Source organism: Ptychodera flava, chromosome 17 (assembly GCF_041260155.1).
Source record: "Ptychodera flava strain L36383 chromosome 17, AS_Pfla_20210202, whole genome shotgun sequence".
Classification (NCBI taxonomy): Eukaryota; Metazoa; Hemichordata; class Enteropneusta; family Ptychoderidae; genus Ptychodera; species Ptychodera flava.
The window spans coordinates 30,288,747-30,355,208 of NC_091944.1; the positions used below are offsets into that span (position 1 = coordinate 30,288,747).

General features: G+C 39.4%; 3 protein-coding genes across 3 annotated transcripts in view; all 3 read left to right on the plus strand.

Moving 5' to 3' along the window:
- The first annotated feature begins 18,101 nt into the window (after positions 1–18,101).
- On the plus strand, positions 18,102–39,065 carry LOC139116369 (uncharacterized). The gene is made up of 3 exons (XM_070679007.1): positions 18,102–18,451; positions 28,695–28,902; positions 38,944–39,065. The coding sequence occupies exons 1-3, from the start codon at positions 18,102–18,104 to the stop codon at positions 39,019–39,021; spliced, it is 636 nt and encodes a 211-aa protein (XP_070535108.1). The 3' UTR covers positions 39,022–39,065.
- An 82-nt stretch (positions 39,066–39,147) lies between these two features.
- LOC139116026 (uncharacterized) lies at positions 39,148–56,587 on the plus strand. The gene is made up of 10 exons (XM_070678521.1): positions 39,148–39,506; positions 39,963–40,537; positions 42,150–42,796; positions 44,396–45,065; positions 45,267–45,473; positions 45,939–46,120; positions 46,457–47,077; positions 47,423–47,545; positions 53,609–53,788; positions 54,187–56,587. Exons 3-10 carry the CDS (start codon positions 42,305–42,307, stop codon positions 54,256–54,258), a joined length of 2,547 nt encoding a protein of 848 aa, XP_070534622.1. The 5' UTR covers positions 39,148–39,506; positions 39,963–40,537; positions 42,150–42,304; the 3' UTR covers positions 54,259–56,587.
- Positions 56,588–63,243: 6,656 nt separating this feature from the next.
- LOC139116027 (zinc finger protein 678-like) overlaps positions 63,244–66,462 on the plus strand; it is an 8,529-nt gene continuing 5,310 nt past the window's right edge. Inside the window, exon 1 of the mRNA XM_070678522.1 lies at positions 63,244–63,363. The gene's annotated coding sequence lies outside the window, so the exon portion shown is untranslated. The remainder of the gene's footprint in view (positions 63,364–66,462) is intronic.

Sequence of the window (66,462 nt, forward strand, 5' to 3'; positions counted from 1 at the left end):
AAGTACCTACAATTACTGATTCTTTTTACATTTTTTCGTTTTGTTTTACATTTTCTGGACTGTTCAGAAAAGTAGTCAATGCAACTGAAATCTACAATGCAAATCAACGAAGGAGCGTTGTAGCGAACCAAATATTTGCAGTCTCTGTAAATTTTATTGAGATTAACAAATCCTTGCTGCGACTCGGACTGTGACGCGAATTTATGCTAGCATCAAATTTCAAGGAATACATTGTAATGTTTTACTTTTAAGTGCCTTTCATGATCCCTATGTAAACTTTAATTATTTTCACCTTTGATGTAAAGCTTGACGTTTCATATTTCATATAATCAAAGGTACACGACTCGAGTTTGATGATTTATCATGTATGCTTATTATCCCGACATGTAACAATGGTCCCTGTATGTTTTGCAACTTTACTGTAAAATACTGCCCGACACAATATGCTTTATCAATACATCACGCTAACCAAAGTATTGAAATTAATACTCAGCGCAATCGAAATTTTGATAACCTTTAATCTGGCATTAGGGCTATTCCGATGCACTTCAGTTATCAATGATGTGCATTGTGTCATGAATTTTGACTTGCACAATATTATTTTCAATTGCAGCCGTGCTGCTTACAACAATGTGGAGCATATTTGTACGTTTTCTATCATTAAATATGGCCCTTTGACTTTTATCTATTTTTTCCTTCGCTATATTCACCGCAAGTTCTTCTTCTTTAATTTTTCCTACGTGGGCCTTTCTCGTAAAGTTTCCTTGTTGAGCCCTTTGTAATCTTTTTACTCGTGTCAACTGGTAAAGTCACCGAAATAGCGAAATCAATAAGTTAATCAATAATAAAGAGCTATACGGGTTAAGATTTAACTTCCAACATGGCTCGATTTGTAAATTACATATAATTACAGATAGCGGTTTCTATTTTGATTGCTGTTATAATTCTCTATTTTCTGACCAGTATCTCAAACTCAGAGTGACCTAATTCTCCTCGGTCTAAGCCCTGACTAATGTTTCATTTAGTTTTTTTATATATCTATCAAACCATCGAATCATAGCTTCTTTGTTAACATGTGAACGTTTGAACGACGTTGACTGAACTGTGAATACAAGAAATCGCGTTTTTTTTTCATTTGGGTCTCGTCCAGCAAACTGATTAGAAAAAATAGAGTACCCGGCCATTTTCCTTAACATCAATCCGATCGAAGACAGGCTACGGGAAACAACCATCTTTCATTTGGCCTTACAGGCCATACGCAACGACACACAACTATACATCTTCTTTACATCTTTTTCACTGAAATAAAATGTTTGTTTCATTGTATATTTGAATATTGTCACTTGAACTGAGAGTAGCAAGCTAACTGAGGCGGTACATGACGCTCGGGTAGGAGATCTGAGACACTGTTCAACGTCATGACTGAGGAGATCCAAGAGGATAGCATACTTCACTATTTATTCAGATTTCCCAGAAATAACGATTTGAATCGGCACGAATAGTCAAATACAACGGGAAACAACCGACACGTATTTTCTGAAGTTATATTTCCCTATGACGAATGTGATATTGCTTTTGCCTGCGCAACAAATACTCGAACATGTTATGATATTACTGTTTCCACTTTTACGCATGTGCGGACACTCCTTCTCCACAGTCAATTCAGTGTTAATATAATGGTCTGCGAACCATTTCATCAGGCCACGTAACTGAAACGCCTAACTCAGTGGCTGGTGATTTCGAATTTGTCTGGCCCTGCCAGACGTTTCGTGGGATATGTTGTGATTTTCCCTGATGTTCACTGTCAAGATGCTCTCAGAGGTAAGATGATGAACGAAAACGAAAGGGGGTATTGGTTGCCGTAATGTCAGCGTTTGTCGCGTTTTAAGTATTGCAAAATATTAGTATGGCTTCAACTCGTGCCCGCCATTTTACCTTTTGTTCCGTGTCAACTATACAGCTGCAGCTTCCTGTAGAACGAAACGAAGAGAGCGGCCTTCAGAATTCGTCTGCCGGCGGACAATGTATTTGAACTAGATATTATCGTCGCCGATCGGCTTTCTTCTAGTCTTGATTCCGGAGTTCACCGGCACTTGTGATCAAAAATCAGAAACTGACGTGGATACAAGACATTGCAATCTCTTTTAGAATCTCTAGGGTTACAAAATATTGTGGAAAGTGCAGTCGGTCTGAACTGTACCGTCATTTTGTTTTTGTTTTTTCAACTAGGGGACAGAACTGTAACAGTACTGCCAAAATGAAAGTAGTAGTACTCTGCCGAATTAAGAGTAATCACAGAGAAAGATAGACAGAGTGGCAACACTTGCATGCCTTTTGTTCCATGGTCGTCTCGGTAGACTATTGGCTTTTCATATTAAAATGAGCTTCAAAGGTGTTAAACTTTTTGGAAGCTTTGTTTGTGGTTGATAATTACACTAGATTATGCGAAAAAATACGACGAGATGGCATCGTACTGCCAGTCGCGTAGCAACCATAGTTACTTTGTGAGCTCTCAGGCCAGAAACACTGCTTCACGCCAATCAAAACATAACACGCCAGCAGTTTCATAAACATGTCCTTCCTTGACGCACGTGTAAAAGACGGTATGACTGACCGTAAACCATTGAGTAAAACCAGACAGTATCGATAAAAGACTTTCAAATTTGGATCAAACACACTCATTATATATTCATAAAAATATGAGAGGAATTTTTAAAACGGTAAAACTCATTTTCCTGAAGCTCAAAACACTCCCGTTTTCGCCAGCACGTCAATTCTGCTCAGCACCACACGACAACAACAACACAAACTTTGCCGAACATACTTTCGCTTAACAATTGGCGAAAATCCGAAAATTACCGAAGGATTCATGGTCGGCACTCTTCGGAAAAGAGAGGCGAGAGCAAACCTGAGGCGAGGCGAACATGGATGGGTTACGTAACCGCTTCACGCCTTAAACAATACCCGTTGCCACTCTATCTATCTTTCTCTATGGTTTAAGTAATATACTAAAGCTTCACCTTAAAATGCCGTATGGACTTGAAAGAATCATTCCAAATCCCCTAGCTCCAGAATCACTCGTTTAGAATAAGAATTATTCATCTTTCACTTTACGAGCGTATGTGTGTACTCAGTTCTTCTCACTCAGCTTCCTCTACTGCTGCTGGTGGCCATACTACACGTCGCTTACACATCGCATAAATGCACCATCAAATACACCTTTACAGCCCAATTCCGCTTCACGAAAAAAGTCACCACCTTTTCTTGACCAGCCGACATTTCCCCATGTACATATGTATTTTTTATTTCTTTTTGACATGGGAAAGTCACGTACTCTGAACAACTTGATTATAAAGCACGTTAATATCTGAATACAACATGCATGTTATCAGTGTACTAAGGTCATGCGAAGTTCAGCGCACACTCATTGGGCGAATATTTTGTCTAGCAGTTACTGAGCCTGGTACCAAATGTCACTTTACTGCCATGAGCACCCTTCAAATGAACACTGCTTTGATATTATATAAGTTGCCATGCCGAAAGACTATCGATATGCTGAATGAAAGACGGGTGATAGAAGTTTTATAGTAAGAAACTTTTAGAAACTTAAGACTCGATAGACCTCGGCGGGACAGATATAAAAGAAAGACATCTTGAATACTAAACTTGAAACTGAGATGTGGTTTGCTTTTCAAGGGAATGTCAGAGTAAAGTACTAGACGAACACAATCGTCTTACAAAAACTTATGTAGGTGTGTCTGTTCGTCTTCCTAGGAATACTGAATATTTACAAATATTTTTACTTATACCAGACGGACTATTCACAAATACCTTCGATGACATAATCAACAGAGGGTGCCGTATCAAAGGAAAATTTCATGTTTCAACAAGTATTGTTGCAAGAATAAACTAGGTGAGTAATTTGTGATAGTCGAGTAAATGTTTGCTACCCCAGTGACATTCGAAATTGTGCCAAAATCCTATTACAAGGAACTGTCTTATCATTTGACTGAAAACTGTTCCACATGTAAAAATTTTATCTATGTAGGTTAGACTCTTGAGTTCCATGACTCATCCACATATTTTCAGAGAATACTCATATTTATGATCTCTCGTTTGTACCCAACCAGCTCAGTCTTTATATATAGGATATCCCTTCATGCAATCATCCCCGTCTTACAAAGTAAACTCGCGTGAACAAATCTTTCCTGACTCGTTCAAGGGGAAGTTCACCAAGGATGATTTTACATATGTGCTAGCTTTGTGGTCACTTACCCCGGAAAAGCTATTTTCGCCATTTATAACTCGCAAGATTTTTTACAAAAACCGATAGAAATAGTACAGGAAGTTGACCATGTAATTTGAATCATGGGAAAAAGCGCCAAGCTTGGAGCTTGCATAATGTGATATGGAAGGGACCATTTTCCCATGGGTATGGCATTATCCACTCACCCATGCTTAAACCAGGCTGTGCGTATTTACATAACTTTTGTTTATACTGAGTATCCTTGCATAAACGATGAATCACTTATAATAAACTTTCCACTGTCAGATTTTGTGTTGCTATTTACTACTGTGTTACTGTGAGTGGACAATGTTGGGGCCATACCCGTCCGGAGATGGTCCCTTCCATATCACATTATGCAAGCTCCAAGCTTGGAGCTTTTTTCCCATGATTCAAATTACATGGGCAACTTCCTGTACTATTTTTATCGTTTTTTGTAAAAAATCTTGCGAGTTATAAATGGTGAAAATAGTTTTTCCTGGGTAAATGACCACAGAGCTACCACATATGTAAAAATCATCCTTGGTGAACTTCCCCTTTAATACAAAACATACATAGACTATTGTTCTTAATACAATGTGCAGGCTTTTCGTAAACTCTTGCCTTTTAAATATTTGGTTTGGACATACAGGATAACAAACAATTGTGTATTGATGACCACTTACATAAATGTGCTTTTATTTGTACTGTTTTATGGTTTACACAGGTATATGCATTGACTGAAGGGTAACTATAGAACTTATATCGTAAGGTGATCGGACCAACTTAACATTTCAGTGTCATATTCTCTGAAGTCATGGGCGACATAATATTTATGTTTAAGGGACATATTGTACTCAACCATACCGACTATATACGCACCCAACTGCCAAACATGGTAATTAGGTGTGTCTTAAAATTTTGTGCAGGCTACAGTCCAGTAGACAGAATGTGAACTCTACAGTGTCACAAAGCACGATAGAGTATTGAAAATACAAATAAATGACGTTGATGAACGTAAATGGCTGCTATTGGCAAGTAGTAAACACAAGGTCAAGCAAAAAATAACGTCAAACTCATGAATATAGACATTTTGTTGTTGATGCATTTGCATAGAGAGATTGACACTTTGTTCCGTGGACACAGAAATGGTTTTTTTTTAATTAAGTATTACCCTTGTGTCTAAATCTAGTTGAATATTGTGTATATATATATATATATATATATATATATATATATATATATATATATATATATATATATATATATATCGAAATATACATATGTCCTCGTAGGAAATTACAGTGCTTGATGCAAAGCAGAGCGTTATAAATAAACAAATTACTTCAAGTACAAAGTAATGAAATATGTTACTTAATTTTCATGCATCCTGCACTTCTCATAAAGAAGTGAAAGGATTACTAGCTTGACACTATTACATATATGATTGGGATAAATAATATTTGTTTAGGTTGCGACATTTTGATACCAACTCAGAGCGTTTGTTTAACAGTGAAGATTTGTCAGCATTGATAATGTGCAGCTTTTCTGATATACAAAGATTACATCGCTTGCTTATGCTAGAGTAGCTCGATGCTTTGTCAATGATTGACCACGAAATGTCAAAGACTTGGTCCTTGCTTCTTAAGTTCCATACAAGCTTTGACAACTCGGTAATTTTTGTATCTCTCGTTACGGAACGATTGCATCGAGACAAGATAAGTTACGGCCTGCACGGTTTAGTTGATCAGTATTCAGTAATATTTCGAGAAATCTGTTTTTGGTTTCTCAGTCGAACAGTAACTGTTCCGTAATGTCATGATACGTTAATTTGCAAATGGTATGCGGCACTATAAGTAAATGAAGAGAAAAGAAAAAATCCCAACTGCCTATGTCATCAAACACCTTTTGAACCATCAGTATCACGATGATCGTCTAGACTGTCTGTCACTGTCTGCCATTTGCCTTTCACAACCTTCAGATTATTGCTGAACTACAGTGTAACCAAAATTCTGAGATGGTAGAAGACCAACGGTCAGCAAAATTTATTTATCAAGCTGGGAAACCTAGTCCAATACTTGCTCTAAAACTTCACCGGAGCAACAGAAGGACACGGGGCTAGCTGCAATAATTGCAGTTCTCGGACTGAGCCGGCTTCTTTCATCGTGTTGGATGCGTAGCTCTTACCCGCAGAGCTAAAATGCCGGACCATTGTAAGCTCGGAAATTACCAATTTGATCCACTGGACACATATACGGTCCCTCAGGCGGCAAAATTCCTCTTGTCCCATCAAAATTTTACCAGTCTTCCTTCCTGGTCATTAGCGTTGCCATCTACGCTAACGAATTGGTATACAGTGTATACCTAGACTGAAAAATGACAGTTTAATGAGTCACATGTGGCAAGATCGTGGGAAGATGCAAGATTAGATAGTGTGTGCAAGACTATGTGAACGCTGTTTCTATGAGGGTATGGAAAGAAATAAGAATTCTTAGGTTATAAATTTTGCCATGATTTCCTCCTGGCCCATAGAAAAAAGATACTGAAAATGGAAAATCCTACGCCCCGCCTCCCTGGAAGTAAAATCGGGACATTCCCTTTAATAGAGATATTCTATCTGCATGATGGTGAGCATAGTAACGTGAAGTATTACATTCATTACCTATTGGAGCACAATAGGCACAACATATGTGATCTATGAGCGTGGTGGCATTTGTATTTACTTATCATTCCTTTCTCACTAGTTTACGTGTATATGGTGTGTTTTTCACAAACACACCGACAGCTTATCTAAATGACTATCGAACAGCCTGACCTAAATTTTCCTATTTATATTTCTAATGACTGACTGCTGATCTTACCTAATTGTGCCGTATTTCTGTGTCACAGCTATAGCAAAAGGCATTCTGATAAAATAGTTTCCTTAGGCAAATAACCCATTCGGGCAAGTGTGTTACTGGGGGTGAGCTTCACAGAATGGATCTATACTATTTATTCTGCGCAATGGCTTCAGTCCGCGATTAGTAAGAATGGCAGAGAAAATCAAAGTCTGCGTATTTGAGCAACTTACATTTCCGAAAATTGTCTTGAATAGAAGGAAAAAGACGACGCACGCGTATTCGTAAAATTGGGTTCCCTCACTATCGCGTATATGATTTTCCCTAGCTCATGAAAAAGACAAATACAGCATTGCCTTCGCCTCCGACCCACGCAACAAATCGTGATTTTGAAACGTACAATGTCGAGACTGTCACAGCTGTGATGCGTGAGCAGAACTCGATTGCAATAGTTAACTCAGAGTTAATGATTTATGATTTCAATCCGCCAGGCACGTCACCTAAACGCTAAACTTATTGACTCATGATGTCGTATTGTCTTGCCATGCCCTGTCAGACATTACATTGGATATGTTGATAACCTTCTGCCTCTGATGTTCATTGTCAAGATACTATCACAGGTAAGCCGAGAAATGAAAACCGAGGTACCGTAATGTCAGTGCACACCCTTTGAAATTTTGCAAAATATATCGATGGCATTAACGCGCCATTGCTGCTACTTTATTTCAACTGTGCAATCACGCCACACTGTAGAGCGACATGGAAGAAGTCGCATAATCTGTTAAAGCTGGTTGATAATGTATTTGAACTTGATGTATTGTCGCTATCGACCCAATTTTATCAGAAATTCACTGTCAATCGCGATAAAAAGAAAGAAACTGGCGTAGATGAAAAACATTTTCGTGTAATGTTCGAGTCACTGGGACAACGAACAACTGTGGGAAGTGCACAAGGTCGGAGACAGAACGGCCATTTTGATTTCAAATTATAGGACAGGACTGTAACAGTAACCGATATACCAAAACGAAAGTAGCCGCAATCTGATTCAAAAAGAGTAATATATATAATTTTGGCTTTAAAATGACGTTCAAGCTGTAAAGGGACTAATACCATTCCCCTGGCTCCTAAATCGCACGTTGAGAATAAAAATTATTAAACTTTCGAATTCTTAGCTTAGGTGAAACGTTTTAGACGAATAATATTAATTAGAATTGTAAAGTTGTGATTTAGGAGATATCGTGAGAACGGTAATTGTCCCTTTCAAGACCCATACGCCATTTGAAGACGAAGCTTTAGAATGCGGTTACTTTCGTTTTACCATTATAGTTACCGCTACGTCCTGTCCTATCAACAAAAAGCAATATGGCCGTAATGCGTCATCTACGTCCCTGCTCTTCCCACATCGTTTCGTCACGCACATATGCATGTATGTATGACTTTAACATTTCTCTTTGGTTGAATAGAGATAGACAGTAGAGCAAAATACGTAAAATAGCGTGCTGTATTTAAAAAAATAATTTCCCAAGCTTTCATATAGCCAGAATTTAATATAGCACTGCAATTGTCTGTTAACTATAACTTAAGAAAGCAATACTTGCTAGCCGGAACTACGCCCATCTTTGGGAAGCCCAGAAACAGTCTGGGGCTTTTCAGAGTACTTTGTCGATTCCACTTCTACTGGTGGCCGTTTTAACAAGCCGCTTATAGACGAAAAGATTAGATAAGCATATTGACACATTTTATGCTCCATTTTACAGTCTATAACATATTAAATAAATCCACACATGCTGCAAAGACAGATTGAAAAAGCACGTTCGACATGATTTTTGAGGAATAGTGAGAAACTACATTACACAACAAAGGAGAAACAATTGGCAACGTTTCATCAGACGTGACAACAAATGGAAATGTAAATGGAATAGTTTATTCAATTATAGGAAAGGACTTTAGCAGTTAACCGAAATGCCAAAATAAAAGTACATTTAATCACACTCAAATTTAAAAATATGTAAGTATAGAAGAGAGAAACTCTTTTTCAGAAAATGTAAGCTATGCCTCGTAAACATTCCCTTAACTAACTCCTTAATCACAAGTTTGGACTTTGAATTCTTTAATTTTAACAATTCTGAATTCACAGATTTCCGTGTAGATATTCTTTATTTAAGCACTGCCAGTGGTTAATATTTGATCAATCTGCTTACGTGGTATAGCGATTGTTATTACTTCTACGCATGTGCAGAACTCTTAGTGACCGTCAACTCACAGTGCTGGTGATCTCAGAATTAATTTGTAACTCCGCCCAACTCAAACGCCTCCATCATTTGGGTCTTTAATTCGAATTTCTGGTTCTGCAATATATTTCTTAAAATATATGTCGCATGCAATTCTTCAGTCTTTGATGTTCATAGTCATGATACTATCATAGGTACGCTTATAAATAAAACGAAATTCGATATTGCGAATGCTTCTATATACCACTTGAACTTAAGCTTGAACGCTATTACTGTTCGTTCGCTTATACAAAACGCCCGTATCAAATATTTAAGTACTTTACTGGATGTATTCAGTCTTTATAACGTTAGGGACAATGCATAGGAACTAGGAGTAGTAAGGCCAGTCGGACTTCTGCTCTATATCAAAAAGTTCTTTGTCAATCACGATCTAATGTAGGAAAATGGTGCTGATAAAATGTCACTGGACTACTGTTGAATGTATCACGGCTTTGAAACACGTCGCCTTTTACCGTAAATTATAGGAAAAGACTGAAGGAACTGTAATTCCAAAATGAAAGTAGCCGCCCTCTTAGTTAACAAATGCAGCAAAGTAAAGCTCCTTTTAAAACGACTCCATAGGCCTCGAAAACACCGGTCACTTTCGCCGAACGTCGTAATTACAGGTCTGAATAATTCAATTATACATTTATGAGTACATACTTCATTATCGGACCTACATTTAACCACTATTGTTTGTCATTTTAGTATTATACGGCACCAAATTGCATCGAGCTATATTTTCAGTTTATTTAAGCTATTAACGTTTTACAAAAACGAAGTACTGTCGATTTTCTTGTAGCTATATTGGGCAGTTAACGACGGCAATGCGCAACAGATAGTAAAATTGAGAGAATTACTTTTTGTCATATCTTTCGAAGAATCGAATTATAGAATTGAAATTCGCGGCGTTTAAATGTCAAAATATGGCATACATGCATATAAACTATTTGCAGTTTACTAATAAAGGGTAAAGCGAAGTTGTCAGCTATTTATTTTGCCACTTGTATTCAAACCTAGTATCGGCTTCCACTCTATCTTGCTGAGCTCCCTTAAAATGAAAACTGCTCTTACACCACATAGCAAGAGAAGAACAGATTTACCGAGCGATACAGTAAATCACTGGCAGGCACCAATAGGATTAAAGAAAAGACATATGGGCCCGAGATGTCTTACGGCTTGTGGAAATCAATAAAAAATGCGATCATTATAGACCTTCGGACGATGTCCAGATTAATGATAAAAAATCCCATTTTGCGGCGTATTTTACCTGGAGGATATCGCGGATTTAAAATGCATGAAAATAATTATGGTATCCATACTAGGTTTTTAGAGATAAATGGGCTTTGTTGTATCCTACAGCACCGATTAAGTTTATCTGAACATGTTTTTCCTATCATCAGGATTACAGAATTTATTAGTATTTTTTCCAGGCTCACTCTACACCATCCCAGCATATGCTGTCAAAAGTTATGATACATTCCCATATGGAAGCGTGGTAGTGAAAATAATTGCTGGTTGCTACAGGAAAATATAGTAATCATGACCAAGCTAGGTGAGTAATTGTTGATGGCAAGATCTGCGTTTGCCTCAATTGTGACATTGCGAATTGCACAAGATCCTATTTGACGAATTTTAACTGTCTTTGAACATTAATTTATTTTTCGAGACATATTATTTGAAGTAAACTTTCATTTCCAGTAGGGAAAAGGTATCCGATCTACCGGTTAGGAAAATTTACAAGGCTACATTTTATTAATCATCTAAATATTACAATATCATAGATTTCACTAAAAATCTCGGAAAAGAAACCTACCCATGGTCCAGCTCCTTTCTGATTTGCTAGAACTGCATGCCAACATCGAGAATGAATGCAACTCTCTGACTTCGCAAATGCATGCAAACAAAGGCTCAGGGCTGCTGCTTGCGCGTGCGAACAAGTGAAAAAAAAATCATCGATTTTTGATAGTTAACTAATTGGCAATCTTTTATAGAAAAGTACACTGAATGTCATACACATTTGGTTTGAGCGCTTTGATTATGTGAAGTGATAACTATCATAGGGACTGTGAAATAAGTTTTCATGTTTCCCTTTATCGGTTTGCCGAGTTACGGTTGATAAGGTTGACCTATGGCTCTTATAGAACGTGTCAAATCAAGCATCCCTCAATGTTCACGAGTATTCGTGTTCAAACAACACACAATAAGTTTGAATCAGTTGCCGTACTAAGTCACCTGATGATTACATCGACGATGTCGCCTGTGAAGGAATTTAATTAATGTGACAGGTAGCCTAGTAGCGGATCCATTATATAGGTCAGACATTCAGTCGGCGTTGTTGATTGTGAATACATCCTAGATGTTTAGAATTGATAGTAGCAACATATACATGGCAATTACTTTACTTTCGTCCTTTATATTTGAATTCGTGTGGAGCAAGTAGAAATTTCATTTTTATCCGTTCACAACAAAATATGCTGATATCCTGACACAATAATGCCAAGGTTACTCGGAATGAATCTATTTCTCTGCCTTTGCAGCTTAAAAAAAAATTTGAAGTCTCATTCATCAAATCGATAAATTGACATACACTAAGTTAAGTGACAAGTAATGGATGGATGCAAATGTGAGAATGAAGATGCCTTCTGTCTCCACTGATATTTCCGTTTGCAGATATTGAACTTTTTACAGTAAGAAATGCTAGATACTGACTGGACTAAAGTAAACATCTAAAGAGGTCAAAAGAAGATACTGATGCCTCACTTGTAAACGACAATGAGATATACATCACAAAATTTAAATTATTTTATCTTGTTCTACATCTCATTGATAAATATAACAACTTCTTGGGTGAAGCTACCCAAACAAATTAACTGTGTCTGGTAGAACTGTTATCTCAATAAGATGAATCATGCGTTCCATCGAGACTAGTCTTAGTTAAATTTACAGACATGTATGTGCAGTCTGCGCTGTAGTCCAAGGAATTTACCGTGATGTCCTTGCGCGTCTCTGTGTCTATGTCTGCGACTATATTTTGCTTTAGTTGCAACTCACAGATAAAATTACTGAACGTATATTGAATGAAAGATCATGGTCTTTTGTGGACTCATGTGCATATTAAACGAATGACTATACTTAGCTTATGTGTGCAAACAGATGTGACAAAACTGAGTTTTGATGATCTTCAGAGTTACATTATCATTGTAAGGCTCGGTTACAATGAAAAGTTGCCTGAACGCTTACTATTGTTTACAAAACCCATCAGCATTTGAAACACATTGTAATATGTTGTGTGGATAAGGAAGGACTTTACACCATCATAGACAGCTAACTGACAAGGGATAATTACCAGCACTAAATGAAATGTTTGGTTCGAAAAAGTAATCGAAGCTCAGAGAAGTACGATTGGTTGTTTGATCTCGTTTCTAGTGGTGAATTTGGCGCCTGAACGTGGTCTGTCTGGCAGACAAGACGATACTGACTGTGCCCGTGCTATTCTTGTGCATGTGTGCATCATACACATTGTCGGTACACTGATTACTGATACGATTTACGTGAACGAGCAAAGCCGACCTTCATTGACCGTGGATTTCGTTTAACAAAGCAGACGGCGCTTGCAGTATTCTTTTGGTCGAGCAATTCTCCAACAGACGTAGCGCTAGCAGGAGAGTCTGCTGGTGAGAAACGGACGGCTAGCGTGGGTTGCCCCGTGGATGTACTTACTTTGTTAACATGTTGTGTTAGCGGATACGGGGCAGAGATAAGGGATGGCAGGGGGACCGCTATTCGATGTAAATGAATCCAGTTGTGACGTCAGAGTGTGCCAACCATGACCAAACTGAAGGCGTGGCCTAAGTTTAGCGAATTGACCCCGAATTGACCCCGCACATAGAAATATAAAAAATTAATACTTGCGCATACTTTTACGTAGAAATTTTGTTGCGAGTGTAAATATATTGCCCCCGGAAGCTAAATAGCTAAGTATATACAGGTTGATTTCACCAGACCTTTAAGGAACGTTTAAGTATGCACATAAACAGGGTTTTCGCTTGAAATGTCATTTACATCAAGCTCTGTACGTACCTTTCATTTTGACGGATTTGCAGAACAAAACTCATCCTGATCGCTGGAATTCTGTCAAAGCAAACGGTGTACCAACCTTAGAACGCCATTGAAATTGCCACGGGCTTGAGAATGTCCTTATATCTTAATTAGCTGGCCCGTCAAAAAATTATCAGCGCACATGATCAAATTGGCACATATTTTTGACGGACTAAATAAGAATGTGCTAGAATGTGCTTAGATCAATCCCCTATATGTAAATACTCTTTCTACATAATGCTATTATTTTTGTAGGATATGATTGAACTTGATTTGAAATATTAAAGGTTAGCACAGAGAAATATAACGAAGAAAACAGAAGGTACATGTCACTGCAACATCAAACAGTGCAAATAGGAAACGAATCAACATCAATGTTCGTCACTATGAAAACGGCACAATAGTATGAAAACTCCGTAGGATATGTAAATTGTTTGGTCGGACTTGCAAGGACGCAACGAAAATAAATTTAGCTTACGCAGAGAAAAAAAAATCAGTCACGTTTGGCTTTAATTGTTTAGTCGCTTTATCAAACGAATCATGAATAGCTGGTCATTTTGTGTAACATGATGACACCTAATTGAAATTATAAATTGCGCAATTTAAAGCTCCTTAGTCGATCTACTATCACTTGGATATTTTCTTTTCGCTCTAGATAGTATACTATGGCTGGCGATGACAATTTTCGGGGTTGGTGATCCGTATTCTTACACATTTAAAAGTCAATAAAAACTAGTGCGGATAAGATAAAACTGAAACACGCTTTTCGAGTCTATTATGCTATAAAACGTTAGTGCTATTTTCGACCGGAAACAAAGCAACGTTTTTACAGCGGTAGGAAAATCCGATTTAAGAGAGATTATGCAAATAAATTCTCACATGACCCTTATATAAACAAAAATTAAAAATGCAAACTACAATATTTGCCAATACATAGGTTTTAGAAACATACACTTTAATGGGGTACAAGTTCAGTTTTCTTGCAGCCGATTCATTGTTGGAAGGGCACAATACTTGTCCCGCATGCCACCTTAACATAGTCATTAGGGATAATAGTACCTGGAAAAGGTAAATGTGTTTTGCATGAGTTAGTCAGTTACAGTGTCCAGCCAATTCCACAAGTTCTTTTATTCTCTCTCTCTCTCTCTCTCTCTCTCTCTCTCTCTCTCTCTCTCTCTCTCTCTCTCTCTCTCTCTCAGATGAGACAAAACGATCTGTCTCGTACACATTTAGAAAGGCCAACGACAGCGGAAGAGAAAGTGTCGATCAAAGGCATGGTTTCGAGGCTGAAGGCAACATAGGTTGGTAAATTATTTCTGAATATTCGAAGTTATCGAAACTCCCGCTGTAGCTGTGGTATTTTTGCGTCATTGATAAGAAAGTGGTTTCAATGGCTCAATATTATGTTTGAAGGACATGTTGAAAAGGGAACAGGCAGTTTACGATTAAAAATTGGCATTTTTTACGTACGCAACGGTGCAGTATAGACAAAAGGCAGTTCCTTTTGATCGTAGATCCATAGCATCAATTAAGTAGGGACAAGGGTGATAACTGCAAAATGTCATTGAGTGAGAGGAAATAGAAGCCACAGCTTATATGAATGTTTTGTTCTTCAGCGCACTGTTGGTTATGTTAATACATAGAAGGCATTGCCTTTTTGTATAAAATTTTTAAGTTTAATGAAAATAATATAATTCTGAGAATATGTATTATTGAGTGCTATGATTTGTAAGGGACGAGGTTACTGAAGGAAATGGAGCTGCAAACTACAATATTTGGCAATTTCGTGGCAATACCGAGCACAATGTGTAGCTTTGTAAAAGCAAGTTGTATGGGCGATGGCACAGTTCGCGGTAACAATTTCATATTGCTTTAGTGACGATCCAGTGTACAAGATGTTTTTTTTTATAATTTTGAACTCCCTATTTCTAAACCTTGAATGAAGACATCATCAAATGGAATTCGACAGAGCGACAGTCCCGGCACCGCAACGAGGGCGACACATATTGTCAGTCAAAATCAGCCATGCTACGAATTTGCATCACGTCGGATTTCGCCTTGCACTTTATAATCATGAAACTTTGTCTCCAGTACATTATAAGGACTTGCTCGTTATGTGATGCCTGGAGGACGAGTTCTGTAAAGTAGCCGCAAGTGCGATGAAAATTTGACATCACACTGAACCAAGAGCCCTTTGACTGGTCGAACATTTGACGTTTTTGCTCGGCCATGAAGTATATCAGCGAGCACCATTAAACTTTGCCACTGAATAATTGATCACTTTAGAACAATGCGGTTAGTTACATCACAAAACCACAAAACGTACATTGATCCATCAACATTTATTGTGCCAAAGCTCTTCTACCCGTAGTGGCTTTTGACATGATCGTCATCATAATTTTAATACATCATTGAGACGGTCATCGTGTCTATAACGTTACACAAGTTCTGGACCGGTTAAAGTTTAGAAACGAATTGAAAAGTGTCATTATGTATAAATAGCTGATCAGAAAATTTCAGTCGGGAGGTTGAGGAAAACATGTATAGATCCTGATAAAAGGACAGTCTTCAACGTTTGAATAGTCCGGAAAGGTCGTATCAAAACACAGAGTCGCGATGCCAGTAGCACTACGTGGAGCCAAGCTCATGGGTCTCTCTCTTAAAAAACAGTTTGTCCTCTCTTTCAAAGGCTGCACTAGCCCGTCTCATAGGAGTATTCATGTGCGTGGAAGGTCTATACCAGTTAGGAATATTTTTGGATAATTCATGTATTTTAAAGTATTACTGTAGTTTGTTGAAAAGTTTATGGCAAAAAAAGCGTTTGAGAGAGTTGCGTCTGATACACAATCATCGTTGTAATTTTGATATTTGATCATCGCACATGGTACATCAATAAGGTAAAATTTATCATAGGGGCTGCCTACATTCCAACCCTGAGGGTGGGTAGGTGTTTTGTTGTATTGTTAATAAAGGTTTATTCTACCAACCTTGCTGTTTTGGTCAAACTCAGCACTGCACTGGACCATCTTCCGAAACGTTTTATCACTATGCTACATCTATTTATTATCTGAAGAGTTTGATCGCGTAATGCGCCAAAGCAAGCAAGGGTAAATTACTAATCTGTGGACACTGTCGACAGATTATCACCGGATTAACTTTGACAAAGTTAACAACGAACGCGCCAGCAAGGTATAACAGAAGATCTTCAGTTTACCTTGCTGGTGCTCTCGTTAAATTGACTTAGTCAAGGTTAATCCTGTTATAACCTGGTGACAGTGTCCACAGATTAGTAAATTTACCCTTGCTTGCTTTGGCGCATCAGGCGATCAAACGCACAAGATAACAGACGCAGCACAGAGACAAAAGTTCGCATAAAATTGTTAAAGGACAAATACGTGACAAAACGACACGAACGGAGAAAAGAAATCGTTACAAAACCAGTGCTAGCATAAGACCAAGACACCTAAGGTTAGCTGTATTCTTTATTGGCAATACATATCATAGTCAAACGTATTAAAATGAAATAAACCATAGCAAAAAGAACCCAGTGTTGAGCCCAAGACACCCCTACCCCTGCCCCCGGGGATGGACATTTTTGCAGCCCTTATGGAATTATAGAGATTAGGAAGTCATTAAATATGCACACATTCCCTTACGATTTGTCACATCATACATTAATCAAAAACTCTCTATCCCTTTTGTGAAACAGGCGGGATTATCGACAACCGTCACTCCATTCCGAAAGAGGAAGTACTCAGGTTCCTAGGTGATAAATCTAGCGATGGTGATCACCTTAGAAACTTCTTGGAGGGTTTATCCAAAGGAGAATGTTACTGAAGAAACCGGATTTGACAACAATGCAAAGAAAGCGTACGAGGAAGTAATTGAAAATCTTAGGAAAACGCATGTTTCTAAAATCACCCCAACTCTTGAAAAACTTCTTGATCAGATAAACAAATTTCTTAAAACATCAAAGGAATTTTGCAATTGCCTTTTGAAAGACAACATCGCTGAAGTCCTGGCCACGAAAGTGAAAGATGTCTCCAATCAGCCTTTGACCGACAATGAATGGGAAGTACTGAAACTGACATACACGGTTTCCTCAGAGCTTACGTCAAATTTGGAAGAAGGCAGAATGTTCACATCCCATATGCTAACAGCTGGTTTGCTCTTGCAACTGTTCGACTTACTTAACAATGCAGATGTTCTGTCCGTTCATGATAAAACTCTGGTAAGCATAATTCTGTTCTCACTTTTCACTGGTTTATTTATATAGTTACACATTTACAGGGCCGTCACAGTAATAGATGATTCTATCCAAAAGTATTCCCTCATAAGACTAAAACATCCGACACAACATACATGCATGCACATGTATACATACATACGTACTTACGTACGTACATACGTACGTATGTACCTACCTATCTACCTACCTACCTACCTAGCTACCCACCTACATACATACATACATACATACATTACATGCATGCATGCATGCATGCATGCATGCATGCATACATACATACATACATACATACTACATACATACATACATACATACATACATACATACATACATACATACATACATACAAACATACATCATACATACATACATATGCGCGTATGTACGTACTTAGGGATGTTTTACTGAAAGATGTTTGCTTTAATGTATTGCAGCTGTACTCAGAAACAGTCCTTTACGCTCTTGAATTCCTAGTGAACATTACTCGCCGAGCCCCAATTCTACAGAAAGTTCAATCCTTGGGTAACGCCTTGCTCAAATACAGCAGTTCAGGAGATGCGAAAGTCGCCAAGGTAGCACAGCTGTTGAAGACACTGGTGTCACTTTCTGGAGATGGTAAAAGTCAACTGAACATAAATGTTCCTCTTCCTGGACAGTTACTGACCAGTGAGCAACAACAGGATCGTGACATCGCCATAGCAGATTTCTTAGCACGGAATCTAGCATTGATGTGAGTACATTACACTATAGCTTAACCACCCGGTTGTATCTACCAATAAAGCCTCTACAACATATGCCCGTCCAACCCGTCGAGCAGATGTGAAGTAAAACATATTGTACAGACAGTTACTTTAGTCTTTACTGACTAATTTTACTTAAAATCTTTGGCGGGCCCTTTCGGGTGCCCCATTTTACAACATCTTTTATAATATCTTGTAAAGTCTAAATGCCCTCCGGGCACCTTATTGTCATAACATCTCTCATTTTCGGCGCACTACATTACATTAATCAATATATTAATCGATGTAACTACATTACACTTAATTACATTTGAGTTCATTCCATGAGTTCATTATTGCCCTGTTTTGATTAATAATTTAACTTACGCTTTTGCTGTTATTCTAAATGTATCCAGTGTTCAATTTGAATTATTCATTTGTTGTGCTTCTGCTACAGTTCTCATCCTTACACCTGGAAATATCTTGAATACTCAATCTACTTCTCCATATGGCCTGTGCGGGATATGCCGTGTCAATTGTTGTTTTACAATGATGTGACAGGCTTATCACGACTTGTCAACAAAGGCATTTGTTGTGCATAAAGTGGTTGTCGCCCTCACCCCATTATTGAATGTATCTAGAACTACTCAATTTCTAACTACTTTAAGCATAACAATTGCAATGTAGTGTGACGATTGTTGAACAAGAATACAAGACTTTGTTGCAAAATAGACCTACTTTTAAATGCCTTAATGACATCCTTAATTTGCTATTTAATTTGTCTTTCAAAGCTTCCTATAGGATACACCTGAGCAGCAGGGAGACTGAATGGGCCACGTTACTTGGCTAAAGGGGGCTTCAACTCCCTAAAAAATGGTATTTACCCCCTGAATGCATTGTTTCTGCGTTTGAAGGCCCGGGCCCCAGGAGGGTGCATGTGGTGACTGATTCGCTCTATCTGCCGAAGGAAGTGCTCAGGGTGGAAGGCGTTCGGCATGTTGTTTCCACGTCTTACAGACCCAAGCCCAGGGGAATGGCCCCCGCACACATGAGGAGAGCACACAATCCTCACAATCCTCACCGACCTGGGCTCTCCCCATCTGGATCAAATCGGTTTGCAATATATATATATATATATATATATATATATATATATATATATATAATATATATATATATATATATATATATATATATATATATATATATATATATATTATAAGAAACTGTAGGAATTCAGGTGTATCCCAGTGGAGCGTGGAATGGGGTGAAGATAGAAGAAACTTAGGTTGAAACACACTACCACACCTGGTTGTTAGGTTCCAAACGTATTTATTATACCTCAAACACAACGTTTCGCTCTAAATTTAGAGCTTCTTCAGGTGTTTTCTACAATAAAAAGTACGAACATGAAGTTTTGGAGTGAAACGTTGTGTCACAAGTTCATTAAAATACGTTCAGACAAAACAACTGGGTATGGTAGTGTGTATCAATCAAGTGTTCATATCATTCCACTCCACTCTCCACTGGGGATCACTGCAAACGTCCTATTGATAATATATATATATATATATATATATATATATATATATATATATATATATATATATATATATATATATATATATGTGTGTGTGTGTGTGTCTGTGTCTGTGTCTGTGTTGTGTGTGTCTGTGTGTGTCTGTGTCTGTGTTCTGTGTGTCTGTGTGTCTGTTTTCCTTATAATACCCATACCCCCTGTGTACCTGTGTACTGTGTAGGGGTGCGGGTATCAAAAGGAAAAAGCCAAAGTCTGGTATAGGAACCGAAGCAAGATGGCAAGGGAGAGAAAGCAGGATATAAATACCTTGAAGAAGGAGTTGCCCTTTTGGCCTGCTTTCCCTGAAAAGAAGGCCCTCCCAAACACATCAAACTATTTGCAAAAAAAAAAATGTACATAGCGACCTGTCTCTGACCACATTTCCCTAAATGTGTGATGGGAGATACAAAGGAGGCACGGGAGAATTACAGGTATGGCAGAAGCGCAGCGCCTGCTGTGAAATTTGATTACATCATTAGCAAGCAGGTCCCGGTGTGGGGCTTGCCAAGAAGCACACAGGATGGAGTCGCGAGGCATCCAGGTCATGCTGCAGCTCCTCCCTCTGCAGAAGCCAGACAGTACTGGCACAGTAGTACGCTGCTATTGGTCGACAAAAGGCCTAGCTAAAGTCCTTGAGGTCATGTGCGGGGATTTCCAGCGAGAAGGTAGCGATATCAGCAGTATTCAGCTACGGATTACAGTTCAATGATTTCTTTGCACCTTTTGTCTAGAGTTGGTACAGCATGATGGCCAAGAATGATGCAGAGGCAGTGCCACACAGCACCGGAGGAAGATCTATTATGACCCAGCAGAGATGTTTTACTCGATTGAAAAAGAAAGCCATCGAGGGTCATCAGCCCTATGCGATTCATAAGGGTGCCTTAACCCGAAGACTAGCTTGAGACGAGTTCCTGCTCCATCAGCTGGCTAAGCAGTTGCTTCACTCATTTTTGTCCAGCTCCATCCTGTATTCTTTGATGGTGCTCTCATTGTCTGTCTTGCTCGGAGTGTAGAAAAGCAAAAGCATCCCAATGTTCTCTCTAAACCTTTGCTGATGCTGGTGTATTGCTGCATCAAGACCCACACACTGAGGCTATCATGCCAGGCGCTGAACCCCAAGTTGACTAGCTCATCACCCGCTTCTTCACGTCTTTTGATGCAGTGCAGTCATCTAAAGCAATCAGCATCTGTGTTCCTGTGTATGCTTTGGGGCCGTCTTTATCCAATTACACCTTTGCAGGAGACCAGGAGGAGGATGACATCACCATCTGTGAAAAGGAATCTCTCATCGTAGGCTTTATTGGTCAGGTAACGGGGCACAAGAAAACAATGTACTCAAAGGTCTGACAATAGGGCCCAGTCAACAGGCCCATCAGGTACTCTGACTTGCCGCAACAGGTGGGCCCTGTTATGATCATATTGAAAGGCTGCTCTTCCCACAAACTGCTGTCTCTCTCTCTCTCTTCCGTCCACTTCGAGCTGCACGTGCCTACACTTAGAAGATGATACCGCTGAGACAGTTTGTTCCAATGTTCCAGTCAGCACGCTGACTTGCACCGGCAGCCTGTCATAATAATCTGCTGTGGCTGTGTTTTTTGGCGGATTTCCAGCTGCACTCCATCCTTCATGTTCATCACTCTCAGGCCATTGCCATGGAACATTTCATGCTTGAAGCTTCTCAAGTCCAAGGACAAGCAAACTTGTTCTTCAAGAAATCGAGCTCACAAAGGATGAGGTCCTGGTCTTCGATGCCCTCTGCAAAGTATCGGTGGGCCTCTTTCCAGAAAATCCAGGAGGGCATTCACTCGACATAGGTTTTGTTTGCAATCCCTTTGATCATAACACTTACGCTTTAAAAGCAGGATTCACAAACAGGTCACTATCTAGCCGGGCTTGCGCCTGTGCCTTTGTGAACAAAATGAGCAGCCCTTTCAACGTTGATATTCCACTGATGATGGTGTTGCTTTCTAAGCAGGGGATCGTGCGAAAACTAAAGACAAGCTCGTGAAAAAAGCTTTTTGTGCTGTTATAGTAGCCAGCAACATCTCGGGCAAAGCCCTTGTCTTTAATCGTTTCTTACTCCATCTGGATATTCATCAGTGAGTACCCCAATCAGCGGTGTCCACAGAGACTATCAGTTGAGCGGCCAGGGCCAGGGTGATTTCCCACTCAATGTGGCTGCTGAGTATGCTGGGGTAAGCAGTGCCATGGCCACTCATGAGCAGGTGCCAGAGTTTGATGGCATACTTCTTCTGATAAATGCCATACAAGTGGTTGTCCTAATCATCTTGGGCGTTGACATCGCCAGCACTGCTTCTCAGCTTTCTCAGGTTTGGGGCCTGGATGCCATAAAGGGTCATATTTGTTCGGGTTTTCCCATGTATGTAAAGATCTCTTTATTTCTCGATCATGTGGTATTGTGACAAATCAAGCAGGATCTCGCCTTCAAATTTAAGGACCAGCTGGCAGACTAATTTTTGCAACATTCTGCACCACGCTATTGTTTGCATGGCCTTTCCTTATCTCTAGGTCAAACACCTGTATACGTGAAAGAAAACAAACAAAAGGTGAACTCAGCAATTTCTGTATCAAACGAAATTTATTATGAAAAAAAATATCGCTAAGTCAAGGGATAGAATACAAACTGTAAAAGTTTACAGGCTACTTATCTCAGCTGGGACAGCAAAGCTCTAGTCTCAAAGTTGTGTCATTCAGTCGGATGAATGAACAGTCCATTGGCTTGCAGGCTTGAAGTTGTACAAAGTCCACAGTATAAATCCAGCTTGGCAGTGAAAGTCTTGAAAAGTCTTGAAATTAATACTGCTGGAGTTTCCAAATTCTTGAAGTATCACGCAAGAGACACGATCCCAAATGTCTGTCTGCAAGCCTGCTGTCCCAGTATTTATACTAATGTGATTATATAAGAGAGTAGAAGAACAATCTAGAACTTTCATTGACATGCTAATTACTGCTCTAAAATTATCTCTCTTACACAACTAATTAAATTTCCCGAACATTCTAAACATGACTAATTGAATTCAAAGTCGTGAGGCATCCATGCCTCAATAAACTGATCCCACCCTTGGCAGCAGGGGAGTCCCTTCACATCTCTTCACAGTGGACTTTGTCAGGCTGGAGGTGGATACTGCTTTTGAGGGCCTTGAGAGCCAAGTACTTGGCTTGATGCTCGACCTCAACCTCTTCATAATAGTGTGTGGAATTGACCAGAAAAAGAAAAACTGACTGAGAAAGACTGAGAAAGCAGTCAGGACACAAAGTCGTCTAATACTATAAATGACTACTTTATTACTATTATACTAATAATAGACAGTGGCTACATACAGTGAAACATAACACTCGAGTGAGAGGCCATGCACAGAGTCCAGTGACGTGAAGTGTCTCTGTTAAGGGTAGAAATGTCTCTGATTTGGGAAGTCGAGGTTTCCCGTAGATAAAGCACCTTTGATGGGAAAGTGTCAATGAGTCAAGAGAAAGGCACATGATAGATAAGACATAAGACATAATTGCCTTAACAGAGGGAATATCTGTTTGGTAAATAAATAGTGATAGGAAGCGGTGTCATACAGCTGAAATCTTAGGGGAATGCTATCTGAGTATCTACAGTAAGACACTTTACTAATGATGATGTAATACAAGATGTATTTCTTAACATTCTCCCAAGTGGGAAAATTACAAGTGTACCTATGATTGTGAAATCTCATTGCTTTGCATTGGCGGTTGATTTCCAGGGGTACAGCTTGATGATGGAACGATTTGTAGGTCCATTGGCAGTTCTGATTCCCGCAGAATGACTGTTGCTGTCATTTCCTTGTTTAGCCTTTCTACAGTGGCTAATTTCAAATCAATTCGGCATTAAAAGTTGCTGTGTACAAGCACAACATCACCGCTTTGAATGTCATTGTCTGTTGTGGCGTGGATATTGTGATGCTCATGTGAGACAGACAAGTATTCCAATATCCATCTGTGCCAGAAATGTTCTGTAATTGAGCAATACCCCAGAGGCGTTTTCTCAAGTCATCTTCATTTCCAAATAATGGGTCCGAAATTTCAGTGTCGTCAATGAGTGGGTGAGGCATGTTGGTGATGATGCAACTATGTAGCATATGTGAATGGGTAGAGGTATTACATAATTCGAATTTGAAGACAGATAGGTGAAAGGGTGACAGGTTATATGTGAGACTGGTCATGCATTCCAAAAATCAACCAAACCATGGAACGCGTTTACGAATAAAGGAATATTCTATGAATTTGTTAGCCATGTATTGTATAACGTAGGATGAGTCAAAGACTCTGCGAAGTTCATTAGCCATAGAGAGGTATGTAGCGGCATTTTCAGAGATCTTCTTTAAAGGGTGCAAGCGTTAGACAGCAAAATGGCATAAGGGGCATAAGAATAAGGCATTTGACAAGTCCGATATAAGTTTGAGATGATTTGCTCGCATTACAGCACAAGTGGAAAGACAAATATAAGCCTTTGTTTCCTTACCAGTAATAGTGGATGGCGGAACTTCATTTACGCAGTATTTCTTAAGAGGGGCTTGAACTTGATGCTGATACGGTTTACCAATATCTTTCAAACACATTACACATTTGCATATTAACTTCTTCACAGCTTGTTGTATCTTGGGGATCCAGCATCATTGACAAAGTTGAGTAATCATTGTTTCTAGTCTGGTATGGAGTACACATGTATAGGTGGTTAAGATGATGAGTTCCCTCGAGTTGGGAGCAGACTAGGGAATCTTGCGACATACCGTATTTGAGAAGCGTGTTATGTAGCCTGAGACCACAGGGAAGAATCTTGTCGCCATCAGCCTCCTGATGCAGCCACTCATGTGGCATCTCACCAGTCAGCAGTGGCAGCTGACCCTGGTCACCGCAGCAGATGACTTGGACACCCCTGTGGTTGAGCCAGTCTAGGAAGGACTCCAGAATCGGCTGGGGCATGGTGCAGACCTCATCCCAGATGATCACACAGGGGATGTACTTCTTGCCCATCTTTCCAGTGTCCATTCAGTCTGACCACTCCAGCTAAAGAAGCTGTAAGCCTTGATCCCTCTGGCCCGCATGTCTTTTGCCACATGGGTCAATGTGAACATAAGGGGGGTCTCTCTGGTGGAACAGCTCGATCACCTTATGGTTTTGCCACTGCCCCTCTCCGTACAAGTAGCTCAATTGACATCGGTTCAGCAGGTCATCATGGCATTGGGGGGTGCTTTGAGGGAGGTCCATTTTCTACACACAGCCTGGGGCGAAAAGCCATATGATCCTTAGGCATGTACTGCTGCTCATTCTTGTCCCATGCCGGAGGCAGCTGGGAGGAGCCACAAGATCTAAAACTTACAGTTGAAGCATAAGTCTTCCCCACATTCACAGAGCTTGGAACCCACAAACACCTAAACCCCTTCTAGCCTGTGGAGCACTTCTTTCTGCAGATAGGGCGAATCAGTCACCAAGCGCATCACCTCATCCGGGGTGAATATCTAAACCATGTACAGTAGATTGATATGAGCATTTGTCAGCATGCTTGCCTGCAGATGGGCATACTGCGGCTATGAGCCATGGTAGTACGTAAGGATATGGCCTTTGGGGCATCTCGCTGGTGCTTGGACAAGGTCGTCACTTTTGCAGGTGTCTCTGTCTAAGCAGTCGAGCTTAGCTTTTGTCGATCATCAGCCATCAGGTCAGGCTTTTTCTGTCGGCCTTGCAGCCCTGCGTGAATTTACCAATGATGCTACAGCCCTGGTTGTAGTCTTCAGGGAGCCAGACCTTGGTCTGTTTCTCGAAGGCGATGATGGCTTCACAGGCTTTGAGAGTGGTTAGGAGGCCAGTCTCTGTCAGGAAGGCAAGAAGCTGTGTGGGGGCCAGCCATTCTCTATGAAATACTTTCCAATCCACACAGGGATGACAGGGTGGGCAACATTATTGAAACTCCCACTCCTCGGCCATAGCAAAACCACTGCCAATGTCTTTGGGAAAAGGGTTTTGATGGCTACACAGGTCATACGGTTGGATGCCCAAAGCACTCAAAGAAAGGTTTGGCTTTGCCTTCTCCTCGGAATGTAACTTGGTAGCATGCCTTCATGTCGATGCTAGCATGCTCCATGCAACCCTTCTGGATGTCTTGAAGAAAGAGGGCTAGGGTTTGCTTCCAACTGTTCTTTGGTGCTGGCCGCATGGTTCTGGCTGAAAGCTGGCTCAGAAATTTCATGGGTCACCCAGGCCTTCACAAACGTTCTGGAGCCTCTCATGGGCTTCCAGTGTCCCTTAAGTGTGGCCGTCTTGGATTACGAACTGGTGGACTTTAAGTCATCTACCGTTACAGCCTCCCATTAGCAAGACTGCTAGTGCTCACTCTGGGTAGCACTTCAGATGGCCTGCCACACTTCATCCTCGTAGATGTTGACCCCTCTGTTTTGAGGAAAGTGCAGTTCTTTGGGCCAGGCATGGCTGTTGTGGTAGACGAGTTCTTTGAGGTGATGGTTGCCATTACAATCCCTACCATACTTCCCACTTTTGTAGATGTCCTCGCCGGCGATGTCCAACAGAATGATCACCCTCTTGAGGATATTTTCTGTTTGGCCACATCACTGACAGTGGCACCAGTCGCATTAGCTCTCTCCTTCCGCTCCCATATTTTCAGACACCATGGGGGTGTGAGCCCTGGCCTTAAAGCCCCCCTTCAATTATCAGATTTATCTAACATAAATATTATTTACTTGATAAAATATTCAATGGAAAACAAAAGAATGACAAACTGTTAATGGGCTATTGACACATTCGCTAATGCGAGAACTGGGATTGAGAAGGGCGCCTTTAAAAGGCGCCTTCAAAGTGCGCCATGACTTGCTGGGCCTAAACGTTGAAGTCATCCTTTCTTAGCTGGCCAGATTGGCAGAGTCTGGGTCTCTGAGGTGGTAGAACACACACACAAACTGCGGTGACTGGGGAGGTATGCTGATAGTACACTTTATTGATCTCAGTCAGTACACCAGGCTTTGTGACCTTAGTGATGATAACGATGGCTGCCCTTTTTTCCATCGGCAAGGACTGGGTCAAATTTGCCTTAGACACACCAGTTGCCTTGATTTACCTCGCACAGGAAGTTAATTTTCAGAATGAACTGTGCTGCCTTTTGATCTGTCATGCTAGCGTTCAGTTCCACCATGGCATTGACATACCTTCTATCTTCAATCTCAATGCGGTCCTGGTCCCCTCTTTCAATCAACCAGATAGAAAAGACCATGGTGTTACCATCAACTCAAATTTGGTTTCATGCCAACAATTATAACAATCGTTATGAATTTTTGCAGGAAACAGAAATATATAACCAAACAAAGGCAACTTCTGACTTTCTTGTCTTTGTTAGAAAACACAACATACATGTTGCTCGTCAATCGTCATGGTTAAGTGATGTTTTCGATAAAGGGCCTTGTATACTGCTGGATCAATTGTGCTTTGACTTTTGCCATAAATGTTCAAATCAGATTCGTATGTGACTGTATTGAAAAATTCCTTTGGTTTACTTTGACTGAAAACTCTCGCCAGGTACACCTCACAGTTCAAAAATAATATAAGTGCCCGTGCTTGATTACATTGCCTTTCTCACTTTAACAGTGACAATAATTGTTATCTGTGAGACTATTTCATTCACTACAAAATTGAAGACTCCTTCAACAAATTGTACGCATCACTACTTTAGTGGGTTTGACAATGCAAAACCAAAAGGCTTGATAATACACGCTCAGTTTTTTCCACCACCGGGTATGCTGGGTATGTTCTCCTTGCGTCTCCTCGTTTGCTATTTAGACTGTCCATGGTCATATTTAACTACTCAAAGTTACAATGCAAAATGTCAAACTTAGGGAGCAGTCATTATTTAAGGCCTTGGGGGTCCAGAGGAATTTCATCGGAAACTCAGAAATTTCAGAAACTCAGAAACTCAGAAATTTCGAGTAACCCCCTGCCAACCACGATGAATTTGATTACCCCCTCTCTAACCCAGATATTTTGACTGACCCCCCCCCCCCTTAGAAAAGTGATATTTGTAAAATTTTCAAAATATATGTACAGTAATAGTACCGACCTTTCAAATCCTGGTGTACCCTACTAGATTATCATCGGCTATCTTATGACGGTTGAAAAATGTGAAACCAACACAGTGAAATTCAAAGTGACAACAAAATACAGATATAAAAGCACAAGCTATAACCAGTATCCAACCATATAGTATTGTTTAATTTGGATGGGTATCATGACAGGGTTTTCACTAAGATATCTGACTGGGCAGAATTTGAAAGTACAGGGGGGAGAACACGTGAGAGACTGAGGGGAAACGTGTCAGAGGGGACTGTCCAATATTTTGCATGGAAAATCTTTAGAAATTGGTTTGTGCAATTGTGCTGAGATGTGTTTCAATTTATTTCGCACAAAAATTGAGTAACCCCCCCCCCCTCTTCCTCTTACATTTTGAGCAACCCACTCCCTTGAAGTTTTCAATATTTGAGTGACCCCCTCACATTCCTCTGACCCACAGGCCGTAAATAATGACGGCTCCCTTATCAGAAAAATTCAAATGCAAACTCTGTAGATGAAGCATGATCTATAAGTGTATATCGATGTATTTATTACTGTATTTGGTCTCGTTTTTATAGTGTTACGAAGAAGCACTTCTGTGATATTGTGATGACTGACAAGTACCTCAAGGATTGGAATGATGTCGCATTCACAATTGATGCAATGGGAAAATTTGCCGTCGATAACATCATATTTGTCAACGAACTGTTCGCAAAGAGAATCATCTCGACAATCCAAATGATACTATCGATGGAACAGCTGTATACTATGCAGTCTGAAAATCAGGTGAGCCCCTGAATTTTGTCACAAGAGCAATTGTTACAACTTTTCATATATTACCCGACCAGCCATAAAAACGGCGCCAGTCCAAATCCTCTTGTGTTCTATAGCGTTCGTCCAAAACAGCTTCATTATATGAACTGTAACACTCAAAACGGGCATATCATTGAGTGAACTTCCTCAGGAATATTGTTTCGATTGAAGGAAAGCTACTTTTCGGAAACTCAGATTAAATTCAAATTCAAATTAAGAAATGGAATCAATTTAGAAAAATGCTTGGGGTGCTTTTAGCTACTGTTTTCCGTTCAAAATCCTGACCTCTTGCTTACTCGGAAACCGGACAAAAATAAACAACGCATGCATTTGGTCGCGTTATCACATCAATTGCATCTTTGATCATTTGCCTAAAGATATGCCATAATTATTAACTAACCTATGACATCTGTCATTGTAACGTTTTGAATTAATTCCGTTCCTGTAGTGTTCTCGATCTAAAAATATGCAACAGAGAAAATGTGTGTCCCGTCATAAATTAGGAATATGCATAGTATGCTATTAGATAGGAATAAGTTAGGGCAGGGACATACAGTAGGTGGGCAAAAGCGGACTGTTGGTGTTAATGTGCTTGAAACTGGTGGGGTCAAAATCAAATTCGTCTCCTATGTCATCAAACCTGATATAAGGATGAAATGTTTTGTCGACTTTGAAGGATTTGTATTCTAAGCAGCAGAGGGACCCTATTTTCGACTTTCCTTTATATCAAGCAAGAATGCATATATCATTTGCAGTTATTCCCTAAATCAAGAACTTTTCTTTGAAATGAAAAATTGATAAATATTGCTATTGAGGCCCCTTGTTTAAGTTCTTAACAACGTCTGCTTCCTTTAAAAGTAATTTTGCAGGGAAGGGAGTATTGGTCAATAAATGGAATCCATTCTGTTGGAATACTTACCTTCCGAAGTCAATAAACTTGTCAAGCACAGCTTTATATTTTCTGGTATGGAATACTGACCATTTAAGGTAGAATACGCCTGGGGATAGATATTTGGACTCTCAAACTTTTCCAATTCTTTTCCGATCTACCACTTGTATGGGGTCATTTTTAATCCATTGAGGAGAAAAAATCGAAAATTTTAGTTAAACACACAGGGATGGAGGCCATTTGAACTTCAAATATCGGTAAAAGTTGGGTAATTTGTTTCTGTAAGACCTTAATTTGCAAGTTAACCCTCGTTTTATTTTTGATTTTGAAAGAGAGTGGTTGAAAGATTCCTTAAGGAATGTTTGAGCAAAAGTTTAAAGTGAATTACTTTGAAGCATTGGCATTAGACGAACTAGACATATGTCTAAATCAAGGTGTTGCCAACACTGCCTGGTGCAATTAACAGCTAAGGGGTAACATGAGTCGATCATAAAAAAATCAACTCTGCAAAAGTTGAAACCTTGTCCAGTGTGAGGTCAGACTTAGTCAAAACAACACCACACCACACATATCCACGCACTGCACAGCCCGCTAACTGTCTAGGACGTATGCTGTCAGGTTAATAATGCCTTTCAATATACAATTTTTTAACTTTTGAATTTTGTGTGCCGGTTAAAATTTGCAATGCTGTAATGTAATTGTAATTCGTCAAATCATATTTTGTTGAACTAAGCAACAACAAGTGACTGCGTTCTAAGCAGACGTGATTTGTGGATTTTGTGGTGTTGTTTCGACTACGACTGACCTCCCGCTAGACAATATCTCAACTTTTGCAGAGTTGATTTTTTGTGATCGATTCATGTTACCACTTAGCTGTTAAATGCACCTGACAGTGTTGGCAACACCTCGATCTAGAAAATATTTCAAGTTCGTCAAATGCCAATTCTTCAAAGTAATTCACTGTAAGTCTTCACTTTCGCGGCGAATACTACCTTAAAAACCTGTACTGAATTGTGAGCCGTTTTTAGCTCCGCTGTAAGCGACACAGAGCTTATATTATAGGATGATTGTCTGTCGTCGTCAGTTGTCCGTCTATACATCCGTAAGTAGTCTGTCAAAATTTGGCTTCTTGTCTGAAACTGCTGCTGTTATACTTTGAAATTTGGCTTGCATATTCCTTGGGGACCTTATTTAGGTTTGTTCAAATCGTAGTGAAATTTGTATATTTGTACTTTGAGACAATTCTTCCCATTTTTGATGAAACAGCTTCCCTGTTACCGCTTGTCAAATCACTCTGAAATTTGATAAGCAAGTTTCTAGGGGTGACTTCAGTCAGGTTTGCTAAAATTGTGATGAAATTTGCATTTTGTATTTTTGGGACAATATTCTTTGTTTTGGTGAAAAAAATCATCTTCTCTGAAACCACAGGTCAATTGCTTTGAAATTTGTTATGCAAGCTCGTATGAGTGTCTCAGTCAGTTGTATTTCAATTATAGTGTAATTTGCATATTTGGATTTTTGGTGTAATTTTTTCTCTTTTAGCTCTTTTTGAAATCGCTTTGTACTTGATATGAAACTTGATCTTGAGTTCCTGAGCTTTCTTAAGTCAGGTTGTTCATATTGTGATCGGAACTAATTTGGGAGAATTGGATCTTCGTATCGTTAACATTTATCAACAGCGTAAGGTGCACTACAGCAACATGTTGCAATATAACAACTTAAAAATAAAAGCAGAAGAGCGTACATTTGCAGATTAAATTGACAGTACTTTACTATCCAATTATCCAATTGCTTCTAAATAAATCTTGTTGTTACATGTTTTTACTTAAAGGGAAGTCTTACCTTTTGGTCATTTTTTCCTCAAAATCCACTTACTTGTCTGATAGCTTTGAGATTTGGCAAACAGTTTTCTAGGGATGATCATAATGTGATTATTAAAATTCTGCCTCACTGCTGTCTAGCAGGTGTCACTCAAGATTGTGCAAGTCTACCCAGCATTCAGTGCGCATTCTACTTCAGTGACAGTAACACTACTGAAATATCGCTCCACGATTTCGGCGATAAAAATATTTTTTTGTGAGAGTATTCTCACAGAAAGTGATCGAACACGGTATTTTAATACCCATAGGTGTTCAAATATCTCGCAATCAGGAATTTTCGCTGACATTATTTTGCACTTTGAACTTTGGTAATGATATGGAGATGTTGAAAGGCAATAACGCCAGCGGCGGTACGACTCACAGGCAGCAAAAACCAGCAACAAGAAGAGCATCCTCGAGCTCCACAGATCGTAACCAGACATCAGGCAATGGGCAGCCTATGGGAAAACCGGCTACAATAACTTCACATGATGCAGAGAACTTGAGAAGCCCTACAAGACCAAACCAGCACCGAGAAAGACTGTGGCAACTGAACAGCGGGAAACCTTTGACAGTGACAGTGATATGCCATGCATTTTTCAGACGGACCGCTGTCGAGAAATACACAACCAGTAGGGCCGATACAGTTAACCCCTACAAATACCGTAAGTTCTCTCTCAACCCGATCAAGGGCACCTAAGTTACGGGAATGTTGATTCATGCAAAAAATGTTTCAAATGCCGCAAGAATCCATGGCGCGATTTGCTGGCACCCTTCAAACACTAACATCCGATATGGCGGCTGGTGTGAGAGCAGATCATATTGAAAACTGGAAAACGTCAGTTTGAAAGATCAGATAATGAAGATCAACCTACAAAAATGAGTAAAACTCATGCAGAAACTACTGAACATGAAAATGAGCTAGATGATATCGATTATGCAGATCTTTTACAAGACTCCACAAGGGACATCGATACTAATAATAGAAATAATGCAGACGACACTGCAGCAACGGTCAACGATCACGATTGCTTGAAAGAGTTGAATGAACTCTACGATATGGAGGGTGAATGCAGACCCCCTCTAAGCGACCACTTAGCTACAGTGACGAACAAAATGCCGATAAAGAAACCCAGTGAGGAAAAAACTAAACAACTACCAGATTCGTACTTGCAACCACAGAATATACAAAACGTTCAACTTGTACGAGTCAATGAGGCCATTTGGGCCAAACTGAACAGACAGGTCAGACTGAGAGACATAAGTATGCAGAATGTACATACATTTATGCGGAAAGGTTTAATACCACTATACACACTGCTTGACAAGGTAATGTCACCTCCAGCTAAAACTGTTTCTACAACTGCTGATAAATCAGATTTGCCAACAGATCAAATACAGAAAGTTGTGATTGATGCCATGTCTTGTGTAACACAAGCTAATTACTTGATGAACATACGCAGAAGAGTACTAATCAGACTTACACTTGGACTAATATTCAAACAATTTTGTGGCACATCCACGCCAGTGACTGACGATCTCTTTGGAGACGACCTACCAAAACAAGTCAAGACCTTGTAGACACAACCCGTATTGTCATAAAGTACAGATCAGCATAAGCAGCAACAGACAAGCTAACAGAAGCTGGTCCAGACAAGGCCTAAGCTAAAACAGATACAGCAACTACAGGAAAGACTACAAGTCAAGTGGTAAGAATGATTTTTTATTCAAGAAGAATTACACAAAGAACGGATAAAACGAGAAACGCCAGTAGATCCCCAGCTTACTCCTAACTTGGAGGTAAGCACCACATGATCAATTATCCATGTAACATACACAGGATAATTTCAGGCAGGTCAATTGAGACACAGTTAACCCAGTGGAAAACTATAACTAAAGACCAGAATACCGTATACCCAATCACGGTTACTCTACCTAACCGGTTAGGAAACTGGCCTGTTCCTTTGTTTTAGTCCTTGTCTCGATAAATATTTGGACAAAAGGGTGTTAACGAGTAGTTCACACGTTGGCCTACTGGTATCCAGTGGCGGCACACGTAATTTTAATGGAACAGTATAGAGTCAGGACCTTGGATGTAAACAACCTGATCCGGATAGCGAAAAAAGATGGCCGCCGTCTCTAACCGAAATAAAACAATGTCTGAAATCTCAAGAAAAATAGCATGAAAGGCCAAATGAAATAGCCATTGCAATTAAGTGAGCCTTCAAATGTTTGCCAAGACTCGTAACTAACACATTTGTTGAATATTGCACTTATATTTTGGGTTGGAAGTATCGCCGCCATTTTGAAAGACCAGCTGCAATGCAATATTACGGTCTCGGAATCGATCGCCTTTTTCTTTACAGCAAAATGAAATTAACTCATAAAATGTGGCATCCAGTAAGTTTGAAACATCCTTAAGGCGATCAGTGGTATCGGCACGTCAATTTAGATGATCCGTTCACTGATTGCCATGCGTTTGAAAAAAGAGTCAGACACGAAAGAACAAAATGGCGGAGTTCGACATCGTCGGCAATAACATACGTGACAGTTGTAAATAGGGTCGAAAATCATTTAATTTGCAAACAAAGCAATCAAAAAAGACATAAACTACATGTTTAATTCTGAGATGTTAAGTTTTCAAAAACTAGCACCGAGATTGAAGGGTCGGAAGACACAGTACCTGTACTGGCGATACAATAGTGAATATGTCTGCCGTCATAAAACATACAACTAACACGATTGGAACTAATTTTGGATAATTGGATTGTGAAGGAATGTCGATATAATCTGCAAATGTAGCCTCATCTGCTTTTCATTTTAAGGTACACACTTGTTTTTGAGTAATTGTAATATCACAATATTCAGCTATAAACAGTCCGGGTTCCATATAGAGGATAGTTGGGAAGAGCCAATGGCGTACCGTATATGTAATGAGGTCTAGGCAAGAACCAATCACGTACTGTATGTGTAACAAGGGTCAAAGGTTACGTTGGTTCACTGTGAAATGTTATGCCTAGTTCGCGATCTGACCTGACAGATCCACCGATCGAGTGAGAATGTTGGTACCAGGAAGTGTCTCAGCCCGAGTCAATTCGTTACGTTCTACTCGTTTAAAATTGTATGATTTCTTCAGGAATAGTTGTCTGAGTTTCTTAACCTTGACCATGTTCGACAAAGAGTTATTGGTCGTTTTTCGTTCTCTTTCAAGCTTTAGGTGAACTTCACGGCGATCGATCCGGCGCACGTTTTTCTAAGCGAAGGGTCAATCGTACCGGGAAATGCATGGTGATCGAAAAAATCGTGCTCCATCGTGCTCCGATGACCGACTAAAACAGTTGACCCATCTTTGCAAAGCTTGAAACATTCTCCATACTGCAGATGGCAAGGTTAAATTGAAATTTGACCAAAAATAGGCGACATTTGGCGACAAATAACTTACTGTAAATTTACAAGGGTCAAATCCTGATTTCTAGGAGCGGTACCTGGCCAGGAAAATCATCCAAAGAAGTAATTTTCGATGTACTAACCACTTGTGTCGGTCACCATCTCGACCGTACTGAACATTGTGCGTAACGTTTACATCTAAAAACTACCCAGTCCTAAAAATAAAGGGTGAAATCAAGCCGAAAAGTTCCAAAGTCGTTGCAATGTACGAGCGTAAGTTGCACGGTTAATTATTCATGACGTTGAGACTGCAGGTTCGCTGATTGGTTTATCATAGTATCCTCTATATGAACATTACCCGGACTGATAAAGCACCAAACACTTTTGACAAATTTGAAAATATAAAGATCCAATTATATCAAATTAGTTCCGATCGTGTTAACTATCGATTTTCGCCAACATTAATTGTTATAATGATAGCAACTACCTACTCCTCTGTTATGTATATATTTTCATCTTTCAAGCAGGGTTTTTATAACGTCGGTCTATCTTTAAAATGCGAAGAATTTGCGATTTTCTTGGCGCTTATGTCAGGGCAAAGTACAACGGCGCGATTCTAGAACACACACTATGACATCATTGGCTTCGGGGCGCATCCCGGACGTTAGCTCCTCGTTCACACCTTTGAACAATACATGTACAAGTTTCCTAACTGTTGGGGTAGAGTAACCGTGACTCAATGCTGTTATGTGCTACAAAATAAATTTGATCCAAATGTCCAAACAGACAGGACCAAGAAATATTTATCATATCAGATACAAAGCTCCTGCCGAAAAATATCATTGAACTTACAAGTCAAGATTTGGAACTGGGCTATAACACATAATATTTGGCTTAGTTCAGCTCATGTACCAGAGGTTCATAATATAGAGGCAGATTTGGAGTCAAGACATCAAAATAGAGACATAGAATGGATGCTAAATAGCAACGTCTTTACGGACGTAATCCATATATTTGGCAGTCCCGAAATTGACCTATTTGCCTCGAGACTCAATCATCATTGTAACACTTATGTATCATGGCAGCCATTTCCAGGCTTATGCTGTGGATGCATTTAGTTTAAACTGGTCTAACTGGCATTTCTAAGAGTAATACAGAAAATACAGCTAGACAAAACAAGGGGGATTCTGATTATGCCATTTTGGATGACTCAACCATGGTTTGCACTGCTGACAAAGTGTCTGATTGTGGACCCACTTCTGTTACCCAGACGGAACTCTCTGTTGACATTGCCCCAGGACAGAACTGAAAGAAACTGAAACTGTTGGCATGCCACTTGTCAGGCAATCTCTCCGAGGTAAAAAGACTATGAGAGCAGTTACAGAGGTTATCTTCCAATCATGGACACCAGGGACGAAGGGATAATACAACTCGTATTTGGAACGTCGGAGACAGTTTTGCTGTGAAAGGAAGATTAATGCATTTTCACCATCTATAGGAGAAGCGATGGACTACCTCGCTATGCTGTATAACTCTGGGTTAGGGTATAATGCAATTAACACTGCCAGATCAACTCTGTCTTCCTTTATTGTGATAACAAACACTCAAATAAACTTTGGAAGTCGCTCACTGGTTGTCCAGTTTATGAAGGGAGTGTTCAACAAAAAACCATCATTACTCATATACAAAGTGACATGGAACACAAGCATTGTACTTGGGCTCCTCAACCGTTGGTCTTCAAACTCTCCCTTAAAGACTTGACGCTGAAATTAGTGACCCTTATTGCACTACTGACAGCTCAGAGAGTTTAGACTATACATTTAACTTATATAAGAAACACTGTCAAAACAAAAGAAGGTGTTATAATAAAAATCGGAGATTTAATCAAATAGTCTCCTGCTAACAGACATATCAGACCATTACAACTTCCTGCTTACCCTTGGAAGCTTTGTATGCTTACCGTTCTGAAAGAGTATATTTCTCGTACAGAGTCTTTAAGACAGACACAAACTGCTTTGTTTATTAACTATATTGGCAAACATCTGCCCGTATGCAAGTCAACCATTGCTAAGTGGATTAAAACCACGTTGTGTGTTGCTGGTTTAGATTTAACCATTTTCAAGGCGAACAGTGTTTGTGCCGCTAGTGCTAGTTCTGCATTGAAGAATATGTTACCAGTTGAGACTATCCTTTCCTCGGTAGGCTGGTCAAACGATAAAACGTTTGCAAAGTTTTTACAATAATCTATCTTTAATGTTTGTGAATTTGGAAGAAAAATTTTAGGAAAAGCTACTGCAGAGTTTTACACCTGCTGCCATGCCCTGTTCAAGTGTTACAGTACTCTTTTGCCACCATTGAGTAGTTAGAAAATGAATATTCTTGGAAATATTTATAATTGTTGGCAAAGTGAATTTGATTAGCTCATGCAGGTAACGCTAAACATCTCAAGTGACACCTGACAGCAGTGAGGCAGAATTTTTAAGTAAAGCGAAACTTACTTTTAAGTTGAAGTTTGGCTAGAATTCTGCCGAGCTGCTGTCGCAGCAAAGGTGTCACTCGCCCACCCTGATCCATATGTACGACATAAGTAGATCATCTGAACGCATTGGGAACATGCATGTACCCCTCCTTAGACTTGGTTTGAATGGACATGGTTATAACCATTCGGCGATAAAGACTGAATGCTGGGTAGCCTTGCGCATTCTCCAGTGACACCTTTGCTGCGACAGCAACTCGGCAGAATTCTAGTCAAACTTCAACTTCCAGGTAAAATTCGTTTAACATACAAATTATGATGCAATCTGCAATTTTGTATTTTGGGGCAAAGCATTTGTTTCTCAAAAACTACTTGTCTGGGCATGGTAGACATGCCCCTAGATATGATCTTAATGTGGTATGTTCAAAATATGGTAAAATCTTCAATGCGTGTTTTTGCGGCTATGTTTGCCATTTTATCCGGGCCGTCTTGAACTGAACTATCAAAGATTTTAATTTTCCACATCAGCATATTAAATCACAAACAGAGGTATTCTCTACATAACACAGCACGGAGATCTATCGATCGGTAGGTCGCTTGTGGCCGAGGAAAGTCGAGTTGATATATTTTTCTTGCGCCGTTTATGTTTATCATAATGTATTACAGTATATAGAACTAACAAATCAAATATTTTATACCATTCTGTACTTCATGGAATAATCCTGTTTTCAAAAATCAAGGAATTCCTCCGATTTCTGAAATATGTAACTGTGAAAGTTTGCCATTTTGGTATATAACACAAGCTGAGCTAGTTAATTTGGTCAGTTTGTCCAGATTAGTCACGAAGGCATGTGACTATAATAATTTAACTCTAACTTCCAAGTTTAACATCTAAGTTTATACAGAGTCTAAAACGTGAATGCAAAAACTATATCAGCTTTGTAAGCAAGCATAACAACACGTTCTTAATGGAGGTTATCCAGGCACCCATCACTGAGCACAGGGATCTTTAAAATAGAAGAGGGTTGTGTATTTCAAGGGGATATTAGTTGGACCTACGAAATACGAACATTCTGGCAGAATTGAGCCATTTTTACAGTGGTACAGTGGTCTGTCCGAGTCCGAACAAGATAGTCAAAGAGCATCACCACATTGACTTCAGGAAATCTACGACCTGAGTGATTACAGATATAAACAATGTTACCGCAAAAACCTTAAGGCATTGCAGTGAATTGATCGCTAAAAGAGAAGTTTTCTCATTATCAGCAGGACACTAAAAAGTATATTTAGGTATTAGTGTGCTCGCACATGTTTTCAAGTGTGGGAACATGTCTTGGCAATTAAGTATTGAGGCTTATATGTCGTATATCATAGTTATGCTCAGATCTTCTTACCTCTTGCAGAGATGGGCATGGTTGACAGAGAAACTGCTGGATTTGCTGATACAAATAAGCGAAAGGAAATCGTTTGGAGGTATCTGACTCAAAATGACTTATTTAGTATTTACTGGCGTATACTTCACTCGACTTCTCGTACAATAATTACAGGAAAAGCCTTGGTTTTGATGGCATTTTATTCACTGAACGTGGGCAAGAATATTGCACATGCTGGCATCACTTTTAAGGCAAGTGACGAGAACATTGCGGCCGTAAATAGAGGTATGTTGCGTTTGAAATTGAATATGTATGAGATTCTGCCAGTTTTGGGACAGTTTCTCGTTGATTCTGGCTTTATTCAGAATGCAAGTGAAGAAGCCGTCGAACTTTCTGGTGACAATCCTGAAAAGTCAATGTCCACCTTGTCAACAACATGCCGCCGCCGTCTATGGAATCTTATAAAAGCGATAGGGGGAACAGCCATGGCTAACAAAGCAGTGGTAGATACGATTGTGATCAACAGCAAAGCGATCGAACTCTTGAAGGTTGTTCTGAGATTTGTGTACGGAAATGTTCTAACGAAAGAAGCTGTAAGTCACATACGAGATCATTATTTGCAAGATTGATTGATTGATCGATTGATTTATTGATTGATTCTAACTCTAATAATGACGTCTATCTACAAAATCTTAGCTCATTGTTCGACGGTGCTTTCGATTCAGACCCTTTGATCACCATAAATGTCTCAACGGTTTCTTCAAGCTTCCGAAAACCCTGATTGCACTTGCCCATCAGCTCATATTATGGTACAGTTGAAGACACCTATACGCTATTTAAATTTTTTGTCCTTCATTATAATATCTTCACGAGTCACTTGTAATTGCCCATTTGAGAAATTAAGTCTTCATAGATTTATACTGCAATGGTTCAATGGTACTCTTACTTTACACAATAATCTGAACACGGTCATATGGAAGTGGATTTAACTTTGAGTTGCATAATTTTTAACTTACACATTAGATAACATGCTATATATTTACCTAAAGGAAGCAACGGAATTCACAAGCCACGTCCTCAGACTCCTTACTGCAGTTGCACACAACGGTTATGCCAAGGAAATCATTGATGACACCACCATTGAACTGCTTTGCAAGATGGTTAAAGATGGCCATGAAATCGATGTCAGCATCAGCAGATGGGCGGTGACCTTTCTTGCTTTTACTCGTACATTGATCAGAGAAAATAAACCGTTCATGACTCTACCAACCGCTGTTAACTATTCGATGCCAAAAGACGGCGTTGAATTCCTGACTCTTTTCGCTGACAAGTTCAGAGGAGCAGAAGGGGAAGTAAAGGCGCTTACATCATTCGCTGATTACCTAAGCGAAGACCATCCACTGGAATTCATCCGACATGACATAGCGTGCATGATAAGAGCAGATGCAATCAGCCTCGAAGGAATTATACCGGCAATCCGCATGAAGCTCACACTCCTACGCTGGCTAGCTTGGTACGCAAAATACAGCGAGAATCTATCTCATGAGTTTTTAAATCAGACATAGTTCGTCTTCTCCTTTTTTTATTGACGAATGAAAATATCCAAGAAAGATACAAACAACAGGTAAGCTTTGATGCGTTTCGATTTCACCAGTTATAGAATTTAGTTAGCGCAAACATTTGTGAAATGTAAACATGAATGTGATGATCATTGGTGAGACTTTTGATGCCACAAGGATATATCTACTGACCTTAGAATGTTTAAATTACAGCAAAGAGTTGGGCAAATTGTATCAGTGGTATATATCATACCACAGACAAATAGAAAGACAGACTAGCAACGGGTATTGTTCAAGGTGTGAAGCGCTTACGTAAGCCCTCCATGTTCGCCTCGCCTCAGGTAGCTCTCGCCTCTCTTTTCCGAAGAGTGCCGACCATGCATCCTTCGATAATTTCCGGATTTTCGCCAATTTTTAAGCGAAAGTATGTTCGGCAAAGTTTGTGTTGTTGTTGTCGTGTGGTGCTGAGCGGAATTGGCGTGCTGGCGAAAACAGGAAAGTTTTGAGCTTCGGGAAAGTGAGTTTTGCCATTTTAAAAATTCCTCTCACATTTTTATGAATATATAATGAGTGTGTTTGAACCAAATTTGAAAGTCTTTTATCGATACTGTCTGGTTTTACTCAATGGTTTACGGTCACTCAAAACGTCTTTAAAAGTTGGTCATGGAAGAACGTGTTTATGAAACTCCTGGCGTGTTCTGTTTTGATTGACGTGAAGCAGTGTTTCTTCCCTGAGAGCCCACAAAGTAAGTATGGTTGCTACGCGACTGGAAGTACGATGCCATCTCGTCGAACTTTTCGCATAATCTCGTGCAATTACAAACCAAGAACAAGTCTCCAAAAATCTAGCACCAGTGAGGCTCATTTTAATATGAAAAGGCCATTTACCGAGACGACCATTAAACAAAAGGCATGCCGCGTTGCTGGTCTGTCTTTCTATTTGTCTGTGATCATACACTGTGGTTGTAAATAATCTCAACTTGTTTCAAAAATCAGCTATTACTCAGAAGTCAAAACAACATACAAGACACACACTGCGACATAATTAGAAAGCAGAGAGACTGATGTCACGGTCTTGAATCTCGAAGAAAAAAGAAAATCCAGCCCAGTATTGTATGTAGCTTCCAAAATATTAATTTGGAAGTATAAATGCTTCGCATTTGTCAAGATATGAAATGGGAATTTCATACCCTGAGAGCTGGCCCTATAGTGGGTACCCTGGGTACATTCAATGTACCAGATATTGACGTGGACAATAAGGAACACTAGCTCAATCACACACTGATATACCATAAGAGCCACTTCAGTGTGGTTCCTATTGAGGAAGAGCTATTACTAATAAATGTTAGCAGACATGTTGAATTTCAAACTTCAGTTGCCCTACATATATAGACATAACTTGTCAGTGGATGTTCTGACAAGAGAAGGCGCTGCATATGTAATTGTGTCTGAAGTAGGGCTATCCTGTTGTTACGATGTGTTATGTATACCAATGAGTACTTACCAATCTTTGAAACAAGTTGGGGACACTTACAACCAAAGTGTCTTGTGTACACCATCGATACAACAACATCTGGTATCATGTCATCGTCAAATTTTCCCCGTTCTATTAAGTTGCAATTACCTTCTCGGTTCCATATATAATGTGTAAATGTTGAATATTGTTCTTTTTCGCAGAATTCAAGTTTGCCTATTCTTCTGGGTGATCTCCTGGTTGTCGTATTGCAACTCTTTTCTCGTCCAAGCAACGTTCAGTTCATCAGTAATATCCATAGAGGGAAGATACTTCCAAAAATGCTATCATATACTCAAGGAAATATCATCCTGATCCAATGTCGCATGTTTGGGAAATCCTGGCAGTGATATGGTCTTCTTCAGGCAAAACCTGGTCAGAAAAAAGTGGTGTTACTCAAGATCTTATAACTGAGATAGCGATCTCACCGATGAAACTCCCTGAATTTGTATCCGTACCTGGTGTACTCTACCCTGATCAAGCGAAAATAAGTCCTATATTTCCACACATAACGTTCATTTTAGCCCAAACTGTTGTACAGAACACTCCTATTGGGGAATGGCTATTTGAAATGCAAAACGCTGAAGGATTTGCCAATGGTTTGTGCAGAGAATTGTATAATGTACTCACAAAACTGGAAGAAAATCACCCTGTACCAAGTTTCGTAATACCAAATGTACTTGATTATTACAGCATGTGCAGCAGTTCGAGTGAACTATTCAACAAATGTCTACTTTCTAGCAGATATTTCACACGTTTCGTTCAGAAGCTGTCGCTTTTCCAAGATTCCAACTTGCCTGATGGCGACAAAGTGCGTAAATCTTGCTTCACATCTGATAGTTAACATATTCTTTAAACACTTTGCTTCATGCAGGTTTCATCCACTATGGTATCATCCTCGTCTTCATCGGCGATTTTCATCTCTAGCCGCAATGTGTCACCATCATTGTTTTGTACGGTTTTCAACTGATTTCAATACGTCTCTTTGTTTTCTAACTTTTGTATTCTTAATTATTAAGTTCATGTGTAGGCTTACAATGCATGACTTTATTTTCAAAATTCTACTATGTTCCCTTTGCAAAGTGTCATTACATTTTAAACATATTTACTTACTTCTACTCTTAATTTATAGCGTAGGATTCACTGTCAAGCAAATCTTTGCTATTTTACGTAGACCAAAAGTTTTCCTTTAAAGTGAGTTTATCATACAACCGAAACTGTTGTGAAATGGCAATTTTACACAAGCCAAGTTATCCATAGGATAAGGGAGAAGTACAAAAAGCTAAGTGTCGTGCTCAGGGACACGATGTTGCAGCCATGTACAAGTATAAAGCTCCCACTCATTAAACGGGTACTCAAATCACATCGTGATGCCACCAAACGTCACAATATTGCTGTGCATTTTATATTAATTAAGGGTAGAATGCGCCCCGAGGACAGACATGCGGACTCTAAAACTTTTACAATCCCAAACACAGGGACAGCGATCATTTTGAATGTCATTGCCGGTACTATAGAGTAATTTATTTCTTTGGCACCAAAGCTTACTCGGCAACCCTTTATTTCTGTGCTAGATTTCGAAAGGGAAATGTTAGAGTTTTACTTTAGGAAAAGTTAAGCAGAAGTTTAAGTTGTTCACTTTGAGTTGTTAACTACCATGAAACAACTGTTACAATACAAAGGCATATCTTGATATGTTTCCTGTACATCACATTCTAGTATCAATACTAATCGACGATGAAAAACGCAATTTTGCATACATTTTCATAGATATTTCCCTATTTTCATTTCCACGTTAGGTTTTGAGCATATATTTCTTGCAGAAGAGCTTGACATCAGTAGTAAAGTTATTGACAGAATGAACTTCTGAACAAATGCCAAGTCGTTTTAAACAGATAGACTGTCCCAAATTCACCAAGAACATGCAAGGAACCTATTTCAATCTGCTTGTAAACAGTAGGGTAAATAAGGTTCTGCCGAAATACGAAGACAGGTTATACATGTACGATGTTTTGACTATATAGGGAATTAATCGCAGGGAATGAAAACATGCAGGAAAGTCCTATTTATTTCTGGTGATATTTTTGGACACTGAAAAAACTTTTTGTGGTAGCAAAAAGGTAAGGTAGGCCTAATTCCCTCCTCCTGTGCTGTGTGAAAAAGCATGACCCCTCTCTTTGCAGTCTTCCAATCTTAGATAGAAATCCATCTCAATTTTGCTACTCAGCTCTCACCTTTGGCGTAAAACTGAACTACAGAATTGGCATACAGATTATACATGTAATAACAAGCGTGGGATAATGGTTGTTCCTGAATTGTGCCAGTTGATGTAGATGCCTATATAGTTTCGGCTGATTTCTACTGATGAAAAGCTCAAACACATTAAAATACTTGTATCTTTGCATTACAGATCCGAAACGATATGACTGTTGCGTTCCTGCGATTGTTACTGATCTCTGTGAAATATCAACGGCAAGCGAAAATGATGGCGGCTTCACCTTTCATTGACGTTCTACAGAAGTTAACGTCACATAAACAACCTGATATGCAGTTTTTTTCATTCGCAGTATTGAGCCAAATAGCATGCAAGGGATATATACCAATTGAGTCGATAAACCGTCATGTTGAGTGCATGGAAAATTTACAACAGGTCGCTATCCCCCTGCTGAGAAAGTATGCTTTATATGGGGAGTTCCCCGGCTTTTCTCCAAACACACATTTAACTCCTGATATCATCCTTCAAAATCTCATAGACTTAGCCTGGAACAATAACAACAGGGTTCTCATCTTCTCACTATTTTCAAATTTTTGTCTTGGAGACGTCATGTATGTACCTTATTGTTACCGTTCCAAGGCACTACCTTGGGAACTAAACACCATTAAAACCACAGTGTTGCTGTCTTGGCTGCTAGCTATGAACAGAGAATATTCAGAGCAAATGTCAAGAGATGGATTACTAATAAATGCCCTGCAATCAATAAGTGAAGACACGGAATCAGAAATGAAAGATGACGCGTACTGTGCCCTCCTTGAGATTACTGGTGAACTTCATTTTACTACTACAGACTCTGAACAAGTTGGTAGGTTCATGATTATTGTATGGCTCAGATTTCATGAAAGTACTTTTCTTTTTGCGTATGAGCGAGATTAATTATGCGTACCTGCGATTTTTTATTAGACTCCGTCGTTTTAGTGATACAATGTTATATACCAACGCTTTGAAAGACTGGTTATATACCTATTGCATATTGACGGTGACCCTTTTCTTAATTACCATCAAGGACCGTTCGATGTGGCACTGATGTCGTTCAACAAAGAAGACAGTCTGCCATCCGAGTTGACGTCTGCTTTCTCGATCAAAGGGTACAGCGTCGGAGGTGTTTGTCTTTCTACCTCTGCTCCTCAGATTATTGAAACTATCCGTAATGCAGAGTTTGTCATCTTTGTGTTCGACCAAAGAACAACGTATTCGGCAATGTGTCGAACAGGTAATGAATGTTCACGGTATACAGTGAATAACATTAATCACAAACATACACCTATATACACAACTCTCTCTCTCTTTCTCTCTCTCAGATAGATAGATAGATAGATAGATAGATAGATAGATAGATAGATAGATAGATCGATAATACTGTTAGATTACTTCTGTACATTATTTAAGAATACCGAAGAAAGACCGTATCTTTAAACTCTCTTGGTCAACACCTTGTCATGTTAACGTTCAACGATATACATCATCTCCTTGTTTCTCTCTCTCCGGTACATAGTCCAGTTACAACCTTTCTTTATCCCTATGCGAGAACTCTAACATAGCCATTCAAAAAGAAATGTGTGATGTCCTTCCTTTGAACATTTTCGAAAAATGTATATCTGAATTGATTTTACATAAAGTTTGAATTGCCTTGCTGGTTATGTGAAGACTGCTAACATCGAGCTTAACACCCTTTCAGCAATGAATTTCTCAAGGAGGATTGGAAAGCCTTCAATCGGTGTTTTCCTGAGTACCATTGACAAGGATAGTTGGGAACACACCATGTCGCCACAGAACAAACTTCTAGCCACAAGTCCCAAAGAAATCGTCCCGAAGATACTCAGCGTAACTGTTCAGCAGTTAGCAAGGGTACAATTGCCTGTAAGTTTCCAGGACTGTTCTCAATTCCCTTCGGTCAGACTGTGAGAATTTTGGGTGACAGAAATCACAATCGAAAATTACACTTTATAATCACTGTTTTGACAATTTTGCAAATACTCTCAAATGATCGAAATATGAATAACATTGACGACGAGGTGGAAAGTAGAATTACTTAATTCGCATCTGAGATGATATACAACACTTCATCTCAAAGTCAAAATCATTGTGTGGATTTTTAAAATGTCAATTTAATAGAACTATGCTATAACAGTTCGGTAGCTCTTTCTTGCCACTGTGTGTAACTATATGTGTGTTTCTGTTTTTCTATTGATGTAGACACTTGATCGCTCAGTCGAGAGGGTGATTGTTGACAAGTTTCAAAAGTTTGCAGCTGATTGCAAAGTTGGAGAACTATTCCACGAAGGTAACTTCTTCGGCAGTGTGTTCGACAGCGTTGGCGGTTACCTTAAAATACCAAACAAAGATGTTATCCTGACAATTCCACCAGGAGCTGTCGAAGATGGAAAGAGACAACCAGTCTATTGCAATGTTACCGCCTACAAGTATGGTGAAATCCACCCAGGAAAGGTTATCCTTACTCCACTCGTGCACTGCGGTCCAGATGGAGCGAAATTCAAAAAAGATGTGCTGCTCTCCTTTCCGCACAGCGCCGTGGATGAGAATTCTTGGAATTTCACCGCCATGACAAAATCTGGGGAGAGTAGGTGGGAAAAGCTGGCGGTAAATGATGTACTGGTGAAAGATGGTTCGGTGTTCCTCTTCCTTGACCATTTCACAGATTACGTTGCTGAAGCAGACCCAAAGGACGGTGACAAAGCTCAGCGACGAATAACAATCGGTGGTAGGGGTGCCTTTGAAGGTGACAAGTTCTTTCAAGTCCACGTTGGCGCCTGGTGTGATACTGAATCACCATCTGGTGGAGATGAAGCCGGCCAGGTAATTTCCTATATACTGCATATTTCAATGTATTTCGATGCACGGCTTGCAATCACCAATTTTCTATAGTAGGATAATTGTCCTGAAGAAACGAAAATAGTTATAGACAGTGTTGTGCTCTTAGACTGATATTGTACGCTTGAAAAGAAACCTTCTAACGTATAAATATGAATATGTATATTATGTAACAGTTAATTTTACATATAGAGTATCGTCGGATAACCAAACCGCTTTAACTTTAATTTCAATTTGTTCGCAGTAGCCCTATTCACTATGAAGTGTAGAGTTCACTTCAATGTATAGGCACTGTACCGGGAAATTATCGCGTGCAACTGCTTTTTTCAGGATTCCGTCAGGTGGACAGTGTGTCAACCGTATCGTGTCACAAGCCATGATAGAATATTGAAAGTACAAGTTAATGACATCGAAGAGAAGGAATGGAAACTCTTGGGAAGTAACAAACACAAGGTAAATTGAACTCCACATGTAATAGTCTAGGAGCGTTCCCTCTTTGTTGTATATATGCAAGCAATTTTGTTAGTAGGGATTTACTCGATAAACAAGAACACATGTGAACGAAATCTATCATTTAATGTAATTGTGTCATTTGAAAGTGTAAAGCAAATGTACTTGTACCCCACATAAAGTCTTGCAAAGATTTATCCTTCGTGCTCAGTGTTAGTGTTCAGTGATTCTGTTGTAAACAGTAATTAAAAGCTAGCTGACAGAAATGCCAGAAATTTGGTTACTTGTAGAAGCTGGGTACAGCATACAATTAGAATGTGTGTGTTAAAAACATACTCAGGGATAAAAGAGCGCTATGCTATGATATGCTCATCGCGACCAAATAAAATTTAAATAAAGTACCGGAATGTCGGCAGCATCTTGAAATTTGCCATCGTCTGTTTCGCTGATATTAAGGTTCCAAGACAAGTAATTGACCTTTTAAGCTAACAATTCTCTAGTGGTTAATAAGCTCAGAACCCCTGTAAATTATATATTTTCGGAAAGCCTACTACTTAATCCTCTTCGACCCTGGTGGGACATAAGGCGATGACGAGTTGCCTCCACCTTTCTCTATCTTTGGCAGCATGTTGTGCCTCGCCCCAGGTCAGACCCATCTCCTTCAGCTCAACATCACCGTGTGGCGCCAGGTGGTTTTAGGCCGACCCTGCCTCCTCTTCCCAGGTGGAGTCCATCGTAAGGCAGTCCTTGGCACGCAATCTTAGCTCATTCTGAGGACGTGACCAAGCCATCTGAGCCGGCGGCATTGGATCTCGATCACTGGCTCTAAGTCTTTGTCCTCTTGTAGAGTTCTTTGTTTGAGATCTTGTTTGGCCAGAAGATGCGACAAATCCGTCACAGCTGGCACCCATTGTGGAAGGCATTGATCTTGTTCATATCGCTTTTAGTGACTCGCCAGTACTCCACCCCGTACAGTAGGACTGGCTTGACTGTGGTGTTGTAAAGTCTAACCTTCAGTCTGGTGCTGTACTGGTTGGATCTTAAAACTGGTTTGAGTACTGCAAAAGCGTCCCAGGCCTTCCCAAGTCTTGCCTTGATATCTTTCTGTGCTGTGTTGTCTTTGGCGACAAGGCTACCCAGGTAAGTAAACTCCTCGACGAAGTCAGGTGGTGCTCCGTCCACTATGAGTGGTGCATCTGGTGTGGCATTGATGTACATGACCTGGGTCTTGGAGGCGTTGATTTTCAAGCCTACTTGTTTAGAAAATTGCCCAGTCTGTCTGTCTTCTCTTGAAGGTGGTAAAATTTAGCGGAGAGTGTAGCAACATCATCAGTGAAGTTGAGATCTTCCAGTTGGGAAAAAGTGTCCACTGGATGCCTTTGGGCCTATCTGCCGTTGTCCAACGCATGATCCAATCGGTGACAAGTAAGAAGAGGATGGGTGAGATGATACATTCGTGCCGTACACTTGACTATACAGCAAACCTTTCTGACAGCTTGCCATCAACGATGACACTGCACTGGAACTGGTGGTAGAAAAGCCCCATGAATGTAACCATCTTAGGGGTACACCATACGATCGAACAATATTCCATAGTGTTATAATTGTATACATAACTATCACGTGACAGGTAATTTTGCATAACCTTTCAAAACTCGGTTTTCCCTGTTTTGTTTCAATGCTTTGAGATATGTGGCTGAAACTTGTGTGAGTACAAGGTGTCCTAAAGATCTTCCAAAGTGTGTCTCCATATATTTATTAGACCTTCTAAAACAATTTTTATGCCAGAATAATTTCCAGAGCAATGAATTATACCTAGTTAGGTTTCCGTGGGGACATAGGTTTGTTCATGTCCGTGCGTGCGTGCGTGCGTGCGCGCGTACGTCCATGCGTCCGTCCGTGCGTCCGTCCGTTCTCGCAGATATCTCAGACATGCACAGGTCAATTTCTTTCAAACTTTGCACAAAGATAGTACCCTACCCAATACAGATGTACGTCGATTTGTTTCACAATGCGATCAAATTTGGCCGTGTTAGAGGACTTTTTAGTTTTCACCTCCATAGACTCCCATGTATAAGGCAGTCCATAGACTCCCATGTATAAGGCAGTCCATAGACTCCCATGTATAAGGCAGTCCATAGACTTCCATGCATAAGGCCAAGAAAAATAAAAATTTAGTTTCTCATCGTATTCATATTGCAAAAAGGATGCAAGACACAGTTTTAGTCCCCACGGATGAAGTGGAGGGGGCTTATAGATTGGGTCATGTCCGTCCGTGAGTCCATCTGTTCACGCAGATATCTCAGATATCTGACAAAATGTCACGTGACCTTTGTGACCTTTGACCTCAAATATTTATGTCCATAACTCAGTAACCACAAGTGCTACACCCTTCATATATGGTACGATGGGACAGCTAATGACGCCACATATTGTACCTCATTAATTATGCGCATATCTAATTTTGAGCGAGCCAATAGAGCTAGAGGTCTGATTTTTGGTATATAGGGATAATTTAGCAATACTTTTTTTTTGACAAAATGGAGTGTGACTTCGGTGACCTTTGACCTCAAATATACATATTTGTCCATAACTCAGTAACCACAAGTGCTACACCCTTCATGTATGGTATGATGGGACAGCTTATGACGCCACATATTGTACCTCATTAATTATGCGCATATCTAATTTTGAGCGAGCCAATAGAGCTAGAGGTCTGTTTTTGGTATATAGGGATAATTTAGCAATACTTTTTTTTGACAAAATGGAGTGTGACTTCGGTGACCTTTGACCTCAAATATACATATTTGTCCATAACTCAGTAACCACAAGTGCTACAACCTTCATATATGGTATGATGGGACACTTTATGACGCCACACATTGTACATCATTAATTATGCGCATATCTAATTTTGAGCGAGCCAATAGAGCTAGAGGTCTGATTTTTGGTATATAGGGATAATTTAGCAATACTTTTTTTTTACAAAATGGAGTGTGACTTCGGTGACCTTTGACCTCAAATATACATATTTGTCCATAACTCAGTAACCACAAGTGCTCACACCCTTCATATATGGTATGATGGGACACTTTATGACGCCACACATTGTACATCATTAATTATGCGCATATCTAATTTTGAGCGAGCCAATAGAGCTAGAGGTCTGATTTTTGGTATGTAGGGATAATTTAGCAATACTTTTTTTTTGACAAAATGGAGTGTGACTTCGGTGACATTTGACCTCAAATATACATATTTGTCCATAACTCAGTAACCACAAGTGCTACACCCTTCATATATGGTATGATGGGACACTTTATGACGCCAAACATTGTACATCATTAATTATGCGCACATCTAATTTTGAGCGAGCCAATCGAGCTAGAGGTCTGATTTTTGGTATATAGGGATAACTTAGCACAACAATTTTTTTTGACAAATGTCATGTGACCTCGGTGACCTTTGACCTCAAATATACATATTTGTCCATAACTCAGTAACCACAAGTGCTACACCCTTCATGTATGGTATGATGGGACAGCTTATGACGCCACATATTGTACCTCATTAATTATGCGCATATCTAATTTTGAGCGAGCCAATAGAGCTAGAGGTCTGATTTTTGGTATATAGGGATAATTTAGCAATACTTTTTTTTGACAAAATGGAGTGTGACTTCGGTGACCTTTGACCTCAAATATACATATTTGTCCATAACTCAGTAACCACAAGTGCTACACCCTTCATATATGGTATGATGGGACACTTTATGACGCCACACATTGTACATCATTAATTATGCGCATATCTAATTTTGAGCGAGCCAATAGAGCTAGAGGTCTGATTTTTGGTATATAGGGATAATTTAGCAATACTTTTTTTTTACAAAATGGAGTGTGACTTCGGTGACCTTTGACCTCAAATATACATATTTGTCCATAACTCAGTAACCACAAGTGCTACACCCTTCATATATGGTATGATGGGACACTTTATGACGCCACGCATTGTACATCATTATTATGCGCATATCTAATTTGAGCGAGCCAATCGAGCTAGAGGTCTGATTTTTGGTATATAGGGATAACTTAGCACTACAATTTTTTTGACAAAATGTCATGTGACCTCGGTGACGTTTGACCTCAAATATACATATTTGTCCATAACTCAGTAACCACAAGTGCTACACCCTTCATATATGGTATGATGGGACACTTTATGACGCCACACATTGTACATCATTAATTATGCGCATATCTAATTTTGAGCGAGCCAATAGAGCTAGAGGTCTGATTTTTGGTATGTAGGGATAATTTAGCAATACTTTTTTTTTGACAAAATGGAGTGAGACTTCGGTGACATTTGACCTCAAATATACATATTTGTCCATAACTCAGTAACCACAAGTGCTACACCCTTCATATATGGTATGATGGGACACTTTATGACGCCACACATTGTACATCATTAATTATGCGCATATCTAATTTTGAGCGAGCCAATAGAGCTAGAGGTCTGATTTTTGGTATATAGGGATAATTTAGCAATACTTTTTTTTTGACAAAATGGAGTGTGACTTCGGTGACCTTTGACCTCAAATATACATATTTGTCCATAACTCAGTAACCACAAGTGCTACAACCCTTCATATATGGTATGATGGGACACTTTATGACGCCAAACATTGTACATCATTAATTATGCGCACATCTAATTTTGAGCGAGCCAATCGAGCTAGAGGTCTGATTTTTGGTATATAGGGATAACTTAGCACAACAATTTTTTTTGACAAAATGTCATGTGACCTCGGTGACATTTGACCTCAAATATACATATTTGTCCATAACTCAGTAACCACAAGTGCTACACCCTTCATGTATGGTATGATGGGACACTTTATGACGCCACATATTGTACCTCATTAATTATGTGGATATCTAATTTGAGTGAGTCAATAGAGCTAGAGGTCTGATTTTTGGTATATAGCGATAACTTAGCAATACAATTATTTTGACAAAACGTCACATGACCTCGATGACCTTTGACCTCAAATATACATATTTGTCCATAACTCAGTAACCACAAGTGCTACACCCTTCATATATGGTATGATGGGAGACCTTATGATGCTTCATACTGTACCTCATTAATTATGCATATATCTAATTCTGAACCAATAGACCTGGATGTCTGATTTTTGGTATATAGGGATAACTATAGGATAGAAATTTTTTGACGAAATGTCATGTGACCTCGATGACCTTTGACCTGAAATATACGTTTATGTCAATAAATAAGCAACCACAAGTGCTGTGTCCTTTATATTTAGTAGGATGGGAGACCTTATGACAACACACGCTTTACCTCATTAATTATGCACACATCTAATTCTTGGCAAGGGAATAGAGCTTGAGGTCTGATATTTGGCATATAGGGATTAATTAGCAATACAATTTTTTTCAAAATGTCACGTGACCTTATGACCTTTGACCTTGATTATACATATATATGCATAACTCAGTAACCACAAGTTCTATACCCTCCAATTCTGATAGGATATTAGACCTTCAGATGTCACATCTTGTACCTCATTATTATGTGCATATGTATTTCTTGGCTGGCCAAGAGGTCTGATCTTTTTCCTGATTTAGAACCATAACTTAGACATGCCTCATGTGTTTGAAACTGGGAACAACGACATCGACCTATGTGCCCATAGATCTCAACATATACACTCCAGTGATACTTCTTAATGACCACATTTCCCTGCCCCATCAAGACTAATACTCCTATTACAAGTGGGGACTATGTCATTGTCAATGACTTGTTGATTTGTTTAAAATTGTGCTCCCAAAAAACTAAGCAAGATATAAAAATCTGACACACAGTTTGGAAGAGCGTTGTGACAGCTTACATTCCAGCAAGTTTGAGTCAGATATTTTGAAGTGTTGTGACAAAACATAGGGACAACCGATTTAAAGGGTGAATGAGTAAATCTCTCTCTCTCTCTCTCTCTCTCTCTCTCTCTCTCTCTCTCTCTCTCTCTCTCTCTCTCTCTCTCAGGAAATCAATTTAGCCGATATTGCCGGTGAAGGTCGCGTAGCAAGTTGTCAGCACACTTATAGGTACAAATCACCCGACGCCAATCTTCCGAATTCATTTTTCTGCACTGTCGGGGTATCTCTTGACGTGTCCGACAAAACAATTACTATGGATTTACTGGAGCTGAGGAGCAGTGATAGCGTAAGTCTGCTGTTTTTACAACCTAATAGGAAGAGCTGTTGATTCGACCTTCCATCCATTGTTGTCGATTTCTTTATTTTTCTTAATCAAACTGGTTGTTAAACAGAGTTTAATCACTTTTTTGAAGTCATAAAATTACTGCAGAGTATTTGTATTCTTCTCGGTTTTGTTTTCTGCCTAGATGTTCCCTAGAACACTTGTTCTTTCAGTAGTGAAATTTCAACTGTGACGACTCAACAAAAATTAGATGTGTAAAACCTAATAACAGATGAGCTTATTTGCATACGCACCGTACATAAACGTATTTATTTATTTATTTATTTGTGTTTATTTGTTGTTTGTTTGTTTTGTTTGTTTTGAATTGTTTTACTTAATTTTTTGTTGCTCATATTCGACAGGGAAGCACAGTCACGCCAGAGCCAGAGGTCACAGGAGGCAGCATTCCTGAACTGCTTTCGTCGCTGGAATAAAGCATGGGATCCACTTGACAGGAACATCAGTCCGGATCGATGGCGACGACTTTGTGAGATACTGGATGTGAAACGTGGTAGTGGGCGTGATTGGAAAGGGTTTGGAGGTCAATACGGACTGAGTCATTGTCAATTAGATACCATGGAGGGGTCAGGAATGGACCAGAAAAGTCCATCAAATAGGCTCCTGTGCTTTTTCTTCCATGTTGAAATAAAACGAGGAAACCTCTCGCAAATAAAAGCTCTTCAAAAGTTAGAGAGCATTTTAAAGGGGATAGGAAACCATGCAGCGAGTGAAATTGTACGAGAAGAAATACAAGCAGGGGAGACACGCGAGGCAACCAGTCAAAACCAAAGTCAAACTTCTCCGTCGTTGAGCAGCGATGTAGGTGAATCCAAACGCGAGGCCGAAAAGGAAAACAAAGACCCAAAGGTTCTATCTGAGAGAAGCTTGAATCATAACAACAGTGCCGAATAGTGAAAACAAGCAATAGACTAGCAGTGCATCAATAGCGATTTGTTAATAAATAATAACGATATCATCAGAACGTGCCTTCGCAGGGTTCAAATATCATTGCTCATTGTGTCAAACGATGAACTATCGAAATCTCAAATAAAAGATGGCAGATTTGTCCAGGTAAAAAGAAAAGCTTTAAAATGAAAAGTAATAATCGTGTGAATGAACAGGAAAGAATGAAACCGCGGAAACGATTAGTAAAACTTAAAACACGTGTACATTTTCATATATTTAACTTTCGCTGCGTCTATTTTTCTAGAATGAATGACTGAAAAGAATTTCACAAAATACACTGTAAAATTCCTATGATATCAGAAAACGCGAATCTATTCATTTTATATTACTCGCTGTTTAATGAAAGTGCAACCGCCAAAAAGTCGCAGTCACGCTCGCTACTAAAGTTACGACCATATAGCTATTGTGATCAGCAAGTGTCGGTAAAATGAGTTGAAACAGGCCGTTACACTCATGTTCAATGTCTATTCAAAGAAGATTTTATTTAGTCAGATCAAGAAACTTAGTTAAACTTCCTAATCAAAGATGCCTCAAAATAGTTGAATAACCGATAAGTTCATGGAAGCTGAAGCTGGAGGTTACTATTGTCGACTTTAATTCTACTATTATCAGATATCTACAGATATCTACGGTCTTCGTCCCATTGCAGTGTATCACTTCATTTCTCATTCTTGAGAGCGAAGTTCGACATGCAGTCTTTTGTCATTAAAGGATAAGTGGTTCGGAAATTAAAATATAAGGTAAATCGCTATATTTGGGGAAATAAAAGAGCATTCTTTAATTGATCAGTCAATTTTCAGAGATCAATACGGTCCCTGGTATTCCCAGGTATATAGTATGTCATTAGGAAAAATGCGCGATCATATAAACTGACGAATATCGAATAGATATGTGTGAATCTGCTTGCCGTTGTAACGCTTGGAAAACATAGTCAGTTTGTTTATTGTGTTGTGTGATACCGCAGATTTAGCCGACATTCTACAGTCTTGCTGTACATTGAACCAAGAACTATCGAGAAAGTACACGAAACAGAAGAAAATGACCGAACAGGTACAGCTGCTGCTTGAGATGCCAATCAGGGGATGTTTCGGGTAACAGTTTTCGGATGTTGGTTTATTGTTTCTTCAAATTTGTTTCTTTCCTCTCTTGCAGCTCACTGTTGCCTATTTAGATGGCGGGAAAGGAGATAAATTTAACCGTTAATTCTCTCAAAACCGTGTTCGTGAAAGCATCAGGCAAAACAACCTACGAAATACCTCGATAATATAGGAAGTTTAATAGTCATTCGGATTTTTTGCAAAATATTTTGGCGCTTTGATAGTCCCTATAGTCTCTATGATTTGCCAAAAGTGGACGTTATTTTCGTTTTAAAGTCATCGGTATATCATATAAATTAAGGCAAATTCTCAAGAGCGGGTATATGCATAGCTTCGAAGCCATCCCGGAATTGCAATACTAAACAGTGACGATTTTCAATGTTAAAAGCTTCAGATACTTTACTGTATCAGTCAGCAGTCTGTATAATTCCATCCAATCTAATTATCAGTACTTATAATCTACCTGTACAATCTTTTACATCAGAAATTGCATTCAGAGAAAGAACTGTGAAAATAAGAATGAAACTATATTTGACTGAAAATTTGACGTTTGTATTGTTATGCCATAATTTTATTTTGCAGAGTAATTACTCTTACATTATCTTTGTCTTTGTGATACTTTACTGAGAAATTTAACTTCTTACAATTCAGTCAAATCTTGATGATGAACATTTTTCCTTTCATGTCTATTGTATTGCAGGTGGTTTGATGAAATAAGGTACAATTACAGTAGTGAGCTAAAATACGCTATAAGTATGTTGTAGTTATACGATTAAGGGGTGTGTAGGGCTCGGAAATTACACTGTTAGACCGCTTTAGTTATGTTTTCATGGTTGAGACTGGTACCAGGACCACCGCACCAAATGCTAAATGCATTTGCCCATCCCTGCATTGCCTAAGGTAGAATGCGCCTCGGGACAGATATTTGGACTCTCAAACTTACAATTCTTTTCTTAACTATACCACTTGTGTGGGTTCACTTTAGGAGTCTTTCTCTATGTCTTGGTGTAAGAAAAATTTTCACCTTACTTTTTTCAAAAATCCGAAATTTTATTTTTCTCCATATAGGGATGGCGGCCATTTTGAATTTCAAATATCGGTAAATGTTAGGTAATTTGTTTCTCTACCACCAGAATTTACACGGTGACCCGCAATTTTTATCCTTGATTTGGAAAGAGAATGGTCGGAAGATTCCTTGAGTAAATTTGAGTAAAAGTCTTTCACTTTCGTGGCGCATACTACCTTAACAATAGAACTTGTAGTGAGAAAGCTTGCTATGTGTTATATTTACTAGTTTCTTTAACTAAAATTCGTTTGTTTTCTACAAGGTTAATTCGCTCAAGCATAAATAGGTAATAATTTAATTCCCATTTTTTTCAAGGTTTGTATTCTTAGTTTTAAAAACAAATATTTTTTTCTTATGTGAATTTGAACAATTTATGTAGCCAGAGAGTTATCAATAAGCATTGGCATATCAGCACAACGAGCAGACAGGGTGAAAAGGTTACAACGTTTCTGATGCGTCTACAGTTACGGTGAAACCCCCCATACGAGCACTCAGTCTCATGATTATAAAGGTCGACCCCACTACGCTGAGGCCCAAAGTCGAGATTTTATTCGTACAGCATATATACAAGAAGAGTTGAAGTATGAGTTTTTTTTCTCACCGCAAAAACTAACACTCAAAAGTGAAAGACTTTCCATTTTTTCATTTTCTAACGACCATCTTGTTCTTGACGTTAGCGTGTTCAGCGCTTTGGTTGTTGAATTGAGAGCACGACGGACATCTTTGGTTACGCCTGTGTCACGAGTCCGCGTATCCCAACCGGCTCCTGGCTTGTATTCGAAGTTTTAGTATTTAAACATGCTAGACATGTAGACGGTGAGAAATATGAAAATCTTAGGGCATATGAATTTATAGTCTGGTAAGATTCCCGAATTGTCAGCGCAATAATTGGTCAGTGGCAACATGGTAGTTTTCCATTACAGATGCAAATCAATACTGTAACAGAGATCGTTCAGCAACATGATAGAAATGGGCGTCATCCTGCGAGTTTGACTTTATATAAGTAATGTGACAGTATTCTGATACTCTTCTACTTTTGAATTTCAGTATTTGCCATCCATTCTACGATTTGATCGACACAAAAGCGAGAACGCAAACATCCCATTACGCCAGTGAATGATAAAAAATACCAGAGTGTTGTTCATTTACAGATGCATTGTTCAAGAGACAAGAAAGAAGACTCTCAATATGTTTTGAATACATTTGTACTGTGTATCAACCATTGTTCCTCTGTTTACTGCTGAATCTAAGGGCTGTGTATTCTTGGTAATTGTCAACACTCGTTGAATTCAGTTGTCAGAGTGCACGTCACACTTACAGCCGCCATGTTGACAGGCCAGTTACTGGATATTTGAATATGGAATACGCAATGCAAAGAGTTGATACATGAAACAAAAAGTGCGGGGAAACACATTTGCCATGGTTGAATGTTTTGCATCGATTCATCCTCTAAAACAGTCATTTGATGGATAATACATTAATGCTATTCAAGAGAAGAGTTGGTTTGAGAGCTTTGTGAGTTTCACAATTGAAGCTTACAAAGCTCTCAAACCAACTCTTTGAATCAATTTAATAACTTTAACGTCAACAATTTCCTATTGGAAATTGATGACTTTGTAGTTACTTAATTTGAAGGTAACGTTTTACTTCCAATTTCAAGATGGGATAAGTAAATACCTTTGCAATGAGAAACTTGCGTTGTGTGACTTGTTGCGTTTCCAAACGCATGGAAGTTGCTGCTAATTATCGACGGATTCTGGAAATTCAATTTGTTTTGTTTGACAAACATAACATGTGCTTATGTACATGCCCATATTTGCCCCATCCGCAACACTACATTTCTGAAAAGCTACATGAGTAATCCTCGGTGTATACGACGATCGAACTGTTTTGACTGTTTATTGCTCTTGTCGATAAGAATATCCTACTTGTAGGCAATGTTTGAGGCGGCTTCAATACGTTTGGGAACGAAGGGTACAACCTTGGTTCATGGTAAGTTAAGGAATTTGATTTACTCTGAAAAAAATCTAATGTACAATCTATGCAATGGATATCTCATGATTATAATAGGGATTCCAAGATATCAATACAGATTTTAGTTGTTTTCTTTGGAGTACAGCACTGTTGCCAAAATAGTCATTAATAGGCTCATATCTGAATAAAGATTATTTCGCTTAATGTGGAGATCCTTGTCCTGTGATTATTATTATTTGTTCAGTATGAGTATTAAGTGTCCGTAGTGCCCGATTCCTATTTCCATAACTTACCAATAACGAGCCGATAAGAAAAATGCAATAACATCAACCATAAAAGTGATGCTCAATAAAATCTAGATCAAGTTTATCAGACCTGCATGCAACTGGGGGAGGAGCGCTACGGTAAACCTTTTAATTTTGCCAACAAAATTCTAATGCAACATTTTACCAATTTTTATGAATTTTTCTGTAATTTCTTTGATAATTTTGGACCAATTGGATAGCACATCTCATCAGCTACAGTTTTAAATCAAAATGTTGGTCAAACTCTAACACGATTGGAACTAATATGGGATAATTGGATTTTCATATTTTTCAAATTTCTCAAAAGTGTTAAGTGGCGTATAGCTGAATGTTGTAATATTGCAAATTACTCATAAAAACAAGTGTTTAATGTAAAAAGAAAGACAAATGAGATTATATTTGTAGCTTAAATCGGCATTAGTTCACCATCCAATTATCCCAAATTAGTTCCAATCGTGTTCTCTGAAAAAAAATTGACTGGGGTTCATTTTATACAAAGGTGTCAAAAATTGACTTTGGCGCTCAAAGGGTCAATACTTTTACATATACGTGCCATCTGAAAAGTCAGTAAGTTGGCCTAAGAATATGTTGTTAGGGCCTTGATAGAATTGACAGGGGGAAGGGTTGGTGCAATTTTTGGTCTGGTCAACAATGTCAGAAAGGTGACTGAGCATTGTTTACCTGAACCGAAAATGAAAATTTTTACCGGTCTTTGTGTTGAAAAGGTATCAATATGATCTACTTTATTTATATCTGTCAGTCACATAATTACCAAACTCAACTGTGTTAGAACAAAATCCTCACAGTCGAACCGTTTAATTCCATCTTCCCATGCCTACACCGATGTTCTGATAACACCATTGTTTAAGAGTACCTTTCTTGTTCATAACATGAATCAACACAAAGTGATGTTTGCATGTAAAGTTGTTTTTACATGTCAACAATTCAGCCATTTATACAGACATCAAAAATAGAAAATTTTCAAAGTGGCATAGAAACAAGAGCACAATTAACGGCAGGAGCGGAATAGAAAAGGGGGGAGGAGTGTTTAAGGGGCCTTGGAAATTCTAGAGTGCAATAACGAAGCCTTCAACATTTTCAGCCAATGCAAATATAAAACCGATTAATCACTCCGAATTCTTTTTCGTTTCGTAAGTTATCCAATCACTCAACTGTTTCATTGACTGTCTGTCATAAACAAATTTTGCTTGTGAACTCTATAATATTAAATGTAAAAATTAACGGCATGAAATTAAAAATGGTAGCATCAGTTGACTATCATGAGATACTAAAATAGCAGACAAGCGCCTAGAAAAATGGAAAATAGATTGATCTAATGGCTGTATGTTGTTTTGTATTGATTTTTTCACACAGTTTATCTTGTAGACGCCTGTGTACAACCCATTAACATTACTAGGGAAATTTTCATCTCATATCTGCGTTGTACACTGAATTGGAAGTATCATCATATTCTAATGGGTAAAATTAAAATGGATTGTCAAATATATGTAAATGTGCAGACAGACTGTTTTGTATGTCAGAAAAGGGTTCACAATTTCGCTCCATAGACTAACATGTATAGTGAATGGTCGCTTTGGGTGAAATTCCAACATAAAATTTCTTGTAGACAAATGCCATCCTAATCACCATATATATTCTCTAGTGGGGTACATTCATATCTATCGTCGAACATAAATATATAAATGCACAAACAGAGCTAGCTTTTAGTGGGAAAATTGTTAAGGTTTGTCCCAGGTATCAACTACCGGTATGTGTAGTGAAATGACATTATTTGATTACGTTCCAAACATTAAATTTCTGAAACCACTCTTCATAGTTTCAAACCTGGTATCATAGAGAAACATAGATGAGTGGCAACGGGTATTGTTTAAGGCGTGAAGCGGTTACGTAACCCATCCATGTTCGCCTCGCCTCAGGTTGCTCTCGCCTCTCTTTTCCGAAGAGTGCCGACCATGAATCCTTCGGTAATTTTCGGATTTTCGCCAATTGTTAAGCGAAAGTATGTTCGGCAAAGTTTGTGTTGTTGTTGTCGTGTGGTGCTGAGCAGAATTGACGTGCTGGCGAAAACGGGAGTGTTTTGAGCTTCAGGAAATGAGTTTTACCGTTTTAAAAATTCCTCTCATATTTTTATGAATATATAATCAGTGTGTTTGAACCAAATTTTTAAAGTCTGTTATCGATACTGTCTGGTTTTACTCATGGTTTACGGTCAGTCATACCCTCTTTTACACGTGCGTCAAGGAAGGACATGTTTATGAAACTGCTGCCGTGTTATGTTTTGATTGGCGTGAAGCAGTGGTTTCTGGCCTGAGAGCTCACAAAGTAACTATGGTTGCTACGCGACTGGCAGTACGATGTCATCTCGTCGTATTTTTCGCATAATCTCGTGTAATTATCAACCACAAGCAAAGCCTCCAAAAAGTTTAACACCTTTGGAGCTCATTTTAATATAGAAAGCCAATAGTCTACCGAGACGCCCATGGAACAAAAGGCATGCAAGCGTTGCGACTCTGTCCTCTGTTCCTTTGTGCTGGTATGTAAGATCCCAGGGTTAACGTCTGTCAGGCCTATTCAAATTGTGATGAAATTTTCATATGTGTATTTTAGGGGCAATGTTGTCGTTGTTGTTGTTGTTGTTGTTGTTGTTTTATAATTCCGATGTACTGCACAACCGTAAACATGATGGATCTTCTGAGGTCTATGCAATCAGATGGAAACCAGATGTAGAGATACCGACGTTTCCGTACGGTGTTCTTTTCTGTTCTCACTGGCAGGTAGTTGAATAAAAATGTTCGAAATTCTCATCGTACAATAACAAAAAGTAAAACTTTAAACAGTCAAGATTCTAATTTAAATGAAAAAAAATGTGTGAATAAATAGATTTTTTTTTATTTTTCACCAGATTTGCCATATTTACACCCAAATATTTTAGATAGTAAAAGTTTTATTTGATGGAATATTTCAACTTTCCAGTATTGTCAATTTTGTAAAACTTTTATAAATAGCATCTAGGTCATGTATGTCTTGTACTTTTTATATTTGGGGGGGGGGGGGGGGGGGAGATCACCGTGCTTTTTTTTCACTGTTTGGCAAAGTTTAGCCAGAAATTTTTACAATTTGCATACTGCCTCATGATTATTAAAATTATTATTATTACAAACTTCGTTATAGCGCACTGCACATACGTCTCAGCACGCTGTATATGACTGTAGGAAAAAATACATGACTAAAATGAGAACAAAGATAACATAAAGTCACAAATATCACAAAGATCTTTCGAAATTAAGTAAAAACAGCGTAGAATGAGCAAAATGGCTAAGATCCACAGCTGATAAACTCAGTAAAAATGTAAGTCTTCAAAGCACGTTTAAAACATTCAACATTTTTGCAGAGCGAATCTCTGATGGCAATAGACTGAGGAATTCCAAAAGACAGGTGAATGAAAATAATTTTTTCTGCGTGTACATCCCTTATAAATATGCGGCTCATGATTGTTCCATTCATCCTGCAAGATTTCGATTTTAATAAGTCAAGTCGGCTTAATATGATAAATCCAAAAAAGTCAACTGGTAGGCCTATATTGAAAATATTGAAAAAAGAACTTGCCTTTAATTGGAATATGGCTTGACAAACTGCTGACAAAATTTCTTTCATAACTGCAGAATATTTATATGTGCGTCATAAAAAGTAGTGTTGAGCATCTGCGAGCAGAACGGCGCAAAACATATTAATTTTTTTCCACATGTAGGCCTACATCCCTTATAAATATGCGACTATAAGCTTACGATAGTTTGGGGAGACTTGTGAAAATTTTGATCATAAAGATGGGGATTTGAAATTCTTTGAAGGTATTGAGGAGAACTCTAAAAACAAATTAGATTTCAGTCGCGATTCCTCCATCCCCTAACCCCACCCCTCCCCGGCCAACCATCATTTATGAACACAGCCTCAATCAACCGTGTTAATTGGGCTGCATGCAGGACCTGGATGGGACTGTGACCTACATTTTGAGCTCCGCAGATTCCTTGGCGTTGGTGGCGTTGTCTCGTGTCATAGGTCAGCGGCGATTTGCAGCATGAGCAAGCTGAATTCCCGTGGAGAATATCTCGAGTAAGTCCCTTCAGTTTTCTTAAATACGAGCATTTTAAAGAACACATTATCTGAAATCTATATGTCTCCGTAACAGTAACGAGTTCCGCAAACAAAAGTTGCTCGCCAATACAGCGGTAATTTGTCGTGGATCGCGTATGTACCACACTCCACAGCCGTACGTCTCGGGGGTTGTCTGCCCGAGGTGTCCGCCGTTTATACTAGTTTCTACATGCGACTGTCGATACACGACGGCCGCTGTGTGGTATACACTAATGTACCGGTAACTGGTCGTTTCGGCACCAAGTCGTTTCGGCCCAAGTCGTTTCGGCCTCGCAATTTCCGTCCCAAAGTCATTTCGGCACCGCAACCCAAGACGTTTCGGCATCCCTGTTTCGATTTATTTTCAAACTATTTAGTAATTGACTGACCAGTCATATTCGTAAGCATGACCTTTGCGTTATGACCAGTACTTTTCTGTGCATTTGTGCACAGTCCCTCTATAGAGGGACTGTGATTTGTGTGACATTTGCCGTGCTGTTTTGGCACCGCTTTCAAACATTTGCCGTGTCGGCGGCTATTGCTATCGATAAACTTGTGTCACAGATTTAAAAACGATATGAAGTTTTTTTCTTACGGTCTCTTACTATGTTCACACGAAGTGAAGCATGATGTACATGTATGTTATTTGACACTTACTTTTTTAGTGCTTTTATTTGCAACATTACGCTCCAGCACTAGTTCCCTCAGATAGCCCTGAGCAGTGCCGAAACGTCTTGGGTCGCGGTGCCGAAACGACTTGGGGCCTGAAATCGGGAGGCCGAAACGTCTTGGCCGAAACGACTTGGTGCCGAACGTCTAAAACCTCTGTACCGTTTACCACACAGCGGGCATCGTGCATTGATTCACAAGCGACTATTGCGCCAACTGGGACTGACATGGCCAATATTGATCTCACCCAGACACTTCAATGACTGTGAGACTGCATAGTATAGCTGCATGTAGCCCTGCGTACAGGTCTGTGTGTTCCCGGCGTTATACGGCCTGCACCACAGCCCTGCAACGCTCCATGGAGATAACTGGCGATTCAAAATGGCGATCTCCATGGGTAAACAACTTGTCGAGTACGTTATGTTTCAGAAAACGAGCAGTTTTCGACGTTAGGAGAAGTTAATTGCATCTTTACTGGGGTCTGTTAGGAGGTAAAGGTAGGCAGGGAAATGATTTTGCCCCGATAGAGCAGAATTTCGGCCAAAAAGACCATTTTTTCGTTGCGGTCCGGATCCGGACTGCAGAGTCTCCAGTTATCTCCATGGACCCTTGCAGGGCTGTGGTGGAGGCTGTATAACGCCGGGAACACACAGACCTGTACGCAGGGCTAAGCTGCATGCAGTGCTCGAGATTTTGCCTTGTTATATGGGTCAGGGTGGGATGGCAAAACCAGATTTTGCCATCCGACCAATATACACAAGCAAAACCTGGAGCTACAGCACAGCAGCTAGGTGTCACAGTGCATGTGCAGCAATAGTCCTGTGCACAATGATGTTTGTTTATGGCGTTATACAGTACACGTCTCCCACCACAACCCTGCTAAGGTCGATAGACAAAACCGGCAACATGCAGTCTTGATTTCGACCGCACATGAAAAACTACTTTTCTGGCTATTTTCGGCCGAAATCAACTCGTTTTCTATTTATGCCTACCTGAATCACTCAACCGCTCACAGACTGCGAAAAAAATTGCTCTCATGATAGCTCTGCATGGCAGGGCTGTGTGTTACCAGCATTATACGGCCGTGGGAGGCCGTACAACGCCGGTAACACACAGCCAGCCCTGCCACGCAGAGCTTAGCATAGCTGCAGCTTTGCGTGGCAGGGCTGTGTGTTACCAGAGTTATACAGCCTCCCACCAGTGGGAGGCCATATAACACCGGTAACACACAGCCCTGCCACGCAGAGCTACTTTCATGACACCCCAAACCGTTAGTTTGCTGGCAATGCACGGTTAAGGGCCCTGTGCCAGCCATTAGATACGTTCAGTTACCGATATTTGAAAACTCAAAATGGCCATTGAAGCCAACTCTTTCACACTGAACTCAGGTCATGGAGGTACCAGGAAGAACCTCTATGGCTTGGCAATGTGCTTTCAACTTCAAACATTTCTCCAAGCATCTGCACCAGCACTACAGTAGTTAGAGCATGGAGGCAGTTGTGATGATCTGTTTTGATGACTAAAAGCATAGACCCTCGAGAAAAAGTTTTTCTCGAGGGTCTATGCTAAAAGTTACAACGTCAAAGGTCAAGTCATAAAGAGTGATAATCTTGGTATGGCCCCAGCGTATGGCACGATAATGCTGGGAGGCTCAGGGGAGGGGTCTCTCATAAGTACCAGCATGATCACAAATGAAGAAGAAAATAATGCCATACATGTGCATTTAACCCAAAATATTAGTGTCAAGCCATCATAAATAACTGATACTGCCAGATTTCTTGTACATAGTGCTTCACTTTGACCAGACTTGAAACATGAGTGCCAAATTCTAGTAATCATAATAGTTCGCTCAAAATTTAGACAGCGTTAATTTTCACATGTCATTGTATGTACGGGCAAGACAAAAATAAACCAAAAATAACTGAATCAGATGTAAACAGTCCTGAAAACAGCATAGGCTGCAACTTTAGGCTTCACACAGATAAATCATAATTCTCATTAAGTGTCGGAAGAACAGAAGCTAAGAGCTGAATACGAAGCATAGTCTATTCAGGAGGGACTTTGCTTGAATTTGTGAAAGATTTGAGAAATAAAGTTTGTTACTCTGAATGAGCAAGAAAGACAAATAGACAATAACAGTCATGTGAGTGCATCCTATTACCTAATAGGAGCATGTGTTGTATGTAAGTATGAATTAAAAAAGTGACCTTGAGATGGCAGTGCACGTAATCAACACACTTTTCTTCAAAGCAATAAATATTTCTTATCAAAGATGAAAACCCACTCATAAATATATATTTTTAAATTGCAAAATATCTGAAGTTAGCTACATGTGGGAGTAATACCGGTAGTTCACTCAAAGCATGAAGAGTGTACCGGTATATTTGTCTTGAACAGGAACTTCCAGGA

Coding starts and splice junctions, on each gene's coding strand:
- LOC139116369 (XM_070679007.1), top strand. CDS start 18,102: ATGTACGTACTTAGGGATGTTTTACTGAAAGATGTTTGCTTTAATGTA. Junction 18,452..28,694: donor GCACGGAATCTAGCATTGAT/GTGAGTACATTA, acceptor TCGTTTTTATAG/TGTTACGAAGAAGCACTTCT. Junction 28,903..38,943: donor CTATGCAGTCTGAAAATCAG/GTGAGCCCCTGA, acceptor TACCTCTTGCAG/AGATGGGCATGGTTGACAGA.
- LOC139116026 (XM_070678521.1), top strand. CDS start 42,305: ATGTCGCATGTTTGGGAAATCCTGGCAGTGATATGGTCTTCTTCAGGC. Junction 45,066..45,266: donor TACAGACTCTGAACAAGTTG/GTAGGTTCATGA, acceptor ATTACCATCAAG/GACCGTTCGATGTGGCACTG. Junction 53,789..54,186: donor AGCTGAGGAGCAGTGATAGC/GTAAGTCTGCTG, acceptor CATATTCGACAG/GGAAGCACAGTCACGCCAGA.